The sequence below is a fragment of the Diadema antillarum genome, unplaced genomic scaffold (assembly GCF_040938485.1).
Source record: "Diadema antillarum isolate AM-2024a unplaced genomic scaffold, OU_Dant_1.0 seq00001088_RagTag, whole genome shotgun sequence".
In the NCBI taxonomy this organism is placed as follows: Eukaryota; Metazoa; Echinodermata; class Echinoidea; order Diadematoida; family Diadematidae; genus Diadema; species Diadema antillarum.
This window is the reverse complement of record NW_027271907.1, coordinates 2,168-74,256: the sequence shown is the minus strand read 5'-3', so window position 1 is coordinate 74,256 and position 72,089 is coordinate 2,168. Positions and strand designations below refer to the sequence as shown.

Below are 72,089 nucleotides of genomic sequence, written 5' to 3'. Positions count from 1 at the left end.
TGGTATGAGGTAGGGGTTATTTTCAGAGGGTTCTGCATTAAGAAAAGTTACCAGCAGATAGAATATTGTACGGAAGTGCTGACAAATTCAACATGGTTATAATCAGGTGGAATGTTAATTTTCTTGTGCTGCTGGGGGGAAACAGCATATTTCGGTACGTAAATATAAAGATATTAAGTCATGCGGCAAACATGTTTACTATCTCATCTATACTATAATTATATCACATTATTACTATATAAAGAAGTTTATTGCCTGTGGGAAAAATAGATTGCATGTGCACCAAACTACATAGACCAAATTAAACAGGTTTACGAATAATAATTATGTAAGTTGGTTTTCAGTGTTGATGGCGCCCAGGGTAATGGCAATGCCTACCAGTTTGTTTGGTAATTTGTGTGTTTGTTTGTTTGTCTGTTTGTTTGTTTTTTGGGGGGATTATGTGATGTTCAGGTTTGATGATTTTTTTTATGTTCCTTTTTTTTTGCTTTCACCAATGTTGTTTTTTTTTTTGTCAAGATAACAACTGTACACTACTGTGAGCTCATCGTTTTTAAGTGCATATCGACATTAATGATTCATTTGAATTCTCCTTTTTAACACGCAACAGGTACGCAAGGTATGTATTTTATAGACTTAAAGGGGAATATTCCAGACGATTTTCATAATTTTACATCGTGTAGAACATAAATCAATAGCTCCACGTATATATTTGTGGAATTTATTGCGGTTCTTGAGCAGAGAAACAATACTTTCAAAAACCTCAAACAAATTACACTGAACAAGGATGATGACATAGGAGGTTCACATATTTCAGAAATGTAGCAGTGTAATTCCACTACAATACCACTTGCTTGCGAGTTCACCTGTGTATAATCTATGCATGCCTTCTTCTTTTGTTCTGCTTCCTTGAGCCCCAACTCATGCATTCTAGCAGTGACTCTGCTATGTCATTATTCTTGTTCACTGCAATTTGTTTTAAATTTCGAAAATATTCTTATTCTTCATGCAAATTATGGTAAATCATGAAACTCTGTCATCAGTACAACTAGTTTATAATGGTTCAAAGGTCAAAGTCTGAAAATCATCTGGAGGTCCCCTTTAATATCGAGAGCCGGTGACACTGATATGCGTATCTGACTGTATTACAGCATGGACCTAATATACGTACATGGACTGTTCACGGCAGTCTTTCTTTGATGTAATGATCGTCACCGACATCTGATTATGTGCACCTTAATGAGTACATTCAGGTGTCTCGACAATAACGATACTGTGATCATGTATCGTCACTATAAACAAAATGATCGTTTCCCTCATTTCAGTCTTGTTTCGCTGATGTGCCTTTTTCAGACTGAAATGTCTTTGAATAAATACAGATGATGAGGAGCAGAGATCATGACAAATTTTGCGCTAAAAGATGGGTAATTGCTGATTCGCACATTTTCGCACACGCATAAGACCATGCTTAATGGCAAGATATCTCTTCTTTACCATTACCGTCCCTTTTTGCTCTGGAATAAGCTAGAGAAAAGTGAAATATTGAGATCACAAATGACAATCATTCTGCCAAAATGTTAGCTTTCTTTTAAAAACAGCCTGCTTCTCCCAAGCGAATTTGTCTAATTTCCTGACATACACCACAACTGCACATTCACTTTACTTGATTTTTGTGAGTTATTTTCTTCTGCGCATATAGTTTTAGATTTCTAGAATCTCCGTCCTGTCCTTCTCCCGGCTTGCTGGTGGTGACGATCATGGGCTCAAAGCCGTGAAGCATGCTAAAAAGTAATGTCTTTGAGGCGCTTTTGAGATGTACGGGTGCATGAATTATTTAACGATACGATGGATGTCCACGTGTATTAGGTCCATGATCATAGAGGCATGGTCGGTACTATAGCTGTGTTTAGACGGAGGCAGTTTTGGTCGGAGTAACTTCGGAGGAAGGGTCGGAGGAAGCTTGGTCGGAGTAACTTCGGAGGATAGGTCGGAGTAGTGCCCGTCTGAACAAGGTCGTGGTAACTTCCTCGCTCCGAACGAGATACTCCCGAGTTTTCTCAGGAGTATCTCGCTACCACGACTAGCCGGTCGGAGTAAATTGCCCGTGCGGACAAGCCTTCGGAGTATCTATGAACTTACATACCTTACGACCTAGGTAAAACTTCCTGGGTCAAATCGCAATGTTGACATTTTGCGAGTACACGTGTGCGTGTAGTGCAATTCTAACCTAATCGATAGCGACGAAGAAGCTGCCGCTCTTGCCAAAATTTCCATCAACAAGAATGGAGAAGACAAATGCCACTGGTAAAAAACAATCGCATGGTCGACGTGCGCGGCCCTGCCACTTCCGGAAGTTACACCGACCCTCGCACATAAATTGGTCGAAGTTTCTTCCCACGACCGTCTAGTCCATGGGCCAGGCCAGATATTGGTACCATCTGAGGTGGCAAAACCTTTTTGGTGTCATTTTGTTTGTCGGGCATAGATATGCTTATCAAGCTATGATAGCATTTCCAAATGAGTAGCTTAGTCATAGTAAATGAATTTTTAACCAATTTGGTCTCGTTGTTATATCCCTATACTTCTGAATCGAAACTAACCGCCATACAAAGAAGAGCACTGTCTTCTGTAATGTTCCATAGAGCTGTAAAATGCAGCTCTATGGTATGTTCACAGGTGTTCAGTTGTAAACGCGGTGCGCTTAGTCTTTATTCAAGGCAGCGAAGGGAATATCCAAAGGTTATGATGTCCACAGCGCTTAGTCTTTATTCTAGACGGCGAAGGGAATGTCCAAAGCGTATGATACAGTGTATATCCTTTTATCTAAAAACAACAACAACAAAAGCAATTCCTCGTGAATTTTACCGTATCTTTCAATTATTTATCATTTTCCGGCGAAAACGCTACGGTGAAAACGCTGATACCACGCCAATGTCACTTTATTTCCCTCCAATAATGAAAGATAATGCAAAAACAAGGTACCGGTACACTACAATACATTATAATAAATACCATTGTAAATGAACAGAGTGATTTTTGTTTAAAACTGATGTATTTGTTGATAGGGTGGTATAAAAACAGTATAGATAATCCCTTTTATGAGGAACTTTAGATATGATAACGGTACATTGGTCTAGATAAAGAACTAAGCGCACCGCGTGACAGCTGTGGACATCATAACCCTTTGGATACTCCCTTCGCTGCCTTGAATAAAGACTAAGCGCACCGCGTTTACAACAGAACACCTGTGGACATACAGAAGGCAGTGCTCTTCTTTGTATAGCGGTTTAGTTTCGATTCAGAAGTATAGGGATATAAATACGAGACCAAATTGGTTAAAAATTCATTTATTATGACTAAGCTACTCATTTGGAAATGCTATCATAGCTTGATAAGCATATCTATGCCCGACAAACAAAGTGACACCAAAAAGGTTGTGCCACCTCAGATGGTACCAACAACCCATTTTTCGGGTCTTGGCCCATGGACTAGTCGTGTGGACACAAGGGTCGTGGTAAGATATGCATAAATTTGAATCTTAATTGCCGAGCCATAAATTCTTACTCCGACTAGAAATACGTCTGAACATGGCTTATGTATCCAGGCGCATTGGAATCCTCTTTATTGTATGTGGGGGTTGTAATGTACAGCTGTGTAGTCTTGGCGACGCGCATTTCAAAGTGATAGTTATTTCAAGAATGTCAGTAGACCCCATATCCAGTGATGAAAGAACAATGGATTATTTTTGGTTAAAAGCCGGCAGAATATGTAGTGGTGGAAGCATCAGACATGACATTGTCTCATGCACATTTTATTGACTTTATATGCAGGAATATTGTAATCTAGTTGGGTCTATTCGAGATTCATGTATTTTCCTTGCTACGCTGAGATTAATCGTTATCTATGTGATTTAGTCTGGATTTATTGATTTTGTCAGTCATGAATGTGGACATTGAATAGGCTTACCTAATGTCATGATGTTAATGACTGTTGATTTATGAATCAATAAGAGAACTGTATTATCAAAAAAAAAATATTATTCCATTCTCCGCATTGGTCTTGTACTTTGATTGACTAATCCGCTTCATTTCATTTTAATTAAGTCGTTATCAAGGATTCTCGTGTCATCCCCGATATCAGGTGAGTTGTATTCCAGGCGAGATGTCTCCTTCTCTAATGACGTAGATAAGCTTTGATTGATATATACCTGTTCAAGAAACGGAAGTGCTTTTTTTTTCAGCAACAAGTAAAACACATGCAGTCATCGTTGGAATGGAAACCTGCGCTCTCCACACTTTTAAACATTCAAAAATGACACATTTTTACACAATAACACTATAACAGTGCATCCTGGTTAGCTCCTACTGCTCTTTCACAGATTATTCACAGAGATTTTAAACATCTCTTTGTCATTGTACATAAATGCAGTGAAAGTCAAGGAAGACAACGATTAAACTCTAAAACTTTTCAAGGTCACGTTCTGTACCAAGTATTCATTTTGACCTTTCGTTATACTGGTAAGTTGACAGTTCAGTGATCTTGAAATCCCTCGCCCACGCCTTCTCGACGCTTCATATAAGGTTCCGGAGTTTGCTGAACAAAATTTACAATGTTCCTTCGATTATTTTCAACCTCTCCCAGATCATCACCAATAACAGCAAGAACGAGTTCTGATTTCTCATTAATTTTCCAATCTACTTTCGAATTTAAAAACGTTCTAACTTACCTCCTCTCGTCAAACTGGTCTTGCAGCTTGGCATTCTTGGAAGCCGTTTCTCCTTGCTCAGCTTTTGACCTACCCCTTTTTGACATGGTTGTCTATGTTTTGGCAGCCGTGATGACTCAAATGACCATTCCAACTGAATGCAGCCAAGGCTTAGTGAGCTGAGGTAGTGCAGGAACTGATCAGATCATGCCACTCCCAATTCCACGTGGTATAGAAAATCTGGGCTACAGCTGAGTTAGCGAATGAGAAGTAGCCAACGTCTAATCTGAGGCTTCTTCCGACATCGAACAAAATTTCCAGGTCCTTGCAAGGCCTAAGTGGCATAAAGATGTTCGCGAATTTTCCTGACAAAAGAAAGAAATGAAAAAGTTGTACGAAGCCCCCGTGCTGTAAGGCAGCTGTGTTGGTTTAGATCTCAGTGAATAGAGACGAAAGGAGACGCGTTTTAACCAGGACCCACCTCCCTGTTTTAACCCTGTTACACATGCAGGGCGGACCGAGGCCGGCCTGAGACCGTTTTGCCACCGTTCACGTATAGAGCTTCGGGCTGGTGTAGCAATAGTCTGGGCTCCGTCCCCTTTTCCTTGGTGCGACCAAGAGAGGGCGCAAATTTTCTTATTGCGATAATCGAGAGACTGCGCGCCGTATCGCAATCCTCGGGTGTCACGCCCTCATACGGCTTGTCGCGTACAATCACGGTTACGAGTAAAAAGAGTCCAGAAGCTAGACTAGTGTAGCAATGGAAAGTGCCTCCCACAGCAAAGCGCCCGCCCGCCCCTGAGGTCGGCTTTCTCGAGCAGCAAATCAGAATGGCTTGCTGATGCCGCTTGCTCTAGTCACACGCTCTCTCCTTTGTCTTTCGTCCTTCTGCTTTATAGGAGTGAGAGAAAATATTTACAGACACCCCATAACCATTGGGCCTAGAGATAAAGTGGGTTACGTTTAAAATGGTGTATAGATTAGCCTAAATACCCCCCAAAAACAAACAAACAAACAAACAAGCAAACACACAAACAAAAAACACAGAAAAATAAAGGGGGGGGGGGGACTACAGCCACCGGGTAGTAGTTTCTCTTTCTTTTTCTCCCCCCCCTTTTTTTTTAGGTGAGGGGTCCAATATCAATATCAAAGAGTATAGAAGCTAGCATTATCCATATGAATGGGAACACACACGTCGATATGTTTTTAAAGATGGGGGGGGGGGGACATAGCCGTACGCAGGAACATTGTTCTAGGAGGCAATCCGTTGGGTTGGTTAAGTGCTTGAGGTGAACAATGCAAGAAGCTTTTTGAGGAATCTATCACCTCTTTTTCGTCTGCGTCTGCGGTGTATTATACGGAGATGAACAGAAGAAATAATTAAGTCTTGTCTTCATGGGGACGTTGTGCGGGGGTCCCGGAGGGGTTGTCCCCCGCCCGCACTTGGGAGCTTTTGCATTTTAAGGACTGAAATTCAATGATTTGGTGAACATTTGTGGGGAATACTTCTAAAATTGTCAATCCCAAGTAGGGACCAAAAGAAATGAATATTCAAGGCAATGCGAATGTCTCAGTTGTGGCATCTGTCAGCTCGTTTTTCCCCTTGTGTGTCTTCAGTGCAAACTAAGTCAATGGGGACTGACCAAAGGAGAAGGGTGTGGGATAGGGTTCCCCCTCCCACACGAGGTAGATTTTGCAATTGCAGAAGTGAAAACAATCTTGTGCACGCTTCGCTTTTTGATGGAATATTTGGGCAGTTGTCAAGCAAAAGTTCGAAAATTTAACATTCAAGGACAATTTGAATGGCTGATGTGGTAGCACTTCTTTTTTTGCGTGTGTCTGTGTCTCACTGTGATGATTAAGACGACAGAGATGAACAAAAAAGGGAAAATGGGGGAGGGGGCTTGCCCCTCCCAAACGAGGAAGCTTTTGACTAGAGGGAAGACACAGGAAAGAAATCTCATACTTCTTAAACAGACCCATTTGGAAATTGTAATATTTTTCTTTTTATTCTTAGCAATATTTTCCCAAAAAATGAAGGTCTCGGGAAGATTGTACAAAATATTTTTACATAATGCGGTATGGTTTTCCCTCTTTTTTTCTGCGAGAGGAGCAATTCATTTAGCAATACTTTAATTGATGAATGTTGCCCGAAAACTTACAAGCAGTATGTAAGTAGTCGTAATGAGAAAGTATAAGAGCATTCTTAAGTACTTTCATAAGTAATCATAACATCAATTATATATTTCGATTTAAGATATTTTACAAGTATTATAACGATATCGCTTACAGTGATTCCTAGGAATTTCATATAGGGGAACACCTTCCACGGGTATGCCATCAAAAACACGGTCGGTTAAGGGTATAGGGCATTATTTGCCAGAACAACATTTCCGAAGATCTAGCACGTTAAGCATTGTCGGCGGTCGAATCGTCGTACTTCCCGATTTTCGGTCAAATTTTCAATTTTCAGTTTCAGTTTCTCGACTTACATAAAAAAAAACAAGTATGACAATATCAAACATATTCAAAAGTCATGGACATATAAAGGAGTTCTCACTACACAATCTTGAAAATAATACATATTTCATGACGACAAATTTTGTAGTGTGTGCAGGTGGAGACCATTAATTGGCAATAAGCAAATCCCCAGCTAACATTTGGACGTTTCCTGAACGTTCTTGAAACGTTCCAAATTCGTTCTTTTGGTAATCATGTAGAAATGCACACCTACCGTTCGCTTCGCCGTTTGTCTATCAAATTTTGTGCAGCTCTTGGAGATGCTAAATTGAACCATATCAGAGAGTTTTCATAGAACTAGAAAGCCGAAAAGGGAAGAAAAATGAGAAATCGGAGTTGAAAAGTACGTCGGTCGCGATCATAGTTCCAACGTAGTAAGTAGTGCATCGATTTCACAGAGAACGATGTCAACGATTATAATCGATTCTGGTAGTCTCTAATTAGCCGCTTACTAACAATATTAACACGACTTGTGCAATACGTGTGGGCCCTAGATCTACTTTCATTTTCGTATTTTTTCTCATTCTTTTCATTGCCACTATCATGATTATCACTATTTAAATTATTGATACAGATTATTCATACCAGGATTTAGACGTCCTTTCTTTAGAAATTGTGGCAAGTATTGATTTTATCATGACAAAAGTTGATGATTTAATTTGAATAGTGTTGAAGGAAAAAGAATGAGGTTGAAGGAAAAGTGGAAGAAAAGAGTAAGGCTATTAGAAGGAGGGAGAGAGAGAAAGAGAGAGAAAAGAAGATGAGGAGGAAGTTGAATTCGAAGGGGATTTGTTGTTTGTTTCTGGTGATTGTAAATGGTATTAAATTTGTTTTTAATTGATAAGTTCAATTTATAGTATAAATTATTGTTTTTATGATAGTATAACGCTATTCATTTTTCCATTTCATTTTATTAATTATGTATACAAGAACTGCAACCCCAATATTTGCTTTTGTTTCGTAGTAAGGTCCATTTTATTATCTTTTATTGCTTTGTACACATTACTATCCTCCCATCATTCAGTCAGCAAAATATGTTGACAGATACAATGTTTATATACAGTCAAACGCAGCACGCAGGAGAAAATTAACTAAAACAAAAAAACAGACGCATCGAGATCACTTTCTTCAACTTTTTACTGTTAAGCCGACGTAATTATTGTGGTTAAACACCAAACAAGCGGCTGTATCACAGACTACATTGATCGATCATCATCATTATATCGCTTTTCCACATAATCGATCATCAATCATGCTACCCTGACACAGCCGTCGATTGGCGTACTTTTGAGTCAAAATTAGTTACTTTTCTTCTGTAATTGGCCATGAAATTTCATGAAACCATCAGATATGGTTCATCTTGACATTTCTGATAGCCACGAAAAGTTTTTATTGACAAATTAAGGAAGGAAATGGTAGGTGTGCATGGTGTGCATTTCTACATGATTACCGTTCTGGTAACGTTTTGCAAAAACTTTTTCAGAACGTCCCCATCACTCCATTTGACATTTGACATTTAAATGGCAATCTTTCTCAGCATAATATGCTCATCTTTCTCCCTTTTCTCAATAATTTCCGCTTCTCTTTTTAGTCCTCGTGTTCCCCTCTTTGTTGAATGTTAAATTCTCGATACAGAAACCCGGTGAATCTGTACAGGATGCCTATATATGATTTTCACCAAGAGGGACTAGGGGGGGGGGGGGGGGGGGGGGGCAGGGGCGAGATAGCAGAATATCAAACACTGATTCATGAACAAAATATGATTACTAGTATTCACATTCTTTTAAGGTTCTTATAATTGTCATTCCGTATAGCACTAATTGTATAGCGTTACAGATGGTGCACAACACCAGACGCCCTGAAACGCATATTATACACATATGAACTGGGTCACATTCTACAGCTAGAAGGCCCTACCACCACAGCTCACTAGTATGGTGGTGTTTGTTAGAATAGTTCTGACACATATCAATACTTAAATCAAAATGATACCACTAATAACTTAAAGAAGGGGTGTTAATCAGTCAATACGTTAACTAAAAATTGTGCTCTGCTATAGACACTTTGCAGATGGTTGCAAGCCTTACCAGGTGTAAATAATGTAACTCAACTGGACTAGTGCACAGTACGTAGTGATAGAGTGTAGCTTACCTCGTCCCGTTGATCTCTCTTTACTATAGGCTGCCGTGAACTAGAAACTGTGATCATATCATAGCACGTACACAACATACATGCCGGCAAAGCAAAATTAAAATCTCTGTAGTGCGGCCAACGACAGCGAATTTACATCACTGAGATGTGTTTATAATTATGCTATGGCAGAAGAGAATTGCAAGTCCAGCTACTCCACACAGCTCCAGGAAATATCTAGCTGTACCAATGAGCACACGACCGTGTCACTCGTTTTCGGTTACTCGCGGCATGTACGTTCGAAAAATCAACTGTAGGTCCATGCTGCAAACGAGGAATCCCCGATTCTTCGTGAACGACGCATTGTGCTACCATTGGTGGAGCGTGTGTAGCCGTGTGGGATTCCCCCCCGCAGCATTTCGCAATAGCAAACCCTTTGTCACCTCTCTCTCTCTCACCCACCCCCTCCGTGGGACCCTCCCTCGAGCCCTCCCTCCGAGGAGCTGAAGCCACATCCCTGCTCTTTCCTTCTCTCTCTCTCAACACAAACACACACACACACACACACACACACACACACACACACACACACACACAACAACAACAACAACAACAACAATAACATATATAATAGTATTATTGCGTCATGATTACTTTGATTTACTGAAAGAAAACCAAAACCCAAAAGCAATGTGAATTGAGTGAAAGCAGCAACATTAGAGCACATCAGCGAAAGTTTGAGGAAAATCGGACAATCAATGCAAAAGTTATGAATTTTGAAAATGTTGGTATTGTAATGATTAGACAGGAGACTACTTCAGTTTATGACATCATTGTGTGAACAACAATACAAGGAAAATATAAAGAATGTTTAACATATTTTCGCTTTTCTATCCTAATGAAAGAGCATAAGACTAATCTCTTTTTAAAGAGCAGGGGGATGATAATTATCTTTAAAATGTCGGTAACAAGTTGGTGGAATACATAATTTACATGAACAATGGATTTTTGTTGAATTCTTTGTATATATATATATATATAGTTGTCCATAATATGGCATCATAAACTCTAGTGGTCTCCTTATCCAGTCATTACAACACCAAGGATTTACAAATTCATAACTTTTGCATCGACTCTCCGATTTTACTCAAATTTTGACGGATGTGTTCTAGTAATGCTGCTGCTTTCCCATAATCCTCATTTCTCTTGGGTTTTGAGTAGACCATGCTATAAAATCAGTTCATGTTACAGATTAAACAAGTTTGGTAAGTGAGTTGGGTCAGTCGGTAGCGCGTCTGCCTCACGATCGCGCGGCCCGGGTTCGAACCCGAGTCTGGACTGAGCAATGTTGTGTGTAAGCATACCGTCCCCTCTAACAAGAGGCAAAAACACTCTGTCCCTCGGATAGGACATAAAATGGCCAGAGGTCCCGTGTATGAGAGAGTCACAACTCATGCACGTAAAAGATCCCACTTCATTCATCCATTGCAAAGAGTAGGGTGTTTAACCCGTTGAAGTGGTCCCACCTTAGTCTGGGTGCCAAAGTCTGAACCTTGTTTTACCGTCCACCTAATGTTTTTTTTATGGTTTTACCCTATTTCGGGGGTGCTGAATCCGAATCTGCATGATGCAACTCTTGCATCCTTGAGGGTTTTGAGATATTCAAGATGGCCGTCAAAATGGCGGCCCAAAACAGAAATTCCCATGTATTTCCTTCTAAATGGTGAGAAATTGAAAACAATTGATGGTTTTACCCTATTTCGAGGGTACTGAATCCAAATCTGGATGATGCAACTCTTGAATCCTTGAGGATTTTAGAGATATTCAAGATGGCCACCAAAATGGCCGCCAAAACCCGGAAATTCCCATGTATTTCCTTCTAAATGATGAGAAATTGAAAACAATTGATGGTTCTAAGATATTTCGAGGGTGCTGAATCCGAATCTGGCTGATGCGACTCTTGCATCTTTGAGGATTTTGAGATATTCAAGATGGCCGCCAAAATGGCCACCAAAACCGGAAATTCCTAGATTTCCTTCTTAATGGTGAGTAATTGAAAACAATTGATAGTTCGAAGCTATTTCGACGGTGGTGAATTCGAATCTGCATGATGCAACTCTTGCGCGCAAGATGGCCGCCAAAATGGCCGCCAAAACCGGAAATTCCCCTGCATTTCCTTCTAAATGGTGAGAAATTGACAAGCTGTTGATGGTTTTACCCTAGTTCGAGAGTGCTGGATCAGAATGTTGATAAAACTCTTGTATCCTTAAGGGTTTTGAGATAATAAAGATGGCCACCAAAATGGCCGCCAAAAATGGAAACTCACATGTAGACCCCCTTTTTCCTTCTAAATGGTGTAAGATTTAAAACAAATTGATGGTCTTACCCTATTTTGAGTTTGCTGAATTTGAAGCTGCAGGATACAGCTCTTGCATCCTTGATGGTTTTGAGATGATAAAGATGGCCGCCAAAATAGCCTTCAAAAACGGAAATTCCCATGTAGGCCCCCTAATTCGTTCTAAATGGTGTAAAATTGAAAACAATTGATGGTTTTACCCTATTTTGAGGGTGCTGAATCCGAACCTGGTTGATGCAACTCTTGTGTTTTGGGGGTTTTGAGAATTCCAAGATGACCGCCAAAATAACTGTCAATACTGAAATTTTTGAGACCCTATTCAACACCCTCGACATTTTTTTGTTGCCATTTTTGCACCCCCTAGGGTTTTCAGATGTCCAAAATGACCGCCAAAATAATTGGCAGAAATTGAAATTCCAATGTTAATATTTTTTTTTTTCTAAATGGTGAAAATTTGAAAATAAAGTGATGGTCTCACCCCATTTCGAGGGTGCTGAAGGTTTTGAGATATTTACAAATGTCCTGTATAAACGGAAATTCCTTGATATTTTCTTATAGATTGTGAAGTATTGTGCTATAACGTGAAGCGAGGGATTACAAGCAATAATCCGTATTCTTGAATTCAACTCAGTCATGTCGGTTGAGCAAATTTGTCAAATCAGCCAACAATTAATGGCATCCAAAATGACTGTCACAATGGTATTGTAATATACTGAGGTATTCCGATATGTCTCAAACGGAACTTTAACACGTGATGGAAAGAGAAAATGATATTGACATCATACTGAAACGTACAAACACAAAGATAAGACTGAATTTGTTTTCATGCACAGTTGTTATAAAGTAATGCCTGTGATAGCCAATAAGGGCTCCGCGGACTGATGTGAAGTTAATCCTTATTGGCTATAAGAGTAATATTAAGTTATGGCCTGCTGGTATTTGGTGTTGAAATTTGTCTTGTATTCTTATGAGTCTCACCGCGTACTCTTATGAAACTTGTAGCATGTTCTGATTACGTCACTAGAAATGGTTGCATCCATGACCACTATAGTAGATATCAATATAAGGGTAATTTCAAAAGCACTCTGCGTGATTATGATATTCGTAAGTACTATCAACTATTACCTTACATGTTGTCGTTTGTTTGATTTTTTTTTTTACTGCGCGTTACCTTTGATTTTTCCATCCCCTCGTGTGTATGTATGTATATATATATATATATATATATATATATATATACAGTCTGTATATATTCACAACAGTAGGTCAATATAAACTCCGTTGAAGACGTAAATTTGACGAATTTTCGCCCATAGGGCTTTGTCAAGTCAATACATTTGACACTTTATTTTGAAGCAGATCAAAATAAAAGATGCGTCGTCACTGTCATGGTAGCGCGTCCATAACAAGATGCGCACAAACACAAAAAGCGCACAAGGGCGCACATAGACAAATAGCGCACAAGGTAGGACGTCACAAAGAAAACTAGGAAGGTAAGGAAAATACAAGAAGCGTACAAAATAGGACGTCACAAAGAACAAAGAGAAAGCACGTCACAAAGCAAGGAGGTAGAAAATTGCAGATGAGCGAGAGAGAAAGAGAGAGAGGGAGAAGGAAACGAAGATAAAAAAGAAGGATTATTCCCTAACGGAGAAAGAACGGAAAGAAACATTCAGTCCATTGGGGTGAAGGCAGCCGAGGCGATAGATTAGTTGCTCTTCTCGTAGTTTGCGGATTTCGTCTGGGCCATTATGACAGGTCGTCATTACACCGATCTTCAGGTGGTTAATGGTGTCATGTCAAAGGAAGGGTCCTCTCATTTGTAATAGTGCTTTGGCTGCCATGTTTGTTTGCTTTTTGTTTTTGTTTTTGTTTTTCTCTCCTGAACATGTGACATTTTGTAGATACGAGGTTTGTCGCCCCATATATATATATGTACATATATATGATATTACATCATATTGAAGAAAAATTTGAAGCAGAACAATAAAAATGTCCAACTCTTGTCTTCAACAATGTCATCAAGAACCACCAATAAAAACCAATTAACCAATGTGAGTGTTCATGGATGAAACGATTAAAACTGTTCATGGATGAAAACAGGTAAAGTTGGGAATCTCAGTAAACTTCCCTACATCACTATCACAATATGATCGAGCTGGGTATGTCTTGTCCACTGATTGTTAGAGTTCAAAACATATCCATGATAATATGTAGATGAAACAGTGTAATCTTTCAAATATTCAACCGCATCTGAAGTCTTGCAGGATTCATTCCTGTCACAGCTGTATCTTACAAACTCCAAGATATCCGGTAAAGCTGGTTTCACTGTACAGCAAGTTCAAACTGGGATGTACAATATACGTTCGTTTATCAGCAGAGTATAGTTTGGTTTAGATTTTGCCATTGACGAAAACCTGAAATAGAGTAAAACCATCCATGTTATCAATTTCTCACCATTCTGGCGAGCATTTTGGCGGCTATCTTGAATATCTCCAAACGCTCAATGATGTAAGGGTGGTATCGTCCAGATTCGCATTCAGCACAGTGATCGAAATAGGGTAGAATCATCGATAAAATTGTTCTCAATTGCGAAACATTAAAATTGACATACGTGGAAACTTCCGGTTTTGACGGCCATTTTGAAATCGGAATAGGATAGAACCATCAATTGTTCTCAATTTTGAACCACTGAGAATGAAATACGTAGGAATTTTCGTTTTGCGGCCATTTTGGCGGCCATCTTGAATATCTCAAAATCCTCAAGGATGCAGGAGCTGCAGATTCGGATTCAGCACCCTCCAAACAGGGTAAAACCATCAATTGTTTTCAATTTCTTACCATTTAGAAGGAAATACATAGGAATTTCTGGTTTTAACTGGCGGTCATTTCGGCGGCCATTTTGGCGGCCATCTTGAATATTTCAAAATCCTCAAGGATGCAAGACTTGCATCATCCAGATTTGGATTCAGCGCTGTCAAAATAGGGTAAAACCATCAATTGTTTTCAATTTTTAACCATTAGAAAGGAATAATAGGAATTTCTGATTTGGGCAGCCATTTTGGCGGCCATCTTGAATATCTCAAAATCGTCAAGGATGCAAAAGTTCCATCATCTAGATTTGGATTCAGCACCCTCGAAATAGAGTAAAATCATCGATTGTTTTCAATTTCTCACCATTGAAAATGAAATACGTGAGAATTTCCGGTTTTGGCGGCCATTTTGGTGGCCATCTTGAATATCTCAAAATCCTCAAGGATGCCGGAGTTGCATCATCCTGATTCGGATTCAGCACCCTCCAAACAGGGTAAAACCATCAATTGTTTTCAATTTATAACCATTTAGAAGGAAATACATTGGAATTTCTGGTTTTAATTGGCAGTCATTTTGGCGGCCACTTTGGCGGCCATCTTGAATATCTCCAAACCCTCAAGGATGCAAGAGTTGCATCATCCAGATTCGGATTCAGCACCATCGAAATAGGGTAAAACTTTCAATTGTTTTCAATTTCTCACCATTTAGAAGGAAGTACATGGGAATTTCCGGTTTTGGCGGCCATTTCGGCGGCCATCTTGAATATCTCCAAACCCTCAAGAATGCAAGACTTGCATTATCCAGATTCGGATTCAGCAACTTCGAAATAGGGTAAAACCATCAATTGTTCTCAATTTCTCACCATTTACAAGGAAATACATGGGAATTTCCGGTTTTGGCGGCCATTTTGGCGGCCATCTTAAATATCTCATTGGAATTTCAATTTCTGCCAATTATTTTGGCGGTCATTTTGGACATCTGAAAACCCTAGGGGGTGCAAAAATGGCAACAAAAAAATGTCGAGGGTGCTGAATAGGGTCTCAAAAATTTCAGTATTGACAGTTATTTTGGCGGTCATCTTGGAATTCTCAAAACCCCCAAAACACAAGAGTTGCATCATCCAGATTCGGATTCAGCACCCTCGAAATAGGGTAAAACCATCAAAAAACATTGGGTGGACTTTAAAACAAGGTTAGGCCCAAAAAATGGCTTTGGCACCCAGACTACCTCACATCCATCTGGACCCCATGGAAGACCAGCTTAACGTAGCTGAATATGGGCTATCCAGCCATCTTCTTAAATGGAAATGAACAAACAAACAAACAAAAAAAAAAACAAAATCTAATGAAGGAGCTTGTTGTATTCCAAGTATCAAGTTTAGAATAATCAACTTAGAACGATTTACACATTCATAACTTTTGTATCGAGTGTCCGATTTTACTCAAACTTTGACTAATGAGTTCTAATAATGGTGCTGCTTTCCAACAATCCACATTGCTCTTGGGTTTTGGTTTCCTTTAAGAGTAGACCCTGCTGTAAAATCAGTTCATTTTTCAGCTTACACAAGTTTGGTAAGTATCTATAAAATGAAGGAGTTTGTCGTATTCAAGTATTAAGTGTAGAATAATTTACTTAGAACGATTTACAAATTCTTAACTTTTGCATCGATTGTCCGATTTTACTCAAACTTTGACTAATGTATTCTAATAATGATGTTGCTTTACCACAATCCACATTGCTCTTTCGTTAAGTTGTAAAATCAGTTCATGTTTCAGCTTACACAAGTTTGGTAAGTATCTAATGAAGGAGTTTGTTGTATTCAAGTATTCAGTTTACAATAATTCCAAACTTTGGGGCTATCATGAAAGAAACACCCTTCCGGAAAGAACACAGCGTCAACACATTGTGTTCATAGAGTTAACACATTGACTATAATGAACACAGAGTGGACAAGGTGTGGTCACAGTATGTTCACATCTTTGCCACATTGTGATTACTCTCACTTTGTGGATCAACTCTGATTTCACATACATGTAGTTTTCATAGAGTGAAAAGTATAAACACTGTGTGACCAGCTTTGTTCACACTGTGAGCATGACATTCATAGTAATATGTTCACATAATTCCATAGAGTTCCCACAGAGTGAACTGAACTTTCACTCAATGGGATTTAGGTAACATAGATAAATCATAATGTATAGTTACACAGTCTTCTTACTGTGGAGGTCGTCGTCACACGGAGGAAAGGTATGGACACATAGTTGCGACACTGTGAAGAAATCTTTCACACAGCGTCACAGTGTCAACACACTGTGTCCACATAGTAACACATAGTCTCCACACCAAGGAGATATCTCTTACGCAGAGGCACAATGTCATCTTGTAGGGTTCACATAGTTACACACAGTCACCACACCGAGGCGAAATCTCTCACATAGAGACACAGTGTCACCTCTCAGTGTTCATGTAGTTACACCAAGTCTCCACGCTGAGGATCGAGATGTCTCCTCACAGTGTTCACTTTGATAGTCTCCACGCAGTGGCGAAATCTCTCACACATAGAGAAGTTTCACCTTGCAACTTTGACATAATATCATTATAGACTATCTCCAGACCGAGTGAAATCTACCTGCCAGAGAAACGGTGTCAAATCAGACGCTACACACCGCGCTCACGCATGTTCCCACATATCACACGTACACGCAATGTCTGCCTGATTACAGTTGGTTTGTTTGACCCACTGGCTTCTATGTTACCATCTACACTATCTAGGAATGTATGGTACAATGGGTGTACAAGAAAATAAAGCCACTAATTTTATATATCTTACTTGTTGAACCTTACGACTTTACTTTGTCACAAAACTGAAATGGATGCAATCAAACATGTGGTTTTTAAATTTGATTCAATCAGGATATTTCGCAATCTGCCAAGGTAAATAGCTGACCACTTTACAAATTACCATGTGCGTATCCAACCTACGTTTTCTTGATTTTTATGACAAACTTCGGCGAATAATTTTCCGTTTATGTGGATATTGCTTTCCTTCCACAAAATACATTTGTAGGGTTATAGCAAATTAATGACGTAATTGTGACTGATTTAGTGTATGCAACTTGTTTTAACTGTACTAACTATAGATGGGTTTTATTTTCCGTGTTATCACCATGATAAGGGTGAATGGATTTTGACCAATCAAGCAAAGGGGGGGGGGGGGGAGGGGTCGTGGGGCAGGACAGAGGGGGCAGATTCATTGCATTGGTCGTAACATTTATACATGTATTTTGACACAGACACGCACGCATTCCCGTCGATAAGAAAATAAAAACAGCACTACAAAAAAAAAGGTTGTACATAATCCTCTTCATCATAAAATGCCGCATAATAGTACACCATGACAATGACATCATTGACATAACTCACTATACAAATGGGACATGGTGTATTTGTAAAAATAATGTCACGCTTCTGCTCAATGTTTATGCATGTAAACCGAAAAGGCACACACAAGCTTCAGACAAGAATGTACGTTTTACATATCTTTTTTCCGTTTGTGATAAACCCTCGGTCACAATTAACTATACTAACGAAACTTAGAAAAATTAGAAAAAAAATCCAACATCATACATTGTACAATTAATTCTTTTTTAAGAAAGGAAGAAATTACATTGATTCATCAAAATGCTGAACTGTGTCGTATTTCATTTGTATTTGCACCAGTACAAGAACAGCCATGGTTTACAATAGAAAAGACACACACAAAAAAAGAGTATAATCGAATACCTAGTGTTACACATGACACTGAATAATACGTTACCCATCGTTTAGAGTGAATTTTATTGTATGTCATCTAATAATGTACGATGATGTGTTCATCGACATCATACGGTTTTTATCGTCTTTCTAATCACTATATTAGATACTCATGTCATAACATGATGCCATTATTGAAATGAGTGCTCGACTTGCCTTGCCCAGCACGGATAAAAAAAAACCAATACAAAATATCAGTGTATTATAACATCATACGCATTCACTGTATCACTTGTATCCATAAAAAACCGCATGTGATACAAACACCTGAAAAATTGATAATTTCACAGCGTAAAATGCTTCACTTCGACAGGCTCCTTCACATTGCAAGTTTACCTTCTTTGGCTAATCATTGTATTATAGTTTACCCATACTCTTCTATCATGAAAAGATGAAAAGTTTTGGATTTGCTTTGTTTTTAGTCAGCAAATTACCATATGTACGTAACAGGGAAAAAAATGTAATTTAGAATCGCATGTCATCAAATACTTCGCTGAAGACACTTTAGTTTTAGTAACAACATGATGTATTTTCAGAATAAAAACGAAGGCTATCGGCATTTGATATGTTTGTGTGTCTCTTAAAGGACAAGTTCACCTTCATAAACATAAGGATTGAGAAAATGCAACAACATTAGTAGAACACATCAGTGAAAGTTTGAGGAAAATTGGACAATCGATGCAGAAGTTATGAATTTTTTAAATTTTTGTGTTGGAACCGCTGGATGATGAGACTACTACAGCTTGTGAGTCATATGCGTACAACAGTATAAAGAAAATGTAAAAGAAAATTCAACATATTTTCACTTTTTTCGCATAATAAAAGAGCACTTGACTTGCCTCTTTCTAAAGGCAAGGGGAATAATATTACCCATAACATTTGTCGGTAACAAGTCAGGGGAATGTGTACTTTTTTCAAAAGATGGAATTTTGTGAAATTCTCTTTATGTTTTCCTTATATTGTTGTACGCATGTGACATCTAAGTTATTCATACACTGCAGTAGTCTTCTCATCCAGCGGGTACTGCACAAAAACTTCAAAAATTCATAACTTTTGAACGGATTGTCTGATTTTCCTCAAACTTTCAATGATGTGTTCTACTAATATTGCTACATTCTCTCAATCCTTATGTTTATGAAGGTGAACTTGTCCTTTAAAGACTGACCCTGAATCTCTGAAGTACACAGCGAATTGTATTTGGCATGACTGTGACATTATTTTCTTAGTTTTTAATTACGAACACATGCAACAGGCTACTGCAAGGTATTTCGTGATATCGTAGATATTCATACGAGATTGTATTTACTTCAGTATCATTTTGTTCAGATATATAATATGGACAAAAGCGGCCTACATTAAACACACACACACACGGACACACGACACAGACAAACAAAAGTAAGTGCATTTCGACGAATATGTGGAAATTCCAGGTATCTCAGTGGAAATGAACTGCATGGAACCCTTAGATACTCAAAACTGTAATGTCGGCATCAGAAAGAATAACACACGTCTCATCTCGCAAATTAAGATACCGCTAGGCCTGTGAGAGTGTTTTGGGCAGTAAAGTTAGATCACAAGTATTTGAATTACTTTGAGGAGATGACACGATATAATGCACGGTTAATCGCGTTAGCTTCCACAATCCGAGCATATAGCGTCGGTGTTTTCACGAACCGACGCTATTTCGATTTTGGTCAAAATTTTCAAAATCGAGATATTGGTACCAAATGAAAGTGCTTTCAAAACTCTACCAAATCCCCAAATTTTAGATCACAAAATTAATTATTCTTAATTTTATCAAAGAAAGAAAAAAACGACGTTACTCGAAATATCGAGAAATTGAGAAAAAGGGGTTTCACGAACCGACGCAGGAAAGGTACATTGTACGCCGGTTCGTGAAACCCGAATTGCTAGGGTGAAGAGCAATGCGGGTTTTACGAACCGTCGCAGTTGCATTATTTTGAGCTTTGTTCAACTTACTGGCCTAGAATTAGGTTTTGGCCCTAATCCAGATCTCAGAGTGAGAACCATACCTTCTGAAAGATGAATGACGGCCTAAGCCAGCCCACTGTCCACGAGTGAAGTGAATGGTAAGCTATAATCCTATTAAAATCATGCTCAAAATAACAGTTTTAGCTGGACTACCATAACCATTAATTGCGGTAGAGTGTAGTCCCATGTATTCAAGCGCATGATGCTTATGAAGCCTTGTCTGTAAACGCCATCCAATTTCTAATTAGATCCCAAATCATATTATTTATAGTTTTTTTCAACTTATGTCGTTACTTCTGAGACTACTGAGTACTGTAGTCGTAACGTCTGTGTGCAAGACATGCAAGATGTCAAAGTCTCGAAGACACTCATGGCTAAGCCTTGACTTGAGTTGAAAATGAAATCATGAGATTGACAAAATAGGCCTACTAAACTAAAAAAAAAAGAGTAAAACGTCTTTAAGTAAAACTCAAAGGAAGAGTAAAGAATAAAGGTAGACATGTTAGACTTTAACTTTCAAGTCTAACTATTAAGTCTAAGTTAAGACTTTACTTGTAATACCAGTTATTAAAACTAAGATCAGCTGAAGTCTAAGTACTAGACCAAGTCAAATTAACACAGAGTCTATAGTCTAGCTCTAGATTTACATGTAGACTAGTGGTAATAGTAGGTAGAGTCCACCCATTTTTCCCCCAATTTTTACTGGTCCATTCCTGAAAAAGTTACTGGTCAGTGTCCAACAGTGATTTTTCCTGGTCAGGGACCGTCGGACCAGTGGGCTTACTTCGTTTCGTCGGGTGATCGCGTTCGGGTCGGGTGGTCGCGATACACGACCTTTCGTAGATTATATGCCCTATTATACGAAGGGTCAGGTGGAGCATTTGAGAATTAGACCCCTATTATATACGAAGTATCGGGTACAGCTTACAGCTTACCCGAATCTTGGGGAAAAAGCCAGTGCAAATCGTGTTTCATCTCCGAATACGCGATTGTATTCCTGTGTTTTTACTCTGAAAAAATTATCACAAGCGTTTGTATACAAGGCTAGCAGCACATGATGCTCGCCGTACAGAACTATGGCAAAGCGATACGCTCGCTTGCGATAAAGTGATAATGCAGGTTTCAATGGACGGCCATTCATATTGTACAGTACGAGCGGCGAAAGTTTTAGTTGTCGTGGACAGAGACTCCAACTCTCCCGTGTTCGACAGGAGATCTCCCGCCGAAAGCCCATTTTTGCAAAATCTCCCGTTCTCCCGCTTGAGATTTGATTTCTCCCGCCCTGGCTCTGTGTCTCCCAGTGGAAAGGATTTCTTGCTTATTGCTATTGTATGTTGAAAAATAAGCCTTAGATAGCACCATAGAGAACAGCTAGAACCCTAGGAACTTCGCGCTTCGCACACATATCAACTTGGAGTCTCCCGTTTGCTAGGGGTTTCGGGCGGGTGAATCTCCAGATCAGAAGGTGCTTCGGGTTGGAGTCTCTGCGTGGATTACATACAACGATCTGGTCCTTCCTTTTCTATCTGAACATCTTGACAACATTTGTTATCAGCATTATCGTGGTTTCTGTCTCCACTCATTTCTTCACTGCTCGTGACAGCTAGCTCATACCACCTCAATGGACTTTATTGGGCTGAATCGTGATATCGGTCCCCTCTGTGCGTGTGTCTTCACCATGTGCAAAGTCTATGGAGGTTGATAGCAGTCACCGGCTGCACTATGACGAAATACAAATTGGTGAATGGAGTGGGGACCTATTTCAGGATAAATGTCGTTTATTGTATAAAACCACATAGTATCATTTTTTCAGATCACTGCAAATACTTGTGTTATTTGACTGAAAAGATGGAATTCTTTTCAGATATGGTCAGAATCTAGTTACCGGTGCATGGAAGAATCCCTTCAAAATTTGATAAGATTGTGAAACCTTTTTAATCCCTCTATTAAATATTATTCAAAACTGCATTAGTTTGTTTGGTTGGTCAAAGTAGACTCACAGAACTCTGATTAATTGGCTCAGTTCATGTTCTCTGCTCTATCATGTATATTCTATGTTTTGTCGACCCTATGGACTGTGCAAATGCAAACTTTGGGATTGAATGAGCATAGATTCTGTGTACGTGATTTTGTTGCAAACATTTTTAACATAATCTAGCCATGTCATGTATCTGATTGCCATAGCAAACGTACACTGACAAGCATGTCTGTAAGTTTTTGCGTGTTTTACTGTTCCATAGGACCTAATAGACGATGAAATTGGGGTTTCTTGGCTGCAGTGTGCAATTATCAAAATAGTAAGTAAATACAGCCGTTAATGGCCCTGAAATATATATATTTTTATTATTTGCTTTATTTTTATGTGACATAGGCCTACATGTAAGCATCAAACCATAGATGCATGTAATAGAGATAATTGGAAAAAAAAAACCCGACATTTTTCAAAGATGTACCATCTTATATAGTTAGCGTCATTTTGACCCTACAAACAAGTTTTGCCTCTAGGAATAACCTCTCTATCATTATATCAATCTTCAAACTCAAAATTCTTATATCATAGAAATGTAGTGAAATGTGAAACTATACCGTACCTATTTTGTACTATACTTCCGCATACAGTGGCGTATCTAGGGAAAACGGCGCCCGGGGCAAGCGCGAAAATTGCGCCCCTAATTTCTGAAAAAGTGTTCAACCCCAACCCCATCCCGGTAGGGACTTTAAAAAAGTCTACATGATATGCCTTTTCAAGGACTTAAAAGGGGTCTTTTGAGGGTGATTTAAATGTAATAAATTTAGATAAATTTTGGCGAGCGAGCGCAGCGAGCGAGCCGAAAATTTTTGTATTTAAGCTTACAAAACATGGAATTCTTGTCTTTTTTTGCTTATTAAATCTTACAACTCTAATCAAGAAAATTAATGGTGACGGCCTTATAGATAACGATCTATACCAACAAACTGAGGACTTGAAAAAATACTCCAAATTAGTACGCACGAGTGAGCCGAAATTTGTATACATGTATTTCCGCGCCATCATCACGTTTTGTTCTTATCTCTTTTTTTTTTTTTTTGGAGAAATTTTAGTGAGCGAGCCGAAAATGTCTGTATTTCAGCTTACAAAACATGGAATTGTTGTCATTTTTTGCTTATTAAATTTTACAATTCTAATAAAGATATAGTGACGGCCTTATAGATGAGGATGATTTAAATGTAATGAATCTAGATAGATCTTTGGCGAGCGAGCGCAGCTGGCGAGCCGAAAATTTTTGTATATTTCCGCGTCATCATCACGTTTTGTTTTTATCTTTTTTTGTGTTATAAATTTTGGCGAGCGAGCGCAGCGAGCGAGCCGAAAATTTTTGTATTTCAGCTTACAAAACATGGAATTCTTGTCATTTTTTGCTTATTAAATCTTACAATTCTAATCAAGAAAATTAATGGTGACGGCCTTATAAATAACGATCTATACCAACAAACTGAGGACTTGAAAAAAAATACTCTAAATTAGTACGCGCGAGTGAGCCGAAATTTGTATATTTCCGCGTCATCATTATACGTTTTGTTCTTATCTTGTTTGATTTGGTTTTTTGCGCCCCCCACCCCCGTATGTTCAACACCTTTGGCGCCCTCGTTTGATCCAATGGGCGATCGCTTCAGAACGAAAGAAATAAAATTGCAGCCGCTGCTCCGTGTAACATTTTGCCTTCTAACGATGGCATGTGTGAACACAATATACATTGTCATTTTGTCCGCGTCATCATCACGTTTTGTTCTTATTTTCTTTTTTCATTTTGGCGAGCGAGCGCAACGAGCGAGCCGAAATTTTAGCTTACAAAACATGGAATTCCTGTGTGAACACAATAAACATTGTCATTTTTTGTTTTCATCTTGTTTGATTTGGTTTTCTCCCCCCCCCCCCCCCCCCACCACCATTCTCCCTCCTTCCCGGTCCGGGCGAGTTGTTTTTTTTTTTTTCTTCTTCTTCTTCTTCTTCTTCTTCATTTTTCCCTTCTTTTTTTCTTTTTCTTCTTCGTTTTTTTCTTTTTTTCGTTTTCGGCACCCCCAAAGAGTGGCGCCCGGGGCACGTGCCCCCCCCCCTAGATACGCCACTGAGGGTATATACTCGTAGTAGTCCTGAATTTGTGTATGGCGGTTCGTCGCAAAGTTTGCTTCGCGATGTTTGTTTGTTTGTTTGTTTGTTTGTGTTTTTTTTTGGGGGGGTATTTTTATTAGTTCTGAATGAATTATGATGGAATCTGCATGGGGTATATGGTGATTTTGAGTGATTATTTTCACAAGTTTGAAGCAAGTGAATCTAAGTTTAGTGTATATGATGAAATTGAGAAATTTTGGAGTGAATTAGGAAAAACATATACATTGGGATATGTAGGTGATATACTGTTTGGTGAATATAATGATGATGCAGGAAACGATAATATAATGAATATATTCATGTGTTGAATAATCCTTGTATAAAAGTGATATATTATATTGATAGTTTAGTTCTAAATGTGGATCGGGTTAATGTATTACATGGTGTTATGGTACATATACCAGGGTTCGACATTCACGGTGGCCCGCGAGGCCACCAAAAAAGCACGTCGGGCCACCAAAATTTCAGAAATGAAGATTTTGGTGTCCCGATCGGGCCACCAAAAAAAAAAGTCGGATGTTTTTGCCTTTTACTTTTGGAAATGGACAGCGGTATAACAATCGGCTCCGTAAGATGCCAAAACAAATGTCAGATGCTTGCTTTTAATTTTGGAAATGAATAACGGTAATATTCCACTCCGTTATGATACTAAAATAAATGTCGGATGTTTGCTTATACTTTTGGAAATGAATAACGGTAAGATTCAGCTCCGTAGGGTGCTAAAATTAATGTTAAATATTTTATTTTGCGTTTGGAAATGAACAAGGATAGCATTCTGCTCCGAAAGATGCTGAAATGAATGTCGAATGTTTGCTTTGACGTTTTATTCGGAAGTGAATAGCGGTAATATTCTTCTCCATACGATGCTAAAATACATGTCGGATACTAGTTTGCTATTACATTTCGAAATGAATAAAAGTAACATTCAGCGGTGTTTAATGGTAAAATAAATTTCTGATGTCTGCCTTGACGTTCAAAAATGAAAAACAGTAACATTCGGTTTTGTACGATGCTAAAATAATCGTCAGATGATTCATTTCACTTTCGGAAGTGGACAGCAATAACATTCGGCTCCGTACGATAATGAAATAAATGTCGGATGTTTGCTCTTAAATTTGGAAATGAATAACGGTAATATTCTGCTCCGGACGATGCTAAAATAAATGAAAAATTGTTGCTTTTACATTTGGAAATAATCAACGGTATCAATCGGCTCAGTTAGATGCTAAAATAAAAAGCGGATATTTGCTTTCACGTTCAGAAATGAATAAGGATAACATTCAGCTCCGTATGATGCTATCAAATAGATTTTCAGTTGTTTGCTTCTACATTTGACATGATTAACGGTAACTTTCGGCTCTTTACAATGCCAAAACAAAATGTCGAATGTTTACCAATATCTGCAATGCTCCCACTTTATCATTTCAAATGTAAGTTTTTGACCACTTAATATAGGCATCAACTTTTACAATTATAATCTATAAGTCCATTTGCTAAATCTTAGAACTCCGAATAACGGTAAGATGATTGAATTTTTTTATTCATTTATTTCAGACATGCCATGGGTACCTGTATCACTTCAGTAATACTTTATATTTCTTTTTCTATATGTTTAGTAGGACCGATTTAGTTTTTCTTTATTTTTTTTTTCGGGCCACCAGATTTTACTTTCGAGCCACCAAAAAATAAAAATTCAATCGATCGTGTGCCAAAAAAGAAAAGTTAGTGTGGAGCGAGCCCTGCATAGATTATGCTATATATATATATATATATATATATATATATATATTGCATGTTAGTATAAGTTAGTTTCATTCGTATTCTGTGACATATCTGTGGTGTACCTGTGATGTAATTAATGTTTATTTTGCTGTGATATCCGATGTACAAAGAATTTCCAGAGTGGACAATAAATGAATGAATGAATGAATCAATCAATCAATCAACCAATCAATCAAATTAGCAAGAATGGAGTTAGCGCGTTTTGCAATAAAACTCTTCATGTTAACGCTTATAGATTTGCTGTTTTGATCGGAAGTTTAGATATTCATATTCTCCATCCTGTAATGCTATCGTTTTATTTAGCCATAAAATTATGTTTCTGAGGATATTTTATACTCTTTTTAATATTTGTTATTGCCATTTTTGTGCTATTTTGTGGCCTGTTTGATATCTTTTGCTTTGATTTATTCACTGGTTTCGCCGTCCCTGATTCACGCGATACTTCGTCACTTGAATGACACTTTTTTTACGTATAGTCGCGTTAAACGATCAGCCTTATGTCAAGGATTATCTGTATTAAATTTTGATTATTTTACCCCTCCTTACCCGACCCTTCGTATATTAGGGCACCTAATCAACGAAATGTCGGGTAACGCGACCACCCGACGCGAACGCGAACACCCGAAGGAACGAAGTAAGCCGACCAGTGCCAGTGTGCAGCGTTGGTGTAGATGTCATCTATGACAGTATGTGGTCTAGTGATACTACATGTACCTAAACACTACGAGTACTCTACAGGTTAGGTGGCTTTCCTGTACAGTGCAGTGTTATAGTATACATGTACTTGTGAATTCAGCCCTAGTACCGTACTGTGTGTAGATATGTGACATTTATATGTCTAACGTTAGTTCGAGTGGAGTACCTTTGAAGCACAGCGGTGGGTTTTTTTTCCCCTAAAACTTGTGAATGCGGCCCAACCAAATGGCGTTTACATATTTACGCGTGATTGATAGTGATACAGTTCAGTAGCGCTGTCGATTTCCACAGCAGCCATACATAATCTTTTGTCCTTTCTTCTTTCCTTTTTTCCCTTTGTTCTTTCACCCTGTTTATTCTTGGAATCGAAGGACTTCTAAGAAATGTCCCTCGACTGATTTAACCAGGACTCTTGAGTCCTGGTAAACCTAACCTAACCGAGTAACCGTTAACGTTTGTTAGGCCTAACATAACAGTAACACTGACTTAGCCCTGTATTGACTTTGTCTTTGGCCGACTTACCGAGATGGCGAGTCTAACTCTTTAACGTTAGTCTAAACGTAGTCGTTAGTGTCAGTGTCAGTGTCACCGGTTATTGTATATGGTGCCATCTCTAATGTACGTTAACAAGTTGATGTTAGTTATCTATGTCAACTTACTGATTCAGTAATAGTGGTACTGTCATCCTGTTGGATATCGCTGCAATATCATCCGTGACATGTTAATTTCGTGTCACAAAGACATAAGTTGCCAAGATCTAATAGTATTAGATATCTAGATCTAGATGTAGTCTAGATCTAAGATCTAAGGACATGAAGATTTATTCATGTGAATAATAATTTAATTTCTACATGAGACTTACTAAGTGCTAGACATAAGATCTTGCATCATTAAAATATGTAAAAGGCGAGACAATTTGAATATGCATCAAAGACGAACAGCAGCATTTTTTTGACATTCTTTGATCCTGTATACCATTTTGTTTTATGTTTAATATAAATAGAGCAAAATAATTACAACTACAATGTACAGTTTAGCTGGCTGATTTCTTTTTCTCAAAATGAAAGTTGTATCTTGTATCAGTGCTAGACATAAGATCTTGCATCATTAAAATATGTAAAAGGCGAGACAATTTGAATATGCATCAAAGACGAACAGCAGTATTTTTTTTGACATTCTTTGATCCTGTATACCATTTTGTTTTATGTTTAATATAAATAGAGCAAAATAATTACAACTACAATGTACAGTTTAGTTGGCTGATTTCTTTTTCTCAAAATGAAAGTTGTATCTTGTATCATGATGTTTGATTTTAATCAAAAGTTCTTAATTTCTGTCTTTTCTTTCAGATGACTGATGCCATGCAGTAGCGAAGAGCTGGACTGTTTCAGAGAAGAAAAAAAAAGTACAGCATCGTGCTGATCATCAAGGAATGTGAATACAATGGCTTTAATAGGAAAGAGGACAATCTACAGATAGGATAGAAGGGAGAAATTTGGATGAAGGGCGACAACATAAGGACGGTATATCTATAGTGAAATGTGATTGTAAAGTGGAAACATGAAAGGAGATTCTAAGATTGAAGGTGAAAACAATGCATTCCATTCTGTGATGTCGTAATTACAATTTTGCTACACTTTAATAACACTACAGAGAGACATTTATATCAAGGAAAGCTTCATGTGGATATGGAATGTTAGATTTTTTAAAGTGTTCATTGGTATGTATTTCATGATAATAAATCTTGAAGGTTTTGTGTGGTAATCATAACCTTGTGATAAATCTTGATAGATTTCTACGTGCACAATGGAAATATTAGATGATGCTGTAATCAGATTAAGTTCTATTCTCCTTTATTCTTTTATTCATTATTTTGTTGTCTTCAACCCACTCTGAATGTGTCACGTATGATTCTTATAAACATGGGAACATGCACTCCATGTAACTGATAGGACTTATAACAAATTGACATAATTATTCAACCATCACTAGACAGTTCTGTTATAAGATGTTCTTTATTTAACTAAAACTGTAAATTATGATACGTGTATGTTCCCATGCAAACTCACAACAAAGTACAGAAATATGATTTCTTTTAATAATAATTCATTATGTCTCTAAATTTACAATTAAAGAAAGTGATTGCAAAAAGGATGTCAGGCATTGTATATTAAAATAATAGATTATTAAATTTGTCTCCATCCGTAGTAACGCACGCAACTGCAGTGTGCAGTTTGTAGGCTGCTGTGAAAAAAAAAATCACAGGCAGCCCAAGCGGGATTCGAACCCACGACCTCTGGATTACTAGACCAGCGTCATAACCACTAGACCACCGGAGTGCCCTGGCGCTACCTTTACACATGAATAATTAAATATAGAAGGGCTTGGGAGCGTTTCGAAGCGTACTGCTCTTATTAAATATGTACATGTCATTTGCAACTCAACTAAAGATGATTAAAAACACTGAAATTCTTGCTTTAAATGATATTCATAATCTGTTTTTTTTTTCTTTAATAGCTTGGGATGGACACTTTATACACTGTATCGGTCTACATTTCGCCTCCAATATGGAATTCTTTACTTGTTTTTAAAAAACAAAAAATTAAGAGTCCTTTAAAGGTGCAGTAAAACAGTGGTGTTTGTTTGCTTGTTTGTTTGCTTGTTTGTTTTTGGTGGGGGGGGGGGGAGGGGAGTCAAATTAGCCTTGGCCACTCTCCACCGTCCTTTTTTTTTTTTCCTTTAGCTGCATTTTTTTTAGTCATCACATGAAAATTCGTCTGCATCCACCCTGTAGTTTTGCTGATGACCTTTCTTTTTAATTATTTTAGCCACACACATTTTGGCCGAATTTCCCCACCCCTCTTGTGAATTTGCTAGTACATGTACTAAGACACATTCTCAGAATGTGTTTATAGTACTGGTGGATTAAGGATTCACAGGGGGGGGGGTCGGCCAAAATTCCTCTTTTCTCATATGTAACAAGCCTACGGGGCGAAAGGCTGATATTATGGGCTTTCTACACACATTTTTAGATGCTAATTATTGGTTAACAGGAGCACGATCATTTATGTTGTGATTAATTCGTTTCCTTATATAAGTATGACTTCTATTAGAGACTTAATTGGCTTGGCACTCCTTACATCGACCTATTTTAGACACCCATTTCCTTCTCTCTTGCTTTTTCTCTACTGTCCTGTGAATAGTGTAACTACATGTACATGCAGTACATCTTCTCTTTTGTATGATATACATCAAGTTTTTATCTGAGCATATGGGTGTTGCAGCACTCTCAAGCTTCATGCATTATGCAGCAACATCTTTGTGTGTTCATATACATAGTTATGCTTGATATGTTAATTTGAGAATGTTATTCTTTCTCTTGTATATGTTCCGTCCGCACTCTATAGATGTAAATGTACGATGTAAGATTTGGTGTGCATGTTCGAACTGTGTTCCTCTTTTTGTGAACACACAAGAACTGATATGATAATGAACTTGAACTACACATATTCTTGAATCTTGATTCCATCTCCATTTGCCATTAGATATTTATTGATTGATGGAGCTCTTCCACAATTGTTATCCTTCCCATTGTCATTACTCATCTCTGAATAATTCAAATTTGATATTTTATTGAGGACCTATGTTTCGTCGATTACATAATGTACCTCTTCAATATATTGCTGCAAAAGGCATAATAAAACATGACCATTATTATATATTTAAAATGAAGCTTGAAATTCTCAGTGTTGATATTTTTGTATTTTTAGGAGTTTATCAGTTTCGAAGAGTGCATGCAGGAGGAGTTTTATGTTTTCATATCAAGTGCAGCTATCATAGAATCTGTTGAGCAGGATAGAGAAAGATGGAAAATGAGGAATTATGAGTGAATTCGCATGCGAGCCAAATGACAATAATGACACCGATAAAAATTGTGACAAAGTAAAAGTCACAAATAACAGAGTGCATGAGTATGAAAGATGAGTAAATGCAAGTAATTATTACTGACTGGCACGTCTTTTTTCCCAATTTTTAGCGGTATCCTTCATCTTAGAACAAACATTCATGATTATTATGAAAGAAGTGAACTGAATTTGAATTAAAAATAATGTGAAAAAATAAAAAAGTAAGTTAAAAAAGTAAAAAAAAAACAGTAAAAAGTAACAAATATGAAACACAGTATACCGAGTACATGTATCACCAAATGATAGATGTCCACATGCAAAAGTGTTAAATAATATATCCACAAAAAAGGGGGGGCAAACAAATCTTTGGAACGATCAACGACAGCTCTAATAACAATACTAAATGAAGATGAAAACAATGACAACACGCTTTTTTGAACAATTAAGAGAAACTGGCTTGTATTATCATCTTAATTATCACTAAATGTATTGTAATCATCACAACAATCATTACATGACAATTAATTTCAATTAATAAGGTTATTGTTGATAAGCAGGTATAGCCCTAATAGTATTTGTATGTAAACACATACGAAAATGAAATAGCGACGGTTCGTAAATACACGCGTATTGCACGTTACCTATTGTGCAGGCCCTACAGCGCGGGTCTCACGAACCGGCGTAATACAACTTACGTCGGTTCGTGAGACCCGCGCTTAAGTACATAACCTATGGTGCGCGCAAGAAACGATGGATTTACGAACCGACGCAGTGAGTTTGAAGACAGAAATATCGTAAATTTTTTGGATTCACACTAAAATTACACTATGGATAGGAAGAACAACTTCCACTCTCATCACCCTGTCAAAATTTTCACACACAAGACAGGAAAAGTCATTGAAAACGTTGTCTAAAACTTGTGAGATCTTTAAACGCGATTTTCTCAGAATTGCATTTTCGCTCAAAAACGAAATAGCGTCGGTTCGTGAAAACACCGACGATAATGTAGGAGATGTGTAGATGTTAAGGCAGGGGTCAGACTAACCCCGGGACGCTCCGTATACACAGTTACACACTGTGGGAGCGTCCTGAGTCAATAGAGTGCTATATCGGTAAGCTTGAAAAACATACACAGTCTGTCACAGATTTTCGCACCTCCGTAGGTTTCGAATATCACGAGGAAAAAACGTACTTTTATAGTATACATAAGATTCTTATCTAATTAATACCCTTCGTTCACCTTGTTCTTGTTCACATTGGTCCAATGATCTTGAAAAAACGTTTTTTTCACGGCCATATACGGGTCCGTAGTCCTAGCTCCCCATCCCATTCACCATTTTCGAAATCAGTATGCAGTACACTGCGCACGTAAATATTCATGTGCTGGCGGAGTCGCAATGCGTTTAGCCTTCTGACAAGGCGTGCGCGCGCGCACCCCCCAGAAAGCAACGCAATATACAGCGAGAGGGTTTGCCAACAGTATGATAAGGCCTTGCCACAAAGCTACACGACTTGATGGCCAGCGCATGCGCACAAATCTCAAATCCATTTACTGTACAAGATGTAGTTCTCCCGAGTTCCTCTCGACCGAGTCGCATTTAACTCATCAAACCGAGCAGAAAGGGACTATTACCAGAACCAAAAGTTGAACGCAGTCAGTCTTCAACATTACATCTTCACCTGTAAGTCTTCATATTGCGGAATTTTTGCGATTTCATATTGATTTTTAGGCGCTATACTTCGCCTGTCATGATCATGTCTGCTACAATGCGCAGCCCCAACACTGCGTGTTGGGGCTGGTCGCAGTTAGGGTCAGACTATGGAGGTATGTACATATAAAACGAATAAATTCGTAAATGAATAGATACATAATTAAACTGCAGTAAATTTGTACAATTCACTTTTCACTTGTGATTTACCACTGTAATACTATTATACATTCCTTTGTCTTAACTGTACTGCAAGAGCTATACAAGAGTCATTGGTTCGCGCTATACGTATTACATTTGTGACAGTGCACCTCAAAACAAACAAAAAGTCGCCAGATATGAATTTTTAGTTAAGACCATATTCTGAAAGAGCAGACTTTAAGCTTTAAAATGATGTATAACTCAGATCAAATGGACTCTCCAAACCCATCTAAATATTGGAAAGAAAGCACAAACTCAGGAAAAGTGTGAACTGAGAAAAGAGGCTCTGAAGTACAGTGTCTATTCAAGCGCTTAATATTTACCACACCGTGCTGGCTGTGCGATGAATGGGACAAAAAACAGGAAGTAAACCACCAGAGTAACAACAATGAAGGGATTATCAGATTAAACTGAAATTTAGCATGCCTCATTAACACATTCTGTCCATAATTAATGCCAGCTTTGAAAGTAGTAGCACTATCCTTTCAAAAGTTATTAGAGTTGAAAGTGAAGAGTGTGGACAAGGTTTTTCAGAAATGAAAAGGGGATTCGTAAGACGCACCTAATCACACTATTCTGCCAAAAATGTTCGAAATAAACTGCTAAAAAAACACACTTTCCTGCCCGTTTTATGATACCAAATTTTAGCATAATGTAAAAGAAGACCCGCTCTTTCAGAAAATATGAAAAAGTCAAGTTCGGCTAGGTTGACCCATTTCACTTATTTTCAGTCCTCACGCAAAATCAGTGTGTGCGACTTTATGTTCGTTTTGAGGTGCACGGTCACATTTACTGTAGAAATGTCCTTAAAAAAACAATTTTCTAGTTTCTCACTTTTAAATTACCTATGTACATCACACTAAGTGCTACCAGTACTATCGGGAAAAGGCAGCATCGGAAATACAAACAACACATACTCAAACATTGTTGAATATTTTTATTAATGCTATACAAAAGTAGATACCTTTGAGTGGCCGTTTATATAGTGTGTATACATACCGTATGCTATATCGTACGCCGTAACTCGTGTGTTAAAATGGTTACATTGAATCATGATAGGGTGCACGATTAAGCAAATAATATTTTTAAAGTCACCAAAAGTGAAATGTCATTTTCTCATGGACATTTACAGAAAAAAATTCAACAAAACAATAAGTAATCATACCAACAAAACCATGCAAGCTTATGACTTGCATCAATTCATAATTGTTCAGTTTACCAGCCTCAATATCATGTGCCGAATGTTTTACTCTTTTATATTCCGTAGCCCTTTTAATGCTTCGGGATAAGAAAGGTGGTACTCATGTATGATAAATCACTTAACCCTATTATAATTTTTGCACATTAAAGGACAAGTTCACCCTCATAAACATAAGGATTGAGAGAATGTAGCAATATTAGGAGAACACGTCATTGAAAGTTTGAGGAAAATCGAACAACCCGTTCAAAAGTTATGAATTTTTGAAGTTTTTGTGTAGTAACCGCAGTGTATGAATAACTTAGATGTCACATGCGTACAACAATATAAGGAAAATATAAAGAGAATTTCACAAAATTCCACCTTTTGAAAAAAGTACATATTCCCTTGACTCGTTACCGACATATGTTAGGAGTAATATTATTCCCCCTGCTTTTAGAAAGAGACAAGTGCTCTTTTATTATGCGAAAAAAGTGAAATATGTTGAATTTTCTTTACATTTTCTTTATCCTGTTGTACGCATATGATTCACAAGCTGTAGTAGTCTCCTCATCCAGCGGTTCCAACACAAAAATTTTAAAAATTCATAACTTTTGCATCGATTGTCCAATTTTCCTCAAACTTTCACTGATGTGTTCTACTAATATTGTTGCGTTTTCTCAATCCTTATGTTTATGAAGGTGAACTTGTCCTTTAACAGTTTCCATAGAGACCCCTCTATCTCCCTCTACGTCGACAGTGGTGATAAACAATACCACAGGAGGCCTTCGAAAGATATTGCACAATATAATGTGAAAAGAAAAATCTACATTGACTCCATAAATAAAAGCATGTCAGTGAACAAATAAGGCGCAAACATTAATTACCCAGGCAATAGGAACCACGTGATATAATGGAGAATAAAACATACATCACATTATGAAGATTGCTGTTGGATATTCACTATAGTGTACAAATTATCTCATGATGAACAACATTGTGGGTCTGCCGGCATTCATTGTTTTTATGTGAATCTCTGCTATGATTTTATCGTCACTCCTCTCAGTGCTTGTGCAGATACATATCATATTATCACCTAAACTATAGAGACAAAGTGAATACTTACAAGTTCCCATTAGCAGGAAATGGAAGAGTTTAAAGGTATGGTATAGTTTTGGTTGAGATGGGGATTTAGATGATAACTTTTTCCAAGATAATTACAAACCAGGTATATTACAGTGCATAAAATTCTGAAAGGAATTTAAAAGGGGATGGCGAGTAACTGATCAGTGGCTGCTAACGATCACCCCGACATTGTTCAGGCATGCTATGCTACCTGGAACCACTAAACTGCTTATTACTTGAATATGAGACCATTCTAAGGCAAATAATTTTCACACAACAGATACCCGGGTATATAATGTACTCAATGAATACCACAAAGATTGGAACTATCATCCCCCAGCATTCCTACTGATTTCCAGTGATCACTTTAAGTTCACTAGCCATCCTTTTTAAAGTTTATTTGATGAATTTCGGTGTTTTAATGACTGAAACATCCGTCAAAACGAAGAAAAACGAAACAGTCCCGTAAAAGCTGGGTCCCATCTTATATAAGGACCATTGCTTTTTGATATCCCAACTATTACAAAACCAGTATTTATGAAATTAACTCTGAATTTGCTTGCGGATTGCTTGTGTGTGTGTCTGTATCTGTGGTTCTGTGTTTGTGTATGTGTGTGTGAGGGGGGAACACTTACACGTGTATGTTAACTCCTGAATGTTAAATGTGAACAGTTACAGAAAAAAACTAGAAATGTCGCTTTGGCGACTGGTATGCCTCCGCCATAATGCATGATTTTCCCAAAAGTCTAGATAGTACATGTGGACAATGTGTGATTACATTTTCACAAAATTGGCAAAATATTGAAATGACAAGTTTGTCACAAATGTGTTGAATGTTCACCTTCCTTGACCTAGGTTTAATTGGATGAATAGGAGAGCATGTATCTAGGGATTTAAGGACTTTTTACTTGACTTTGACCCATTCATACATGTAGGCATTGAGCAATTTTCAAGGTACAGGTGTGGAGAAAAGGTGCAATTTCTGAATTAAATAGTAAATTGTTACCATTTTCATCTGGCCCTTGACCCTAAAATTCATAAGATAATCACTTTCAGGTAGAACATGCATAATATGTACTAAGTTTCGAGATAACTTGAGCCACTTCCAACATATGGAGGAAAAAGTTCGTTCAGCACTTTCACTTGATCTTTGACCTTTTGACCTTTGAGGCAAAAAAAGAAGAAAAAAAAAACTTTCCAGAGAATTTCTATTAGGTTAAACATGCATACACCAAGTGTAAAAAGAATAACCCTGCTGGCATTGCATAAATGTGAGGGAAATAGTAAAATTTTGAAGTGTTGCACTTGACCTTTGGCCCCTGGCCTTTGACCCCATGAACCCTACATTCTCTAGATAATCACTTCCAGTCAGTACATGTATATACTATGTTCCATGAAGATACCTTGAAAAATTTTCCAAGGTACGGAGAAAAAAAAAGAAGTTTTAATATTTTTACTTGACCTTTTGACCTTTGACCTTTGACCTCATGACCCAAACTTTCACCAGAGAATCTTAATTGGGTACTAATACATGTATACACTAAGTTTCAAGAAAATATCTTCAGGCATTCAATAGATATGGTAGAAATAGTGAAATTTTATGTATTTGACCATGACCTTTTGACCTTTGACCTTTGACCTCATGACCCAAACTTTCACCAGAGAATCTTAATTAGGTAATACATGTATACACTAAGTTTCAAGAAAATATCTTCAGGCATTCAATAGATATGGTAGAAATAGTGAAATTTTATGTATTTGACCCTGACCTTTTGACCTTTGACCTCATGACCCAAACTTTCACCAGAGAATCTTAATTAGGTAATACATGTATACACTAAGTTTCAAGAAAATATCTTCAGGCATTCAATAGATATGGTGGAAATAGTGAAATTTTATGTATTTGACCTTGACCTTTTGACCTTTGACCTTAAGCATGTGCACCCAAAAGTTGATAGGCACAACTTCACCCCCTAATACACATACATGCCAAGTTTCATTAGGATACCTCAACAGGTTTTGATAGTTACCTTGTCCACAAAATTCATTACGGACGGACGGAAGGACGGACGGACGGACGGACGGACAACCCGAAAACATAATGCCTCCGGCAGCACTTCGTGGCGGAGGCATAAAAATACATGAATGACTGGAAAATAACACCGGATAGAGATATGAGACGAATATGAATGAAAATTTAACGAAAATGATTGACAAAAGACGAAATCGATCATGCTGTTTTGAGTGCTGCGAGTGAGACTGACGAATTTGAACTGTAAATGACGAAAATGTACGCCAAGACTAAATTGAATGGACTTTATTTGGAAATGAACGACGAAAGACGAATTTGAAAGTAAGATTGGCCTATTCCCGACATCCTGCGACGAAATGTAAGTAAAAATTTGTGAAATTGATTGAAAAAAGTGGAAATGAATGGGAAAACCTATATTTCATAAGGAACATCTCATTATTTCTTTCTCTCTCACTTTCGATCATATCGACCATCTCGACCAAAACGATACTATCCCTTTTGAATAAGAAGGGAATAATTATATGTTCTGCCAGCATCGAACATTTCTTATATGGCAGTTTATAAGGAAATATATTGTTCTTCTTCTTATCGTATGACATGTAAATAGTTTGAGTGATAAGTCTAGGATGCTGAGCCAGGCTAGAGCATCATCTATTCTGTCTTTAATTCCTTCGAGGCCACCTGGTCAGCATCTGAAGAGGCAGTCTTGTTAAGCTATGTGCTGTGCATGCCATACATGATGTTCTTTGTAGACGTTGTGATCGAAGTAGGTCTATACATTTTTGCACCTACAAATGTATAATATGATCATGATAAAGTAAATACAGGAACATTATCTGATTTGCTGAAAGAAAACAAACAAGGCAAGGTGAAATACACAATCCGGAAAAAAATGACCAAAACTTCAAAGTTATTTGCCTTCTGTGCATGGGATATGTAAGAAAACGTTTTATTTGAGGCTGTACATATACATGTATACGTCACGGAAGGTTTGACGAAAAGCAAACCTCTTAAGACAAGAATACTCGCAAATCAAGTACGACTGCGTTCGGTCACCTCGTCAATAACAGAAACCCACGTATAGGACATTTGAAATACGATAATGACGACGGTCGTATACGAGATTCAGCCTCAAATGGATGGTTTAGTATTGGTTGCGGTGGGGATTCATCTTTTAACTTTTTAACTCAGATGCGCTGAAAACAACCACATGCCACAACGCTTCCGGGTTTTTTTTTTTCGCAACAAACTTCACACTAATTATGTGCAAAAAAAAGGCAAATCGAAAACAAAACGACATACCAGACGGGCACAAGCTACAATCGTTTGTTACGTGCAAATTATGCCTGGGGATGTCACTATACACTGTATATTATATTGTATAACAAATGAATAAGGCTCAATATAATATAATATAATGGAGAATGAAACATACAATATACATTGAATTACGAGGATTGGTATTCGATATTCTGCAGTGCACAAATTATAATATATGATGAAGAAAAATATGGCTTAATGCATTGTCTTCAACATCGGTTTGAAAATAGACGAGACATCCATCAAAACAAAGTAAAACACAATATTCCCATAAAAGCTGGGTCCCACCTTAAAGTACGACCACTGTTTTTTGATATCCCAGCCACTACAAAACCAATATCTATGACATTAACTTTGAATTCCTTTAGAACTGTAGGCTATAATTTTCTTATCATCTCACACACACGCACAAAAAAAAAAAATAAAAATTGGATACCTGTAGCTCCATCTCGACCAAAACGACACCATTCCTTTGAGAAGTTAATAAATGTCCGGCAAGTATTGAAAATAATATGGCAGTTTATAAGGGGAAGACAGCATTTTTCATTTTATAGTATGACATATGAATAGTTAGAGTGATAAGCCTATAAAGAAGCGAAGCCTATCTAGAGCGTCGACTGTTCTTTGAGGCCACATGGCGAGCATCTGACGAGGCAGCCCTGCAAAACTATGTTTTGTACACCATCCATGTTTGTTCTTTGTAGACGTTGTGATGAAAGTGGACCTTCTATACATTTTTTTTTCGCTCCTACATGAATGTATTTTGATAATGATAAAGACAATACAGTAAAATTATCAAATTTGCTGGAAGAAAACAGACACAGCAAAGTGAGATACGCAATGCGGGAATAAATGACCAAAACATGGTAGCTATTTGCATTGTGTAGGATATGTAGGCAATTTTTTAGTCAGACGCTATACAATTAAAATACGTCACAACAAATTTGACGAATAGCAAACCTTTTTAAGACAAGAGTGCGTGCAAACCAGGTTGACTATTGTGTATTCGGTCTTCTCTTCAATACGGAAACCCAAACAGGACATTTGAAATATGATAATAACGACGGTCGTATACGAGATTTAGCCTTAAAGGGATGGTTTAGTATTGGTTGCGGTGAGGATTCAGCTTTTAACTTTTTGCGAGATACTCAGAAGCCACTTTATGAGCATACATAGAGCATGTAATTCTAAGAGGAAGCGAAATTTGGTTTGAAAATTGGCTTGAAATGGGAAAGATATAAAAACAGTAAAAAATCAATCCTAATAAAATGTGGGTCCCAGCTTTAATTAGGAACGCTATGTTTACGATTAAACTCATCCATTTCAAAACCGATTTTAATCAAATAAACTTGTAAAGATTCATAAAACAATAGTGATTATAAAAATTATGTCAAAAGTTATAATAATGATAGGGTCTTTATTTGTTACCAAGGGTAGCCTCTCCAGTGTTGCCGCTGGTCTACCAGAGGGCCCCTGCAATTATTTTAACCCCAGCGTTGCCAGGTACCCATCTTTACACCTTGGTCGAGAGGGACGTAGTTGGTAAAAACATCTTGTCCAAGGACGTACAGTAAGCACTGGGCGGGATTCGAACTCGGGTCCTCCGATCGGGAGTCGGGAGTCTTATCCACTATGCACAGAGCCCCCACAATTCTGTTTAGAGTTATATTTTCTTCCATATTTCATAACAGATTTCTTGTAGTCTCAAAAAAAATCATCACAAAAAAAAAAAACACGTTGCAATCCTAAAGTCCCATCTCAATTAACCGAAACTGTACCATTTAATGTCTATGGCGGTGCTCATTTATGACACCATGAGGATATCGAAGGGTGAATTAAGCTGCGACATTCCAAGACTCAAGTCGCTGTCTGCCATGCACGGACTGAATACCCCATGCCCCAAAACATCAATTCATGTAGTCCCCTAATACCTCAAGACAGTCTTCTCTTTGCATAGAAGTCAAAATTTCTTGTAATTGCTTCAGTGACTTCAGTTTCCCTTCTTTCTCGGCAGCGTCTATCAGTTCGACGACGCGCTCATGGCTCTCTGAGAGAAGTGAGGTTTTCTTGTCCATTTCTAGGGCCTCTGCTAACTGTCGCCAATCACAACACAGATGGTCCCGCGGAGCCAAAAGCATGTTGAGCTCCCTGCGAAGACTGTGGCAGACGATCGGTCCGCTGCGCTCCAGCCTCGGTGCTTGGCGACCTTCGACGCACCCTGATGAGAGAAAAAGTGTACAATTGTTGGGTTTTGGAGTTTCCTTCACTAGGAATATGAAATAGTATCCTCTATGGCAACGAGAAAAAAATGTTAACAGGTCAGTCAACTATTCATCATTATGTAAAACATTCCTGAAGTCTCGAGGTAGCTTATTACAATATTGCTATATTCAAATGTATATATAGTAGTATTTTAGGAGAATTTTTATATCTGTACTTCAGCAAATGATTAACAGATGAAGGGATTATGTCTGGAAGCATAATGCTACTTTCCGCTTAAAGAAAACAAAAGTGGTGCGAGAAGAATCGGTTCAGAGAACTTTAAAAAAAACTGTTGGGAAAAAAATCAGTGAACACTAATTGAAATAGGTAGCTCTTTCTCTCATAAGCATTATGGATGAAGGATGATGTTACCACTCGACTAATGGCTGTACACGAAATTAGTGTTATCTTTTTCTCTTGATATTAAAGCGAGTACATTTACTTCTCTCGAGCAGTAAGTATAATAAGAGGTGCTGTGTCATTAAGTAAAATGTCTGACGTGATAAAAATAATAATGATAATAATAATAATGATAATAATAACAAAAATAAGTGACGGGGCGGGTTGAGGAGTAAATGCGTCAGTCCAGTTTTCCTTGAATACCTACCAATCACTTCAGATTTCCAATGACCATGCCCCCGGTATATACTTTAACACTATCTCGTAGTTATTTTCAGTGCAAAAAGGAATCTACAAAATTAATGTTCATCTCTGGTGCCCCTCTAAAATTTCGACATATTACTTCTGACACTAATTTATGTTAAAGGTGTAATGAATTAATACGTCATACTTCTCTGCCATTCTGTCCTTGCTTTTCTTTTCATTTTCCTTTTTGTTTCAAATCTGCCAGCTTGTCTACTTGGAGTGAATTCCACTCTACATTGTACCTTTAGAAGGATCAAAGGGATGGTACAGTATTGTTGGTTGAGATGAGAATTGGGCTTTTGACTTTTTGCGAGATACCAAGAAAACACTTTAAAATAGTGACAGTGCTTTAGCATTCCATTCAAAAAGGAAGTTAAAGTTTATTTCATGAAAATCAGTTTTGGAATGGCTGAAACATCCCAAAACAAAGTAAAACAAAGCGATAGTAATAACAAGTGGATCCCGCCTTTCATAAGAATCGCTCTGCTTTGGATATCTCACCAATTTCAAAACTAATTTCCTTCATATAAATGTTGGCTCCTTGATGGAATGACATGTCCTTTCATATTTCATACGAGGATTCTCATTATCTCACCAAAAAATGTTAGAAATCTGAAGTTAGGCCTCAACCCAAACCGTACAATCCCATAAAGATCTTATTAACGTGATTAATTTCAAATGACACGAATTCTTGCAGACCTGTGATGAAATTTCTTCCCGAAACATGCCAAGAAATTCAGTCAGTAACCTCATATTACAAATGTTTACAAATTATATAAGGGAATAGGTAAATGTTTTCAGAATAGATACAACGTGTAATAGCGTCTCATTAAAAAGTGATAATTTTCTTATCATGTATCCTTAACTTCATAAATGCAGTTAACTTCGTGTTCTTTAATCATTGAGTATCACTACATTACATACCTCGTTCTTTTATCTCCTTGTTGCGCTGTAATAACAAAGCAGAACGAAAGTTAAAAGAAACTCTTGGCGTTTGCACCTGCACTTTTACTGATCTACATTATTTAACTTTTTTTTCTACCACTATAAAAGTTAAACGCAATGGCCGCACTTCATGAGCAAGCCAGTATATTCATAGTGTTCTTGGTGTATTTTGTGTTCACCGTTAACTTTTATACAAAATTTTAACAGTAATCATAATACATAAATTAGAAATTCACTGCCGATACCATCGATATCATACACACACAGACACACATGGACACACACGCTCAGAGAAAGAGAGAGAGAGAGAGAGATAGTATTATGTTACAAAAAGGAATCACTATCCTGTAGTTGTCTGCTTTGAAATGATTATGCTTATATTATTCACGTTGCTAATTTTCGGAAATTATTTATTTTACTTCATAAAACGTTATGCCTTAGTTTCACAAATAAGAAAAAAGAAAAAGCTATCCAAAATTACACGTATTTAATGAGCAAGTTTACAAGACATGGTCTCACCCATACGTGACGAGGATCTATGATAACTTCAATTTTTTCCTCACTGCTCTGCTGACCAGCCGTCATTTCAAACTGTTGTTGGTTATCAATGTCACGCAGGATGAAATCACAAGGATATCTGGACCTTCGCCTGAGTGTCTCGTAGGGAATCGTCTACGGGAAAAGAATCAAGAAAGCAACGAAAACATTAAATTCATCATACATTTCTAGTTTCAAATGTTCTTTTCCAAGTAACACTTTACACGCCTTATTCAAAATGTGTATAAGTTTGGCAGATATTTTTTATGTAGCTTATTTATGTGGTTGGAAATTACAACATTACATTGTTGAAGCGGGTGGTGTTTTTTTTCTCCACATTCTGCCTTCGTTTCGTTTACTTTTGGACTTACTTATTTCTATTTTCCTTTACACAAACTCACTGGGAAATACGAGTAAAAGCAACAGCTTTAAAATATGACTCATAATTATATCAGAAGTTGCAAACTTTGACAGATGTCGAGCATCGAGATGTATTATTGAATTTACAGTATTATAGGTGGACAGAAACGGTCTTTCATTTCTTCTAGCGTATAGGCACAGTAATGTGCCTGGTTGCATAAAGTGCCGTCTGCTGACTATCGCTATTATCACGTGGGACGAACCACGAGAGGTCGGCAACATTCGCCCGTTTTCATGGTTCAGTGGGTAGGGGAACCACTTCACTGGGTTGGCACCATGCTCTTTGCGATGAATGAATAAAGTGGGATCTTTTACGTGCGTGAGTCTTGGGTAACTCACACACGGGACTTCCATAGTCCTATCCGTGGGACAGAGTGTTTTTGCCTCCTACTACAGGGGACGGAATGTTTACTAGTACACGCAACATTGCTCAGTGAGACTCGCGGTATCCTTGTATCTGAAGGCAGAAGCGCTACCGACTGATCCTTATCACAGCCTGTGCTTCCTATAAGTAGCTGGATTACAAGCGCACGTCACAACGCCATACCCAGCACTTCACATGATACTAGTAAACAAACATAGTATTGCAAAACCAGCAAATGCGCACATTAATTGCCCGCATGAATGAGAATGAAAATTCGTCAAATATCGTTGTTTCTTTGTAAATAATTACGATAACTTCTATCATACGGGACTGAGAATACATTAAGCATTTTCTAGATCTCTCTTACTTTGTCTTTAGCTCCTCCACTCCAGTGAACGTTCATGCCATTGTATCGCTTTCGCAATTGGTAGTACCTCCTTGGATGTGCTGTTGTGTTTCCGTGTTCGCTCATGGCTTCGTCTATTTCCTAGACAAACGTAATAAGCCATATCATTGTCAAAATATGTCGACGTAAATACGGGTCGGTGATGGTCATGTATTAATACCACTTGACTAATGCAGCTATAGGATCGAGATCAGTCCCGTTTGAGTTACACTTTCCCTTCCAAACAATATTTTATTTTTCCCTTAGCGCTGCAAAGCTTCGGGAAAATACCAGACAACATCGTATTTTCCCTCAGCGCTGCAAGCTGAGGAAAATATCGCCTGGGGAAAATATACCTCCAAAGGATATGTCAAATATTACACTACACCTGTCAAAAAGACAGATGTATGCCTAGGTATGCATACCAGCGATAAACGTTCCGAAGGAGAGAAAGATAGAGAGAGAGATTAGTTACATCCCTCTTTGCTCTTACAATTATAGTTGCCCACACATACAAATACAAGAAATCATTCTAACAAACATATCAATTAAAATACAAAAAATACCCATGTTAACGAAAAAAAAAAAAAAAACACCAGAAGAAATATGCACAAACTTATGCGGGACTTCAATGATTCAGTTTACAATGCATCGAGTTAGATATTGGAAGTACCATTGCAATCCATTTCGCGTTGTCATGGAGATACGACGTTATAATCGCGTTGGAGTTTGCAGTTGGTCTTGACTTTGGTAGGTATGACGTCACGCCAATTTCCTTTCCTTCCACGCCTTCGCCGGTCACGGTGACTTTGTACAGTGTAAAGTGATCAAGATGCAGAACAAAGACGTTGTCGCGTACGACGCATGTTGGCGATCCATCGGCAGCACAGGGCATTTTGGAAAATTCTAAAACCAAAGATAGGAGAGCGCGTTTATTTACACCTTCCATTTTGATAAAGAGAACTTTCACTAAAACTACAACTGATGCAATTATGTTTCTTTTTTAGTGTTAAAGGCTGTCGCACCCACCCCCTCCATCACCCCCTCCCACACACACACCCAAAAAAAAAAAAAAAATGGTTCCCCATGCAGACATCTCGATCACTGCAAAGAGAGCATGCAATAGAGTTTCTATACCCCCAAATACCAAAGCAGAATTTGAAACACACAAGTTAGGGAGATTTCATAGGAAGGAAGAATTCATATTGTAGCTTCAACTCCTTCCTCATTTCTAACATAAACTCTTAGACCCGGGGTTGTGTTTTAGGTGCGAAAGAACGAACTTCACCTGTTTAGCACTGTTTAGTATTATCATTATCAAAGTGCCGAAAAAAATCATATTTCTGAATGGTCCTGCTCGTATGTAATCTACATTTGTATTACTGGAATCTTGCGACGGTTACTGAACACCAACTCGGCGACCAAAATTATGCTTCTAGATGTCATTCAGTAAGTGAGACATTGAGGAAAATAATTACGAAACCATTTTAAATTCGTCATCAGATTTGATCGAACAAAGATCACAAAGTACTTGGTTACTGGAAGACAAGTATCTTGCAAACGGTTGGCAACCTGTTTGTGACAGAGTGACACGTATTCTCCAATCAAATTACATCAGAATTTGCGGTTTTACTGTCGGGGTCGGCACCCGGGTCCCGTTTCATAAAGCTTTGTTACAATAGTTGCCATGAGAAACTAAAACCATTGCAAAGAACAAGTTTGTCATACAAATATGGCAGTTGCTACTCACAAGTTTTATGAAACGGACCCAGATCTTTGCTCGTAATCATGTGACTTGTGTATAAAATTTTCATTCATGATTATGCAATGGTTTAACAACTCGAGGTGGGTAATGGGAGAAAGAAAAAACACGTTTCAGAATTTATAGTATTTGGGATGAGAGATAAGAATGTTTTCCAATTTATAACAAATTGCAATGAACAAGGATGATAACATGGCAGCCTCACCATAAGAATACTTGGATAAAAGCATACATAGATTCTACAGAGGTGAACTTGTTAAGCAAGTAGTATTGTAATGGCATTACGCTGCTCCTTTTTTTAATATATGTATATGTCATCAACACTGTTCAGTGTAATTTGTTTAAGATTGTTAGAGTATTGGTTTCTCTGCTCAAGGATCACAATACATTCCACAAAATAAATCTATACGTGGACTTGTCAATTTATGTACATGATGTGAAATTATGAAAATCGTCTGGGATGCTCCTTTAACGGGGATGTAACAATATCAAATTTGTTCACAGAAATATGATAGACGGACACCAATCCAGAATGAGCCGCGCACGAGTGTATTGCGTAGTTTCAGGCTACAGACAATTCATCCCAAGCGACTTAGCGAGTTAGCTGGTGATGGGTTTATGATGTTTGTTAATTCTGAATTTAGCAACAGACACAATTACCTATTGACGTATCATCATCACAATAGTAGAGATGACCTTGCGCGTTCTCGATGTCGCTGATAATAGCGCAGTGTGGGATAGTCAGCGTCACCTGCTTCTGAAACTCCAGACCTGACGGTAGACACTCCACGAGCGGTCCCGCGTCAAGTTCATCGTCCCCTGCCTGCTGAATGCCATGTTCCCCTGGGACCAAGGACACCGTAATTTGTTTTGGTTTCCCAGGTGGAAGAGCTCCTGCGGGAATATTCAGAACGATGTCCAAGCCTTCAAGCTCAATGTTCCCTCCCAAGTGATCGATGGTCCGAGAGCAAGTAAACTGTGATGTCTGCCCATGGAGGTTAGACTCCTTGGACGGCGACTCTGCGGGTTCATTTTGATCGACATTTTTCGTTGGCGATTTCGGCGATTCGTTGCCGTCTTTGGTCGCGGAGGGTGAAGTAGGGTTAACGTTCTCGACACCCTGAGACGGGTTCACACTCTGCTGGTCATTTTTATTCTTCTCTTGAGTACGATCGTCAGACGAACTACGCTTCTGTGGTGATTTGTCTGCTGCTGTCTCGTTAGGATCTTGACTTGATTGGTTAGAGGTCTTCTCTGAGGTCTTTTCGCCTGTCAAACGAACATAATATACATACGTATTTTATAGGATTTAACCTATTCTATACACATTATATATAAGACCTCAATAGATCCTTGTCATTTGATTGTTTGTTTGACATTGATCAATTGTCCCATTTAACTATTAAGTCATTATTCGCGCAAGCGTGTCTCCCCTTACCGTGCAATCTTGGATCTATGCGATTTGCTCCATAGCACGCACGCCGAGAGCCCGGCACACGACTACGTAAAACGCTTGGGTTTGCAGTGTGCATGCGATCAAGCATTTATATTGACGGGACAGCCTGCGCGCTAGCGTCTACCCCTCAGCAATCTCACGATCTCACATTTCTCTCGTTTCTATATTCATCAAACATCAAATGACGAGGAGCTGTTTTTAGGTGTCATGATTTAATACGATAAATAATAAAGGTTTTTCATTTCGTGCAACAGGCAGAATAGGCCCCTATTTCATTCGGTGAAATGTTAATGACCAATTAAACGAGGCGCAGCCGAGTTTAATTCATCTTTTACCTCATGAATTATTCCTTTCATTGAATTTATAATCATTTATTATTTGTAATATATATTGAAAATGTTTGAATATAATTTACGGCTTATATAACTTCATATTATTAGTTTACATTGTGCATATTCTTGTACATGTATGAAGTTCTGATTCTCATGTAAAGACATGAAAGAGGTGTATGCTCCTGATATTTTTTTTAGTAGATAAATGACAAAATATGCAATTTAAGAAATGCATAATATATATGTATATATATATATATATATATATATATGTATATATATGTATATGTATATATATATATATGTATATATATATATATATTTATATATATAATGTATATATACATATATATTCATTGTGTGTGTGTGTGTGCATTTATGTAATGCATGATTTCTGTTTTAGCGTGAGTAATAATGTACTGGACTGGGTACCTGTGGTGACATGTGTTGTTAATACGATAATGATCATTAACATGTGTTTTATAATCATAGTATCACATTTCCCCCTTCTCTCTCTTTTTCGCTTCATCACTAACCTTCTACGGAGTGTACTTCTCCGGAACTGCCAGTTGAATAGGATGACCCTGTTGAAATAGTGGTGCTTGATGGCTGCTTGATATCAGCAGCACTTCCGAGCTTTTTTGGATTACCGATGCTGGAGTCAACGGAAGATTCTCCATAATCAAAGGAAGTCAGTGTAAAGAGTTTTAATCCGGTTATCAAAGCAAATGGTAAGGCTCTATAGGCAGCGGAAAAACCTTAGAACGGCACTGTTTAATTATAGTATCAAAAGCAATGTCGAATATATTGTTATCTCAATTATCCAGTTGTGATCTGAAGCAATTCATGTCACCATAATATTCGTTCCAGATGTACAACTATCGATAAGCACAACATGAGTTGTTTATAGTGCAAACAAAGAGAAGAAAAAATAGGAGTGTCATGAATTTCATTTGGAATGTTTTGATAGCAATGAATTCACAAAGGAAGTACTGCTTAATACAGATGGAAGTTGTTAGTAAACGCATTCTACTTCAGGTCAGAATAACTTTATTTGTGTCAGACATCGCTTAGACATTATAAAAATACATTCTCTTCTCTCTGCCTACATACCACTGAAGGACTTTTCCTGAGACTTCTCCAAACCGCCGGTTATTTTTTCGCTTTTAATTGATTTTCCACCCGAGAAGTATCCTGGATCACTAGATCCATCACCTGAAGAGAACAAGAGAAAATGGAATTGTGTAAAGTTAACTAGACTTTAAAACAAACGCTATTATAATCCTGAAATTTTAACCCTTTATCAAGATATTGATTTCCTATATCCTATGATTAAAAAAAAATATTGCATACGAATCCCCCTATCAAAAACAAACAAAGGACCAAACAATTTAACCCTAACTTACCGAGGGGGGGGGGGGGCATAATGCCCCCCCCCCCCGACACTTCGAGCGACATCTCCACAACGCGAGAATGCATCCACATGGCGATTCATGACAATTTACCTTGAAGCCTTGCGCAACTTTTAAGACCAAATTTGCGACGTCCGAGTACGCGGTTTCGAAGTTACGCAACATTATGTAAGTGCATGTCAGACTGAAAATTGCTCAAAAACGTGATTTTGTGTACAAAACCAATGCAAATCAGGTTTCTATCTAAAATTCGTAATTGTATCATTATTTTTACTTTTAGTGATTAAAAACAATTTATGTTATGTTTCTTATGATTGAAATAGTGTTGCCAATGATTCCCATTGAAAAAACAATAAAAAACAAAAAGTAAAAAGACAAAGAATTAGATAAGAAATTATGAAAAAAAAATAAAATACGTAAGAAATCAAAATTTATACCAATGTTTTCTTTTACCTCAATTAAATCAGAATTCACCAAAGAGTCCTCAAGCAAAAAAATTTGAAGTTTGGGGGCTTTATTTAATGATTTCCAGCCATATTCTAATTGTATGCATAAATTAACATAATTAATTCATATAAAACAAAATAAAGCGATTTATTGAAATTTAACAACACAGCCCTATAGATTGCGTCATGAGTGACGTATGTGCCAATTTTTGTAACGAACGCGCGAATCGCGGCTGAGATCATAACGGGGGGGGGGGGGGCATAACGGGGGGGGGGGGGGCATCATGCCCCCCCCCCCCCGGACTTTAAGCTCACAAAATAGCCCAGGTAAGGTAGGGTTGATTATACCACTATAATATATCTGCTTCGGATTCCTCGGAATTTCTAGTTACCGCTTTCTAGTATCCTCCACCTCTCCTTTGTGTTCACACTATCTAACTTCCAGGACAAAGGATATCGGTCCCTTGGAGGTTCATTTAGTTCCTAAAGGCCTCACACCTGAGCGAATTGCCTGAAAAATGACTTGCTATGGCTGGCGAAAGACATTTTTGAAAAATCGTTTTCAATGGTAATTGATAGTAAATCATATTTACAGAGCTACCAAGTCTCACGCATTGTGAGTGAGACTCAAGCATTTAGGGTCTGTCTCACGATCTCACGCATGACACCCATTTTTCTCACGCATTGGGATCATAGCTTAAAGGATTAAAGGAAGAGCTGCAATTGAAGGCATATTTCCCTTTTGTCTTTCAAAATAAGTAAAAAATAGTCACTTAAGTATGCACCAGCTTGCACCATTAAGAGCTAAAAATTGAAAAAGCTCCCTACCGAGGAAGGGCGGAAACCCCCCTCCCACACCCTCCCCTCTCGCTCAATCGCTTCGCTCCTTTGCTCATGCACATGCACGAGCGCCGAGATGCTGAGTCATGAAAATTTCACTCATAAAAAATTTTTGAACTTGGCATCTATATATTTACCCTTCGTGTTTGGGTTCGTACACCTTCTGAACTAACAGTTGCGATTATTCAAATTCGCACGGGATTTTTGAACATGTTTAAAATTTCCCGACGAATTGAAAAATCGTCTGTGATTTGCTTGAATTTGCATCTCTTATTCAGTCTGCGGTAATCGTTCGTTTATCGTTCGTGTGCTATTGTCACGCATAGTCCCTCATCGCGCTTTGGCCAAGGTGGACCGATCTCGAAAGAACCCTAAACGAAGCAACACGATGACTAAATATGACTTGCGCATATAAGCGAAGATACTATGACAAACGTATTTTCGCTTGCCATCTTCTATGCGAAGGGAAACCAAGACTGACTTTTACTAAATTTGAATAGCGATGCATACACGAAGGCAAGTCTAAGAGATACTATGACAAACTATGGATTGCGAAGTGATACGAATACGAGCGAATGACCTGACGAAAAAATTGGCGAATGCTGAGCTGCTCTCTGTGACCAGCCACTCACCACGCTACTCATATATAAACATTCCACCCGAAAGTTTCAAACCCCCACGAGTAACTTGAAGGGTACTTTTAGTAAAACTGTACATTTAAGCTTGCTTAACAATGATATACCATATATTTTAGTCATTTATAATGTTATTGAACAAATTAGAATAATACTTAGTTGCTTTTATTATTGATGAAAAATGGACCCACATGGACTTGGGTCGTTCTTTTATTCATTATACTCAATAATAAACAGTTAAACAAAACACAAATTCAAATACAAACACAACTTTATTTGTAACATCCCCCCCCCCCCCCCTTAGTCTCTGGCATTTGACTTGGTTTGACATCTAGGGTACCATTCTGTCCTGCCATGGAACACTTGCACCAGTGTTTCAGTAGGTTAACTTCTTCCTTTCATGTTGCGTGGATGATTTCTCTGGCCGCACTGAAATCTAGACGGACCTGGTCGCTTTTATACTCCCCGAGGAGCGCACACACACGTACGAGAACGCCTGATCTATTCTTTCGTCTTCGTTTCCAATCGCACTCCACATCAAACCATTGCTCATTGTTCGTTCGTCTTATCGGGTCATATCAACCCTTCGCTCGCCTTCGGCCGCAATTTACTCAAAGAAGTGAACCGAAAAATCGTTATCCTTCGCATGTCATATTTATCCTTCGCTTACCGTTCGTTAATTATATTTGACTTAAGTTTATAATCGGATGATTTCAAGGCAATTTTATTTGAAATCGATGAATTCGCGCGCATTTCGTGCGTTTTTCCCATTCGTCCCCCTTCGTCCCCCTACATTCGCTCAGGTGTGAGGGGGCTTTAAGATCTGAGCTGACGAATGCAGCACACAATGCGCGATAAAACTCACATAGTACAATAAACTGACTTGTTCTTGAGTTGATTATTTTCAGCTTTTAGGTAAACTAAATTTTATAATGAAACGAAGAGTAAATTGATGCCAATTGAGCACAGTTGCTTTGTTGCAACGCAGTGCACTTTCAACCAGACGGTTTTTGATGTGAACTCTTCAATTCCATGCACCTGTGAATGTTACACCTTTTCCGACCCAAATTACCCACATGGTGGAAAATAAAATTCAAATACTTTTGCCTTCACTGAAATACTGACACTGAAAACTATCCCACTACACTTCCCTATTCTAAGTAGAATATTCAACAGAATCAGTTAGCTGCCCCTTCGAAGTAATTTGCTCAGAGAAAAATATTGAACGTTAAACAGCAAATGGGCGTTGGTAGGTGCACATTTACAATCAACCTCGAAGATATGATCGAAAGTAGTAGTATGATAGAAAAGAAAATGCTGTTTGGCTTCATCAATCTTTGAAAATTGGAAAGGATTAATGTTAACGTTACATTTTATTCTGATTTCCTTAATGCTTAAATTAAAGATAAGTGATTTGATTTGACTTAATTTGATTTGATCATTACTGCACTGATCTTACACACTTGAGAATCGAGACATTCATTTTCTTATTTTACTAGAAATTGTAGTGATATAAATCAAAGACACAAAAGACAACATATACACTGAGTCATAACTAGAAAATATAAGATGTAAATTAAGTTCGTTCCCTGAAACAAAAAGAAAAAAAACCCCCAAAGTTTTGAAGCATAACTGAGTTAAAAATAAAATGTCAAGGACAACATGAAGATGTGTTGCGGTTGCTGTAAATAGTTTACGTGAAGCATAGATTATCATTTTTTTTTTTTCATTACTGTTGTTTTCTCGCACATGAGAAGCCCATCTGACTTAAACAATTTAGATAATAATAACATGTTATTTTTTACTCACCACTTGTTTTCGTTCCAAATTGCTTCAATGCACCCCCGTCGTCCGGCTCAACGCTGATTGTTTTCCTGCAAACGGCGGTTATTAAACATTTTGCACTCAGACTGACAACATGTGAATGCTTCAGATGAATACGATAGGAATACCTCAAAAACATTAACATTCAACACAGAACAAATGACAAAAGAATTATTTCTTATCCCCAGCCTTATATTATTCTGTTCCCCAGGAATCTTTCTTTTTCTTTTAATCTAACATACGTATGCTATACACATGATCTGCAATAACTGAAATGAACGTTGCCAGGCCAGCGGTCCTTAATAGTTTTGATCAAATTCACGGTTTTTTTTCCTTCCCTTTTTTTATATAAACGTATCTATGTCGAGCCACTGATAGGTGTGAATTTGAGGGGAGAATACAAAATGTCATCAGCAAAAAAGCTACGTGGATGGAGGACCCCATCAAAGGAAGACAGAGCACACAATAGGCCAGTTAATGTCGAGCATTACAAGTGTGCTTTAGTGGCACTCCATCCGAGGTGAACTGCACTTAAAAAAAAATAAAAAATAAAAATACATAGACATATCATTGTGGAGACTGTTATGCCTCGGCCATATCGCATTATTCTCCTATGGGTCTTTTGGGATGGTATTCTGAAAGCCTTCCTAGGAAGAAATTTCTTCCTAAGTCAGGATTTTTTCGTAAGTTTGAACTTCATCTTTATTTGAATTCAATTTTATATAATTTTGACTTGTAAAGTTGTTTGTATCTCTCGCGGTTTGGGATCCTTTGGGAGGTCTACACAAGACGATCGATGCATAATTGCAGTAAAGTTTAATTGAGCCTTTGGCTAAAGTGAGCTAAAACGTCGTTATACATGTTAATATACTAGTCCTTGTAAACTTCTTCTGACAGGCAGGGTAAAGTAGTGAGAGAGAAACCAGACACTTGCCTTTCTGCAGCCTTACCTCAAATCTTCAAATTGGTCCAAGAGTTCGCCTGTCTCTGGCCGCCTCTTTGGATCCTTTTCGAAGCATGGTTCAAGAATGGGCTTGATGTCTTCTTGGGCAAGCTCTAGAATGATTGGAGATACTTTCTCCTCCTTCACAAATCGTTCCAGCAACTTGCGGTCGTCAAACTGGTTCTCCCACAAATCTTTTTCAACAAACATCTCCAAAAGGGTGCAGGCCAGTGACCAGACGTCTTGCTTCTGGCTCTTCGGATTCCTGGGAGACACCACAAATTCCGGGGGAATATACTTGTACGTACCTTTCAGAGATAAAGCTGAAAAATGTGTCTGGCTCGCTCGCTTTATCGATGCCAATCCGAGGTCACAAAGAAAAGGCTGGCGAGATCTATTGAGCTAATGAATTAACAAACAGCAAAATAAAAAATGAATAGAATTCTCCGGCGTTTTAATGTCCACAAACAAATGGATGTTGAAAGTCTTCGCGCAGAATGACCTTCACACGTATAATTTCAAGCTTGTATAGTTAACAATCCTATTGGTCAATTGCTGTTGGAGTAATCCCTATGGTTACTGCGTGCCGTTAGGTATTTTTTATGATATACTTCCTATGAATTTCATTCAATATCGGGTCCTTTTTCACAATAATACCAATTCGAACAAAAAATAAGCAGTTGTTTTTCACACTTGGACTGCTGAATCACATTCCCTTCTTTTTTTTTTAAATGCAATGCAATAATTGCTTTGTTTTTGTTGTTTTCTCTTTTTTTTACAAATCAAACCATATATTCAACAGTGCTACAAAACTCTGCATAAATCTCAGAAAAAGCTACATTGATCAACACTCACCCTCACACGCACCTAATCAAAAGTGAATGTCAAGAGATCTAATGTACTTATATTGATCGTCATACACACCATCTAGGACATACGCAAACAAACTCGCATACCACGCACAACAGAAAAACAACATAAAAACAATAAAGGTAATCATGACAGACATTACTCTAAAGGCAGCACTTTCTCACCATGATGTTCCCAGGCTTGATGTCTAAATGAAGAATCCCTTGCGAGTGAAGGAATACGAGTGCTTGAAGGAGCGACGTACTGATCTTGATTTTATCTCCATACGTCAGAGGAGGCTGAGGATAACATGAACAGAAATTAGAATTGAAATAGGTGCGTTTGATGGACTTGATGGCTGGAAATGTTGCAGTCATTATGGAAAAGCACGTAGGACTGATAAAATTTCGCCAAACTCTACTTGCACAGCCTTGACGGCATTCGCGGTAGACACAAAAATCTTGCTGAAGTTGTACCAAAAGCCCAATCCAACTCTGTTATCATGTTCACAGGCTAAGATAATGACTTCCTGTAGTTATTTTATTTCGATTAAAATCACGTTCATCTTTCTTTCTTCCTTCCTTTCTTTTTTTTTTAAAGATTATTGTGCAATCACTTGGTACCCTAGGTGTGTTAATTAGTGCCATGCATTGTTTTATCACGTAAGAATGTTGCTGAAGTTTTCAGTGCAAATCATTTATAAATCCAAATAAGATGAAAATTACTACCATAACCCGATGCGTCATATGACCCGATACAATCATATTATTTCAAGAACAAATAATAAAACAAAGACAAGTAAATATATAAATACATGTGTGTAGGTTTTGAAATGTCTAGTTATATGAATTCCAAATTAAAGGAAATGACAAAATTTCTCCTCTTGTTAATGAGGTTCAAATAATTACCCACCCAATTCCTGTCAGACAGTCCATTATAGTTAAAATGAAAAACACAAAGCAAAACAAAACGGTACCTGTAGGCATTGCTTGAAGATGATTTCACGAAGATTGAAACCGTCGATGAATTGCATGACGATGTCGACGTGGGACATTTCTTCATCATAACACACGCCGTACAGTCGGACAATGTTTTCATGAGCAGCTTTCCTGAAATATCGTGATAAAGCAAAAGAAAAATAAATGATAATGCATAAACTATAGAAAACTGACGTCACACCGAAGGAATCGAAGTAACGAAGAAAACTGAGACCAAAAAAAAAAGAAAAAAAAAATCATAGAATCACACAATATATAGCCCACTAACACTTATTCATCTACATCATTACATCAAAGACTCAAACTGAGGAAGGGGATGGGGTGAAGGTACTGCTACGAATTGAGTACATCATTTGGGATTTCAAAGTTGTGCCTAAATGCGAGTATAACTTCATGTTTTCCTCTACCCATTGAGGGAAGAGATCCTATGCGAGTTGGCTCGCCGAAATGCTCTGAAATGCAGGGGAATTTAAGTCCAAACATGTATGTGAAGTCAGCGAACTCAGACATGGTATAAACTCAGAATTCAGCATCAAGTAAGTCATGTTTGTGGAAAACATTACTAAAGTCAGAAAGTTTATGAAAAATCCTACATACCACTGAAGAGTATTGACTTTTCAAGTCTTGTCAGATTTTGTAATGGTGGATTTTATTTTACTGCTTCTGTACATGATTCCTGGGACGTGATTTTACTGTGACTCCAAATAACTTGTTATCTTCTCTCATACCATGGCTGCACCAAAACTTTCAAAATTCAAGGCTCTTTAATTGAATGCCGATGTCCAATTTTTCTTGGAGCTTCCTTTTTGCGTTCTACTACAAATAATACTTCTGTAAGCACTGAATGTATAGTTGTAGAAATCGCCTGTGTTTATTTATGTGTCATTGCCCGGTGATTGAGTGTTAACTGACTAATTTCTAGCTAAATATATGTAAACATGCTATGGTTAGTGTTACCAATTACACTTACGCCATGGTTTCAACTTCATGTTTGATTTCTTGCAGTTTGGATGTCTTGGTAGAAATCTCTTTGATGGCAACTTTCTGCCTTGACCATATGCCTTCGTAAACCTTTCCGAATCCTCCCTTGCCGACGATTGACTCCCGTTTGGTGAGATCCTTTTTGTCGATAAGCCGCACGCCCGGCGCGAAACCTTCAATTAACACAGTAGATTATGTGCAAGTACATTCATGTATTTGCATGCCACAGACAAATAGTTTTGTAGATTAATGAACGCTTTTAATCATGTGACAGACCTTTTTTCTTTATTGAATATAACTTCAGGTAGGCCGTACACAAGACAGGTCATTATTCATAATCAAAGCATATTCCTTTAATACAAAGAATACAAGTATTAATATAGAAACGTTGTTGAACATCAGATTCCGGCCAGGGTTTATACGAGGTATAGTAATACAAGTCTTGATTTAAACCTTAAACACAAATAACGAATTTGAATTTTTGACAACAAAAACAACAACAACAAAAGCAGTAAAAATCTCCGTTGAATCAAACAGCACATTCCCCACCCCTTATCTAACCCGGAAACCGTTCCATATCAGTCAGTTACCTCCACTTAGCGTCGTTGGCCTTTGTTTCTCTTCTGGTACCTCATCCTCTGGAACCATGGAGAGCTTTTGGCCTCTTCCCCTTAGAGCAGACAGAGAAATAAGTCAGAAAATTAAACTTAAAAAATGCGAGATTTTGGAGGCTGGAAAAATTAAGACAGTGCTGGGTTAGAGCCCCCCCCCCCCCCCCATCATCACGGCTGTTAATATTAAAGTATTATGGGATGTCATTGCCACCGAATTTGGTATATTCTTTTTTTTTCTACACTCTTAAAACATCCGAGTCAGAACTGACCCGGGACTGGGTCCGTTGGGGTCACACACCGTTCCGGGTCAGAAATGACAAGGAATGGGGTCAGATATTACCCAGTCAGAGTCATGAATTGGGTCAGGGTGACCCCATTCGGGGTCTTCATGACCAAATTCCAAGTCATTTTTGACCCGGAACGGTGTGTGACCCCAACGGACCCCGTTCCGGGTCAGTTCTGACTCGGATTTTTTTTAGAGTGTATACTATATATGTGAATGCTTTTGCATTTAAAAAATCTACAGTCTTATTTCAGCTTAAAATCCCTCTTCGAGGTTACTAAAATCAAGAAGAAAGTTTTTATTGTCATACTGTGTTATCTCACGTTTGCAATAAGTGATATACTTATGCAAGCTGCATCATAACAACAGTATTACATAATTAAGTAGGTTGCCTACTCGTTATGTAGGCATCTTAAATGTTTTGGAATATCTATTACAGATCTTGTCAAGGAATGATCCAAAGGAAACTTGAATGAAAAAAAAAATGATAAACGAGTTCCACTTAACAAAACATAACATAACATAATTATGCATCTCAATAATTCATTCAAATCATATGCATGATCAGGTCATTCAATGCAGGTTAGTTTATATGTATCTACAATGTGAAATTACCAGTGTCTATTGTTTCATGCAGCTAAAAAGGAACATGTGCATGCATTTCTATCTATTGCATTATTTCCTCATGTACTTCTCTGTTTTCCAATCTAATGTATTTCATTGTTTTATCATCTGGATGAATTATTTGTATTCGCAAATAATATTCACTTTAACGAATCGCATGAAAATAAATTTTTAAACCAGTATCTGTAACATACTCCAGTCCCCTTTGACTTTACACACAAACAAGTGCGAAATATCAACTCTTTCTTGATATGCCGTATGCAAACGTGACGCCAGTCTGTAATCGTACATGCGGGGCATGCAAATTTGGTATGAAAATTTGCACGAAAATCTTTTAAAAAGTCATGAAACGACGGCGCGAAATCTTCAAGCGTTACAAAATAATCGCAGATTATGTCGCGGAGGGGGGGGGGGGGGTACCCTCGTCTTTCTAGGGTTGTATGCCCATGGGTATTGTTACAACATGTACGGACAATATGATCAAAGGGACTGCACAGTACTGGTTGAGGTGAGGATGCAGGTTTATAACAGTTTTTGGTGAGATAATGAGAAACCTCTTGTAGAATATGACAGAGCATGCAATTTCAAGGATTCAATGTTTATTTGACAGAAAAAAAAATGGTCTTTAAATGGCCGAGATATAAAAAAAAACAGTCATTTTAATACAATTGACAGGGCACAACTTTTATTACGATCTCTTTGTTTTACCTTGCTTTTAGATATCTCTGTCATTTCAAAACCGACTTTCATCAAGTAAACTTTTGATTCCCCTTCGAATTGTATGCTCTTTAACATTTGATAGAGTGGTTTCTAAATATCTCACAAAACGTTTCAAGCTGAATCCTCACCTCAACTAGTACTGTACAGTCCCTTTAACAACTTTCCGTCAATCATAGAATAGCACACAGCGTAAGCTAAAAAATGCACACACGCACATAACTGCACACACACACAAATGAACACACATCTATACACAAAAAAGTGTACCTACACTTGTATGACTGTACAAAATATCTTACCTATTAGTGTCTTCAGCCAGTTTCTTGACAAACTCGCGCACTTTCCTATTTGAGATGTACTCCAGAGGTGTTTTTCCCTTCTTGTTTTTCGTCGTAATGTCCGCTCCTTTCATGATGAGTAGGCATATCATGGCAATAGCAGGCCCTGTTACCCCAGATGAACGATGCTTGGCGCAAATCTGATTACGGATATTGCATGTAGTATTGATAACAACTATTATGGAACAATTACGACACAGCAACGGGAATTAAAAAACAGAACAACAACAACAAACCTGAAAACAGTTTGTCAAGCGCTACTATTGAAAGAATAATACAATCATATCAGATAATAGTTTGTTTGTTTGTTTGTTTGTTTTTTTCATCGTACCCGTTCCAGCGTGGGAGACGAATCCATGTTGTCGTTGTCACGGTACGCCCTCGCGGCCAGATGCAGGTACGTGTCACCGTCGTTCTCTTGAATATTGACGTCGGTTCCTTCTGCGAGCAGCAACTCAACACACGCCGTCTTGCCTCCGCTGAGGCTGGATGCCGTTGCCGTTTGACCATTACGGTTTTTGGCGTCGATCTCACAGTTGCCCTGATATTTAGGGAAAAAAATGAACAAGATGAACAGATTAACAATGATGATTAATGATTTTGTAGAGGAAAAGAAACATAGCCAAACGTAAAGGCATGTAATTACGAGTATAATGACGTAAATCAGTCAGGTACTTAAGCCCCAGTCACATAATGCTCTGCGTCCGGCGTTACGTCCAAAAAAGTCATTTTTTCCGCGGACCCCCGCAGATCCTTTGCCGTCACCAGAAATTTGTACAAAACATGCGGGCAAAAAATGCGGGCGATACGGACAGATACGACCAGATGCGAATACTTGCGTCCACTTGCGGATATTCCTACGAATTGGCACATAATAGTTCTGAACACTTGCGGAGAGTTGCGGATATTTTCGGATAGTTACGGAAAGTTACAGATTGTTATTAATAATTATGGACAATTTGGTTTTCTCTTACGATTCCTGCTAAGTCAGTGTATTATGACAGCAAGGTTATCACATTTTGGACTGTCTTACATTGTACACTGGGGAAAACTGAAATTGAATTACGTAAAAGTTGTGAGAAAAATCGTAATCCTTTAATTTGCTTTACAATGATAAAAGATATATGAAATTTTGAACTTGAAGTTTGAATTTTGTTTGTGCAACTCAAATACGAATAAACGTCGTAAATGTAAAGAATATAATTATGTGACCGTGCATCACAAAACGAACAAAAAGTCGCACACACTGATTTTGTGTGAGGACTGAAAATAGGTTAAATGGGTCAACCGAGCCGATCTTGACTTGGCTACCCTGGGTAACTAAGGCCTTATCATTATTATTATTATTATTATTATTAATAATATTATTATTATTATTATTATTATTATTGTTATTATTATCATTATCATCATTATTATTAACTTCAGTTTAATCTGATAATCCCTTAATTGTTGTTACTCCGGTGGTTTCCATCCTGTTTTTTGTCCCATTCATCGCACAACCAGCACTGCTTGATAAAGATAAAGCGCTTGAATAGACACTGTACTTCAGAGGCTCTTTTCTCAGTTTACACTTTTCCTGAGTGTGTGCATTCTTTCCACTATTTAGATAGGTTAGGAGAGTCCATTTGATTTGAGTAATACATCATTTTAAAGCTTAAAGTCTGCTCTTTCAGAATATGCTCTCAACTAAAATTTCATGTGTTTCGACGTTTTGTGTATTTTGTGGTGCAGGGTCACATAACATCACTATACCACAAATAGAATACAATATAGATCGAAAAGTTAAACATTGGAGTAAGAAAATATTACTTGCAGTCATGGAATAGACAAACTCTGATTACGCTGTCGTTGCTCAGCGATATTCATGACTTATACTGGGTTATGTTAAGGAGATATTTATGATAAAGCAATGCGTATTAAATTTACAGAAAAAAAGACATCAAAACTTTCAAACACTCCTCCCACACCCAAGTACACTAAGTCATCTCTTGAAGTAATGTATTTTCTGTTTGAATTTCTTGCATGCATGTCATTTTGTAATGCGCAGTAGAGTATATTGTTATAGTAGCTGCGCAATATAAATGTCCTTTATCATTATTATTATTATCATTATTATTATTATTATCATTATTATTATTATAAAAAAAGAAAATGTAATACACATTCGATCGAGCGTAAAGTGCATGGGTAAGACTATAGAGAAATACTAAATTCGTTCTCATTTTATATAGTTGCCCCTGTCTCACACCTTCCCCGGCCAGAAAAGTGAATAAAATGCTATCCCCATCCCCTACCCAAAATATTGCTTTTTTTCAAAAATATACATCCGAAGAGTATAAGAAAAAAAAAGTTCAGCATCAAGAGTCAACCGATGTCATGAGTATACATGATATTAATGGGTGCCACTTAAAATGACCATTAATTGTGGGAGAAATTTCATAATTTGACCATGCAGTTCTGCCTTTCCACCGCTCCGACTGTGTTGTAGCATTCCTTCAGGTAAAGGCGCTGCAGCTTGGCAACAGGAGTAGTGTGCCTTCCCACGAGTCTCTGTGTTCCCATGCGAGTGGAAAACGGAAAACGTCGAAGGACGTAATTGTCCGCAACATCCGTAGCTGTCCGTAAACATCCGTAAGCGGGCAAAACTGTTGTGATACGTTAACTTGCGGTTAATTTCGGATACTTACGGTGGACGTAAGCGAACGCAAACGGACGGAAGGTAAATTTTTTGCGGATGGTCTGCGTCCAAGTCACGGGAAGTTACGTTCAGTTACGGATAGTTACGTTTGGTTACGGTTACTTGCGTAAGTTTGCGTCCGTGGCGTCCCTCTGGGAAATTTTGAACATTTCAAAATTTCGCAGGTTCGGCGACGTCATTTTGCGTTTCTTTACGGATGAGTTACGGACAGTTACGTCTACATACGTCCCTGCGGATGCCTGCGTCCACGCTGCGCCCCCCTGCGTCCACTCATTCGTATCTATCCGCGGCGGACGTAATCCATCGTAAAGCACTGTGTGACTGGGGCATTACGTGCCCTGGAATTTTACTTACCAAACACACACAAAATAAACTGTACGAATGTTACAATGCGTACATTGCTGTCAAAATGAGACTTACCAAAAAAACTGAAATCTGATATCGGACGTAACTGTATTTGTCTGGTAATCATTCCTAAAATTATTTGGGCTGATTTATGAAGGCAATAGATTCCTTTAGAAATAGTATTTACACATACCATTCCGCTGTATTATTATTATTTCTATTCTTTTTATTCGGCAATTAAACATACAATACAAGCAGACATACATTAGAATACAAACAGACAATTGTACTGCACGATAATCATAAAGATTGAGGTGCTTCCCGGTGCATGTCCGCTGGTTGCCTGAGGAGGAAAAGGCAAACTCTATTAATCGACGAGGCTCGAGGCCTTCCTCCCCGACCAGTGCATGCTTACAGACTCATGATTCCTTACAGTTTCATCTATTTTGTTGCACTATATTTTGTAAATAATTTCTCAGTATTAGTTATTTTGTTGGTTTTTTTTTTTGCTGGTTTATAATTACACGCAAAACTATACACACTCTGGGGAGCACATACATACACACATGCACACATACGCACACACTTACACATAATTATACTTTTTATATAAGTTGTAACATTAAAAAAAAATATAATGGCTAGTACAGAACTTTTCAACAATAATGTTGTGCGATGTATATCTCAACGGCAAGTGGACTCTGCACTTTCATTTAGTATGCTTTGTTTGTTTGTCTCTAATTTCAAAAGGGGAAAAGGGATACGAAAAAAATCTGCATTTTCATTTTGGTCTGTTCACTGTGTTTCTATATTTTGTTTTCTTCATCGCACTCACGACAGAAAGAAGCGCCTCAGCCACCGCACGATGATTGTTTACGCAGGCGATGTGAAGAGCCACGTGTCCGTCGCTGAATTTCTCGTTCACCATATCTGGGTATTTCCCGACAAGAGCCCAGGCTGATCTGAATGCACAAAGAGATATGCGCACTTAAAGGGATGGATAGTTTTGGTTCGGATGGAGATGCAGATTTCCAACTTTTTGTGTGTGTATTTTTGGGATAATGAGAACATGCAATTCATAGAGGAATTAACAGTTTATTTGATAAAAATTGGTCTTGAATTGGCTGAGATATCCCGAAAAGCAATCCTTATAGAATGTTACAGGCCACGACTTTTACTAGAATCTATTTGTTTTACCTCATTTTTGGATATCTCAATCATTTCAAAACTGATTTTCATCGAATAAAATTTCAGTTCCCCTTAGAATTGTGCGCTTTTAAACATGTTATAGAGCGGTTTCTAAATATCTTTCAAAACAGTGGCAGTTAAATCCTTACCTCAACCAATACTATGCAGTCCCTTTAACAAACGCTGGTGTGTCAACCATGCAATATTTAAAGCTCATCAGTGGAAATATAAAACTTTAAAAACATTCCAGTTTACTTTTCATTTTCTTGCTTTCCCCTCCTTCGTCGCTGTCTCTTCATCTAATTCATAATTATTCCCAATCTCATAGATTCATTCAAATTATATATAAATGTATATACACATCAGCGAAAGTGCGATCTCGTTGCATTATGCTCCACATGTTACGTTTGAATTACTTACATACGTATAAATAGAGGCATTAACCCACTAAGGACATTTTGTCCAACAGCCTTTATAAAGTAAATTAATATTGTATCGACATTGCAGTATTACATTTTGAATGAGGCAAAGGCGCAACTCTCTGATCATTTTTCGCACTAAACTAAATAAAATAATGCAAGAATATGCATGGCAAATTTCAAACGAATTCATGCCGAAATTTGGAATTAATTGCGGTGTACACTGACTTGCTCAAAATTGAACATCATATCCGAAAGGTTTCAACTCCTTCGACTCCTCCTGAAAACAAACTGCAAGGCATTTTTTACAGGTATTTTTCCGAAAATATCCACAATAGACAACTACAAGACGTTGCTAGAATCCAAGTTTGCAGTTGGACGGACATACCACTAGAGACAGCATTGATCACGTGAACGTTTATCTCTCCCTTTTGGTTTCTCATTTATTTTTCTTGACAATACATTTCCTCCAAGCTTGAAAATGGGCTTTGATAATGGACGCCTTCATTTACTGGTTTTACTTGTTTATTGGTTTGCTTATTTCTCATCATCACCTCGCCTCCCCGTGGTACGCAGCGTAGTGCAGGAGGTTAAATCCCTTCTTGCTCTTCAGACGAGGGTCAAACTTCGCGCTGGCCATTAGCATTTCGAAGAAATCAGAGTCTTTCCTCACGGCCCTGTGAAGGGGGGTTTCTCCGTTAGCATCCTGTGACAATGGAATAATGTTAAACACAACGGATAGATTATATGATAAAAAACAGGTTAGTAGTCGCTTTCCTATTGGTAATTTATAATGTCTTTGAAATAACATCTTACGTCAATTGAAATTCACTCTCAAGTAAAAATGTCTTCTAGACAGTGTGAGAATGGAGCATAAATTGAAGACATAAAAAGCTTACCATAAAGAGCTTTTATTTCATCTCAGACATTATGTTTTTTAATGTACTTGGAAGACTTCACGTATTCATAGAGTTATGCATTGCTTTGCGGTACACTATTCAATATTAAGTGTAATACTACTACACATACATTTTAAGCAGCAAATATTCCCTTTCACAATTCTAAAAGGACAAGTTTCTTCTTATCTCTCTGTGCAACATCTTACAAACAGCCGACTCTGAACCGATAGAAGATACACATTTGGTATTGATAATTATGATAGCAATGCAGTAATATTACCAGAATGTCAAACCGCGGATTGAAATCTAGCAGAGCAGCAATGCATGCTTTGTTGTCATTTCCAATCGCTACATGAAGGGCAGTGGCGTTATGTTTGGTCACAGCGTCGACATCAGCACCATGCTCCAGTATGTATCTCATGACAACGCCTGCCTCTCTGAGAAACCAAAAATAATGATAATAATAATAATAATAATAATAATAATACTACTAATAATAATAATAATGTACAAATACTCTGCCTTGAGAGTTTTTGGTTAAAACTCTTGGGAAAGGTGACTCCAAAGGAAATATTCATCGAGGGGCGCATCCCCGAAGTGAATCGTTCTTTTGGAGACACCGACGCCTTTAACTAAAAAACAAACAAACACGCAAACTAACAAACAAACAAACAAACAAACTCGAAATTACGCAAAGTATAAGTTGTTTTATAATTTGATCAAAAACTTTAAAAAAAAGAAGGGGAAATGGAAAAAAAATAAAAGAAACCAAGAAGTCGTATAGTGGATGCAATGTTGTGAAGGGATCTTACATTGACCATGAAAAATTATGTTAAGCAAAGTTGGTTATCAGTCATGTCATGTCAACATCGGTAGCACTTGCATTACTCCGTCGAAAACAGCCCGTAATTTAGGTGTCATATTTGATCAGGAAATGTCATTTCGAAGTCATGTAACTCATATTCAGCGGAATGTTCGATATCAGCTGCGTAATTTAAGTTTCATAAGGAAATATTTGTCTAAATCTGCAGCTGAGATACTTATTCATGCTTTTATTTCTTCTCGGTTGGATTTTTCGAATTCATTGTTGTGTAATCTTCCAAAAAAAGATGTCACAAAACTTCAACGGTTGCAAAATTCTGCTGCCCGATTGTTAACTTTTACTAATAAGTTTGATTCCATGTCACCTCCGTTCCTTACATTGGTTACCTGTAGAAAAAAAGGATTATTTTCAAGATTCTGTTATTAGTACATCATTCAGTTCATTCTTTTCCCCCCATATATATAAGTAATTCTGTTCATAACTACAATCCGACACGAAGGCTACGTTCATCATCAGATACATTCTTACTCCAAACACCCAGAGTAAAACATGGGTATGGTGATCGTGCTTTTTCCGTTATGGGACCAACATTGTGGAATCAGTTACCTCTTCAGTTAAGGGAACTGTCATCTACAGAGTCATTCAAATCCAAACTTAAAACTTATCTGTTCCTTTCATACTGAGGACTGTAATTGCTGTATGTCATTAATATTGGATCAATATTGTATTTTTAATTGGTATATGTTGTATTCTTTATTTGGTGTATATTTGTTTTTGTTTACCATTTTCTTCTTTGTTGAAATGTTTGAATATGTATATGCATGTAAATATATGATATCTTTTCATTTTTGACGCGCCATGAGCACTGAAAAGTGGACCTGTGCGCTATACAAGTAGCCACTATTATTATTATTATTATTATTAGAAGGAGCGCAGACAGTGATGTTTGTTCTACATTTCACAGAGCAAAGCAATGCGCAAGGCCATCGTTGTTTTTTATGACGTCACAATTGTTTTGTTAGACATTGAGATTTTTCAGAGTGACTGTACGAGCAGTGCGCAAGTTGCCTGTAGGAAACTTGTGTGTAGCTCATTGGGATGTTTTACTTTTAGTGTGTGTCTTTCCAGTGGACATGTTTTACTTTGTGTTATGCTCATGGACTTATAATGACTCGTGAACCTTTTCTCAATATCTAGCTCGTCAGCCGTAAAACTCGTGGTTATTAAGCTCTTCGGATGACCCCTGAGGTCGGAAAGCTGGAATTTTGATTTTTCTCCCGTTGACTAGACTCACGCCTCTGCCGCATAGTGAAGTGGAACTGCGTTCTGCTTGGTGTCCCCGACATTGAGGTCTGCTTGGCCTTCCTCTACGAGCATCCGAACGACGTCAAGTTGACCCTTGGCTGCAGCCGAGTGGATGGCCATTCGTCCCCCTCGACGAGTATTGACCTTGGGAGAGACAAAAAAAAAAAAACACGTTCGTATGATTCTTCCTCTCATTTTCCTCCATTTACCACTATTTCTTCCCCTCCTCCTTTCTTTCTTTCTAATAAATTTTTCAGTGATGGAAAAGGTGCTGTTATTACTGCATATTTTGACATTGCTTGTCGATGTTGTCAAGGTACAGTCAGACTATATAATTTCGTGAAAGGATATCTTTTCAGGAGTCTTCTTAAAGGTGTTTTTCATTCTTTCTTTTTGGAACATTAGAATTAGCAACGGAAGCGCTGGGACACAGAGCAACATATTTTAAGTTTACTAGCAAGACTTGGGGGGGGGGGGGGGGATTATAGCAATTAAGGTCGAAAATTGTCAGCGATTAACCCTAAATAGGCCGAACTCCCCCCCCCCCCCCCCCCCCTCCTGACGTTCCGCGCGATATATCGCTACGCGAAAAGCTATCGCCGCGACGTTTCATGACTTTTTTCTTTCGAGTGTCCCGCATCTTTTGACACCAAATTTGCGATGCCCGGGCGCACGGTTTCGAAGTTGCGCATAAATATGTACGTGCATGTAAGATTAAAAATTGCTCAAAATCGTGAATTTGTGTACATTTAAATGCAAACTGTGCTTAGAGGCAAATCTCATAAAAGCATGATTATTTGGGGGTTTTATTGATTAAAATCAATTAATAACATATTATTTTCTTGTTCGGAACAATGTCGCAGACAAGTGTCATAGAAAAAAAAACAATGAAAAACAAAGTTGAAGAACAGGGAAATACATAAGAAATAATAAAAAATTAAGAAAAGTTTTCTGATGGCACAATTTTTTTTTCCTTATATTTGCTCAAGACACTAAAAAGAATATTTACACAAAAATGTGCCCATTTTGATCTTTATTTAGTGATTTATACCAGATTGTCTGATTTCATGAGTCAATGCATAAATTAGCATAATTTAGCGTAAATGATACTTTTAAAAAAAGTTTACTTCATGGTACTTTAGATTACATCACAGGCAGTGTGCGTGCCAATTTTCATCGCGATCGCGCGGTCGAAGGCCGAGATCTGGAGGGGGGGGGGGGGGGGGTGCTGGGAGGCCGGCTCTATGATCTACCTAACCCGGTACATGTTTTAAATTGTTCCACTATTTACATAGGCTTGAAATGTTTTTCAACATCTCGTAAGTCCCTGCTATACTTTTCTTTTTCTCTCGTCACGACCAAATTGCTGTTTTATTGTTGAAAAAAAAAATCCCGTTATCTTTGCCACAAAAAGGCGAGAATGATAAAGGGCAACATACGAAGATTGGTACACAGAAGGGAATAAAAAGACAAACTACAATTGTAGTACAGACTGCTTTTGCCGTTCATTTTGCTACTGTAGTGGTCGCACAGAACCCTGATAAACGCCTTAAAACAATAATGAGAATCCGAAAATCACATTTCTCTTTTTTTCATTAAGTTTTGCAGGGTTTTGCCAAGTTATCCAGAGTTGGGTCGGAAGTTTTTACATCACCTATGGCGATCGCCACGACTTGCTACGACTAGTCGTGATTCATTGCAACCACTCAGTTTACTGGGAGAAATGATGATGAAGCAACAAACCAGCTCCCTGTGGGACTCCACAATCTGCCGAACTGTCTCGACATCGCCTTCGTCGACGGCATGAAAGAGGTCTGCATGCTTCCTGGCGGCGTCTCCACTTCCCACTACGTCATCGCCTTCCTCGTCCGAATCCTCCGAGATCTCTTCCACTTCCTCTTCGGATTCTACAGGACGAAAATTGTATAAGTGGTAGTCCTACATTTGTCTTCGACCCATTGAAGGGTTGATACTATAATTGCAACGGGAATATTGAAATGCAATCACAATTACCAATATTGTAATTAGTCACATGTCCATACGTAATCATAATCATTAGCGCAAACATTCAATTTGCCATTCAATTTGCCAGTACTCACACGCATTATCAACCTTTCTCTGACGAGCGGCTGTTTTCAAGATTCCTTCAAGCATGCACAAGTTGATCCTCTTATAAAGAAACCAGGTTTAGATTCAGAAGTATTGGGAAATTACAGACCAATAGCAAAGCTTAAATTTGTTGCAAAGTTGGTAGAGCGAGCATGTGCTAATCAGATACATGCATATCTGGAATCAAATGAAATGTATGGAAGAGCACAATCAGCATACAGGAGAAATCACAGTGTTGAGACAGCTATGATACGTGTTTTTAATGACCTACTTCTTGCCGCAGACAGGGCCAGGAGACACTGTTGGTGATGCTAGACTACTCGTCTGCATTTGACACTATTGACTATAACATCATGCTCCGCCGTCTGTCATCGACTTATGGAATTGTTGGTACTGCATTTAATTGGTTTCAGTCTTATTTTAGCAACCGAACGCAGAGTGTCTCAATCAATGGTACTGCATCTGCCCATTATGTTCTCAAACAAGGGGTTCCTCAGGGTTCTGTATTAGGACCACTGTGTTTCATAATGTACACAGCTCCCTTAGAGGATGTAATTGACAAGTGTGGCATAAGTAAAATTACATATGCTGATGATACTCAGATTTATCTTTCATTGCCAAAAAGCACTAATTCTGATGTAGCAGTTGGTCAGATTGAATCATGCTTAGGTAAAATTCAAGATTGGTCTTTGCAAAATGGTTTGAAATTGAATCTTGAGAAAACTGAAGTTGTGCATGTAAGATCTCGTAACAAGTCCTCAACAACTTTGTCCGTCAATGTTTGCGATACTCCTGTGCTGTCAATTTCTAAGGCACGTGACCTTGGTGTCATTATCAAAGATGATCTTAGTATGAAAACTCACATCAATAACATATGCAAATCTGCAGCCATAGGTCTACACAGGATTGGAAAATTGAGACACTTTCTCGATAAAGCAACTACAGAAAAACTGGTTCATGCGTTTATTTTTAGTCATTTGGATAATAATAATGGTTTGTTCATTGGAGTTCCAGACTCTCACCTGAAAGGACGCCAACGGATACAAAATTCAGCCGCAAGGCTTGTGACACGCAAAAGGAAATTTGATCATATGACTCCCATTCTTCGTAGTCTTCATTGGTTGCCCATAAGAGCTCGTATCAGGTTTAAAATTTTGACCCTTGTTTTCAAATGTTTTCATGGAAATGCCCCTGCATATCTCAGTGAACTCATCAAGCCATATCATCCTGGTCGTAATCTGCGCTCAAAATCAAAAAATCTCCTCTCTGAAATAAGTGTCAAATCTAAGACATATGGTGATAGGTCTTTTGGAAAAATGGCACCCTCATTATGGAATAATCTCCCTCTCAGTGTTAGACGCATTACAGATTTTGATAAATTCAAATCTGTGTTAAAAACTCACCTTTTTGACAATTGTTGATTACATGTTTGAATTAGAGAAATATGTGATAGATTTTGTTTCATTATTTTGTACACGCATAGAGACTATTTGTATGGTATTATGCGTTTCTAAGAACTGACTATTATTATTATTATTATTCAAGGACCATAAAGTGAAAAGTGTCACACACACACACACACACACACACAAAGGCACCCACTTCCCGTTACAACCAAACAAATATAAATAATGAAAATTAACTCGTACATCAGTCACAAGTGAGTGAAGTGAGGATGATATATATTATACATTACTTACCAGAGTGAGTCTTGCCAATCAAACGACGGAGACTGCACGGGTTGAAAGTCCACTTGTGGCTGCCGAAAGCAACTCTAACGTCACCATCCTTGTCCACTCGAACCACCGTACCCTTCTTTCCAACCACCTGACACAGCGGAGAACACATGGGGATGGGGGCACGAATAGTTAAAAAAGGTGATTGTGTGTCTTTCAGTAAATGGATGCCTTTGTTGGGATGAGTTTCAGGGTGCATTTTAAAGCATTATATTCCTTGTCAGGTTATCCTGAATATACAAAAAAAGGGAAGAGCATCAAGATAAATGTAGCCTATGGCGCAGCTAATCAGCTAAACAGCAGATTCAGATTTTTTCCCATGTAGTCTAAGGCGAGCATGAATAATCCTCACAATTGAACAAAAAATGTCAGTTTCATGAAAGTCTTATCAGAGAATTTCTGCTCAGAATACACACTTATGAGAGACTTAATGAAATGGATTTTACTGCTCTTTGAAAGTCTCTCATACTAGTAGCTGAATAATATGAGCGACTTAGGCAATTCAGAGATTTATGTAAAGATTTTTATGTGATGACTTCATGAAACGGACCCCACAATTCCAAGCACTGAAATTCCCTAAGCATTAAAATGAGTTGTGAACGTCGTTACTGTCCAGGGGAAGACAGCTGGAATCACGTATTAAGTTTTCAGGTTTTACTGTGCCTTCCGGCCACTTCGGCAGATTAACGAATGTTGCGGACTATTCTGTATGGCTGTTAGCGGTACGAAAATCATCCCAACAAATGAAAAATGAATTCCAGTGATTAATAATTAAATCACTGGAAAAGCCAGATGTGTAAGATGTATAAGTTATCTTTTTGTTGTTGTTTTTTTTTGTAGCTTTTAGTTTCCAATTCAAATTAATAGGTATTTTCTGACCTTTGACATAGAACTGTTCCAACCCCCATGGTGTTCTTGAAGTCGTCTTGCCTTTTTCCTATCGTTGCATACCCGTACCTCGTCGTCCTTTTTCAACATCGGCACCTGTCGACAAAGGTTGATAATGACACATGACTGGTTGATTGTTTAAGATAATACTAATGACAATATAATATAAAATAATAATGACAATCCGCTACATACTCTACATTTCTATTCACTGTGAATAACCTTAGACCTTTTGTGTGCTTTGAGTGCCAGCTGACACACATACACACACACCCACGCCCACATGCACACACACACACACACACACATACACAAAAAAACGCATAGCATTAGGCACGCTATTCAAAGTCCCTGGCGCAAAAAGAGAGGAAATATTTTTTACGATCGCGTAATGTCTGCGATAAAGAGATTTGGGGGGGGGGGGGGGGTAAAATAAAATAAAATCGTTGAAGGGCATGATGCTAGCTTTCGTTTTCTTGTCAACAAAATCAAACAAACGGTTCAAAGTAAATTTCAGTGAATGCTAGCTTAACCCTAATCCCACCGGGTTTTTTGAGGGACTTGGAACCACCGAGAAGGGGGGGGGGGGGGGCTTTTGGCCCCCTTCAGATCTCGGTCGTGGATTGCGCGA

General features: G+C 38.0%; 2 protein-coding genes and 1 long non-coding RNA gene across 3 annotated transcripts in view; all 3 read right to left on the bottom strand.

The window, feature by feature from the left end:
• Positions 1 to 9,619, bottom strand: part of LOC139743491 (uncharacterized) — an 11,197-nt gene extending 1,578 nt beyond the window's left edge. The window contains exons 1-2 of the long non-coding RNA XR_011711763.1: positions 9,377 to 9,619; positions 4,727 to 5,070 (exon numbers count right to left, since the gene is read on the bottom strand). This is a non-coding gene — a long non-coding RNA (uncharacterized lncRNA). The remainder of the gene's footprint in view (positions 1 to 4,726; positions 5,071 to 9,376) is intronic.
• Positions 9,620 to 39,045: 29,426 nt separating this feature from the next.
• On the bottom strand, positions 39,046 to 65,018 carry LOC139743489 (uncharacterized). Its single transcript, XM_071653971.1, has 19 exons — positions 64,878 to 65,018; positions 64,253 to 64,404; positions 62,927 to 63,053; positions 59,377 to 59,586; positions 59,007 to 59,185; positions 57,057 to 57,136; positions 56,456 to 56,639; positions 55,464 to 55,596; positions 54,673 to 54,786; positions 53,646 to 54,040; positions 52,681 to 52,745; positions 48,652 to 48,753; positions 48,075 to 48,212; positions 46,411 to 47,019; positions 44,662 to 44,894; positions 43,971 to 44,090; positions 42,802 to 42,954; positions 42,262 to 42,286; positions 39,046 to 40,648 (listed from the first exon to the last, which is right to left on the bottom strand). Exons 1-19 carry the CDS (start codon positions 65,016 to 65,018, stop codon positions 40,338 to 40,340), a joined length of 3,471 nt encoding a protein of 1,156 aa, XP_071510072.1. The 3' UTR covers positions 39,046 to 40,337.
• A 1,357-nt stretch (positions 65,019 to 66,375) lies between these two features.
• LOC139743490 (E3 ubiquitin-protein ligase MIB2-like) overlaps positions 66,376 to 72,089 on the bottom strand; it is a 6,785-nt gene continuing 1,071 nt past the window's right edge. The window contains exons 2-5 of the mRNA XM_071653972.1: positions 71,450 to 71,554; positions 70,535 to 70,661; positions 68,469 to 68,632; positions 66,376 to 66,869 (exon numbers count right to left, since the gene is read on the bottom strand). Of these exons, the coding sequence (XP_071510073.1) occupies positions 66,711 to 66,869; positions 68,469 to 68,632; positions 70,535 to 70,661; positions 71,450 to 71,554 (555 nt within the window). The 3' untranslated portion in view covers positions 66,376 to 66,710. The remainder of the gene's footprint in view (positions 66,870 to 68,468; positions 68,633 to 70,534; positions 70,662 to 71,449; positions 71,555 to 72,089) is intronic.

Bases quoted from the DNA above. Each gene is read 5' to 3' on its own strand.
- LOC139743489 (XM_071653971.1), bottom strand. From the start codon at position 65,018: ATGAGATACATACTGGAGCATGGTGCTGATGTCGACGCTGTGACCAAA. The intron at 59,186-59,376 runs GTACGATGAAAA...ATCCGTAATCAG, and splicing joins CGTCTCCCACGCTGGAACGG to ATTTGCGCCAAGCATCGTTC. The intron at 54,041-54,672 runs GTGAGAAAGTGC...TTAATTCATTAG, and splicing joins TCAAGCCTGGGAACATCATG to CTCAATAGATCTCGCCAGCC.